This window comes from Chrysemys picta, chromosome 23, assembly GCF_011386835.1.
Source record: "Chrysemys picta bellii isolate R12L10 chromosome 23, ASM1138683v2, whole genome shotgun sequence".
In the NCBI taxonomy this organism is placed as follows: domain Eukaryota; kingdom Metazoa; phylum Chordata; order Testudines; family Emydidae; genus Chrysemys; species Chrysemys picta.
Genome location: NC_088813.1, coordinates 13714904 through 13774776, shown reverse-complemented (window position 1 = coordinate 13774776; position 59873 = coordinate 13714904). Strand labels below are relative to the sequence as shown.

Genomic DNA, 59873 nt, shown 5'->3' with positions numbered 1-59873 from the left:
CCCTGTAGGACAGGGCTACAATGGGATGGGGGTAGCAGAAGTTCCAGAATGCACTGGGGCTAGCATGGCTACAGGGGACCTGGGAGGGGGGGCACTGTGTGTCTGCCCCAGCTGCGGGGGGCACATTATGGTGACCAGACGTCCCCATATTGGGGCTTTGTCTTATATAGAGCAACGACCCCTCTCCTCCCCCCACCCCGAAAAAATTATCCCATTTTTCACACTTGCCATCACCCTAGGACACATTGACATGCATGAGGGGCAGCTGTTTGGTCATGCCTAAGGCCCTACCAAATTCATAGTCCATTTTTGTAAATTTAATGGTCATAGCATTTTAAAAATCTTGAATTTCATGGTTTCAGATATTTAAATCTTAAATTTCACTGTGTTGTAACAAAGCCTGAATATATACTTAAAAACAGCAACATATGAACATATAAAGCCCTTATGTCAGCATTCCTCAAAGTGGGGTTCTCAACCCAAGAGGGGGTCGCAAGGCTATTGTGGGGAGGAGGGTCGCAGTATTGTCACCTTTATTTCTGCGCTGCCTTCAGACTGGGTGGCTAGAGAGCAGCTGTCTGGATGCCCAGCTCTGAAGGCAGCGCTGCCACCAGCAGCAGCACAGAAGTAAGGGTGGCAGTACACCATACTCTCTAGCTGCCCAGCTCTGAAGGCAGTGCAGAAGTAAGAGTGGCAATATCGCAATGCCCCTACAATAGCTTTGCAGTTCCTTTTGGGTCAAGACCCCAGTTTGAGAAACTTTGTATACTTTCCCCCTGTAGTATAGTATATAGTGTAAAAGTACACAAAACACCAGATTTCCCAGTCCATGACACGTTTTTCATGGCCATGAATTTGGTAGGGCCCTAGTCATGTCACAGCGCCAGATCCCGCACCTAGGGACTCCCTGACAGGTGTCACCCTAGCTCCCCCGCATGCCAGTTGTGACAAGTTCCTGCTATATCCTTGCAAGACTTAGTTCTATTAAGTTTATGTTTCATCTTGGGCTGGGACTGTATGTAACCTCTCTGGGGGGATGTGAAACCTGGGAGTTCAAAAGACTATATTGAAAATGGGCCAGACAAGTGTGGACAGTTGGGACAATAAATGTTAAGTGGATTTCCTGGGAATACCTAGGGAAAGGTGAATGCAAATTCCCCAACTCTGGTTATGCAAAAACCCAGCCTTTTATGCCCTAAGGAGGTGAGTGTCTGCTGATTACCTGTTACAGAAGGCCAAGATCAATGGCATGAGCGATATACATTAACAGCTGGTCTTCCCAGCCTGGGTTCTGGTTCTGGTTCTGGTTCTTTGTTGGATATGAATTTGTAACCACAGGAAAAACCCAGTTGCGGATTTTGAAGGACTGACACCTACCAGAGCCCTAGGCTGGATTTGGGGGGTGACCTCTGGTAAGCTTTCTAGCATGCATGTAGGTTCTTTTATTGTTTTAATGTGCTTTCGCTGGAATGCTTTTACCTTAAGAACAAATGTGCTTGCTTAGCCGGAACTGGGTGGTAACTTACACCTCTGGGCAATGCCCTCGGCATAGAGAGAAAGCAAAGCACAGGCGCTGTCCTTTTAGGCAGACTGGCTTGCTGGGAATTTGACATGGTAAACCAGGGGACTGTGTAGCCTTAAAATCCCTGGTTAGGAAGGCGTGAGACACGGGTCTCTGCCCAAGAGACATGACGATTGGGAGCCGGAAGCTAACGTGGACCATGCATGGGGAATACTGGTACAGCTATCCTGAAACTGTGATACCAGCACCCCCTTACTGGGTACTGCCTGAGTGTTCCCATTGACCCTGTCAGGCGGTAAGTACGTCCCTCCTGACCCCCTGCCAAGCTGCAGCTGGTACCAAGTGCACCCCTTCCCTCTGAGAAATGCTGCCTCGGACCCCCCTCCTCACCAAGTGCCCTGGCCTCCTATTGGGCCTGGCTTAGGGCCCAATCCTGCAAGTTCCCTGTTGGGTTCCCCTGTGAGGTTCTGAGAAGGAGAGCCAGTAGCCCACCTTCAGCTCTGCATACACACAATGTCAAGTTAGGATGAGCAGCTCCCCTCCCGCCCACCCCGGAATGGAGGAAGGAGGCTCCATTTCAAAGGTCTTTATTTACTGAAAATCAAAGAGCAACACAAGACAGGGCTTTAAGGTACAATGGGAAATAAAAGAGCCCTGCACGGGCTGGTTATTCAGGGTGGCTTGTTCCTAAAACAGGGAGTTGGGAGGGTGTCTCTCAAACAAGCCTTTTGTGAGACTAGGCAGAACCCCCGATTGTAGGGATTGGTCCAGACTACAGCCAACACCTGCCGAGTCAAATTCTGAGACCACTTCTGGATCTAAATATTGTGGTTTGAACCTGTCTCTGTCGACGTTCCAGGACACTAACGTCTCGTTCAACAGTGCAGAGAAACCAGAAGTGCTTTTGCCTCTGCAGCTCCTGCCAGTTGAAACAGCCTTCTGTATCTCTCCACACCTCTTGGACTCACCAGGTCCTTTGCAGTCTGAGCTGAAATCCTCTCCTTTTCCTCCTGCCTGGTCATTCCTCTCTCCCTTTGCTAAAATGTTTGAACTGGTTGCCTGCTTTACCAAACTTTCTAAAGGGTTCCGGGACCCATTGTGTGCGACAGCCACTGGTCAGAGTCCAGCCGTGTGGTTTCAGAGTGAAAATGAGCAAGCGAGCAGGGCAGAGAGTGGCTGCTTCATGGGCACTGGGACACATAGACGTGGGCAGTGGTGTCCCAGAGACAGTCTGGCTCTGGTGTGAAGAGGTTTCTGCCTCTGATACAATGCACAAGGGGGCCCTGCGTCCCCTTGGAGCAGCTGTGGTGAGTGCAGCGATTTGTGTGCCTTGATCACAGCCCTGTGCGTGAACTGTTCTGTCACAAGGCTGGCAGAATCCCTTGGCACTGATACACCATCCATCTTCACTGGGGAAAGAAAACGCACTGGGGAAATCCTGCATTGGGAACCCATGGGTAGGGATGGAAGAGACATGAGGTGCTCCACCTTGCAGCTCTCTGAGCCTCTCATGCTGGAAGATCAGTGCTGATAAGGGGTTCTTTGGTTCTAGTGCAATTTGTGGTGGGTTCTGAGCCTAACCCATAGCTGGGGCTGCAAGAGAACTTGGCTTCTGCATCACACTGGGGCAAAAGGATGATTTTAGTTGCCAGAGATATGGGTCTGACTGTTCACAGTGCAGCTCTCTGCACTATGCACACTGCATGTCCGTGTGTGTCTCTACCATGTGGGTGTGTTTACACGCCTAAGCCTTTGTGTGTGTCTGCATAGCTGAATATTTGTGTGTTTATGGCCCGTGTGCACACACACATATATATTGAGTATCTGTGCATTGAGTGAGCCCATGTACAGTGCTGTGGGCATACAGGTGTGCCCCCGGTGTTTGTGTGGGTGCTCTAGCATGTGTGTACCTGCACATGCAACTCAGGTAGAAACCTCGCAGCCCTCTGGGGTCATGCAGCTCTTTTGTCAGCACTCATAAAACACACGTTACCTGTGCTCAGAGAATCAAGAAGAATCAGCTGCATGAATGTGTGCTCCAGAAACAAGTAAAAACCGTCACTGGCGTGAGGGGGAGAGACGAGTTTCTGCCAGGGTTAGGCTGTGATCCAAAGGCCCGGGCCTGAGCTGTGAGTCTCTGAGGAGCTAATGTACAGGGACCATTCCCCTCCCACCCCCCGCACATCCCAAAGTGAGGACGCCGCCAACCCTGGCTCAGGGTCTTGTCACGGCTGCTGCTGGTACTGGCCCTCTGTGGCAGTGAAAAAGTCCTCAAGAACGCTCTTCATGTACTCGAAGGTGGGGCGCTCCTCTGGGCTCTCCTTCCAGCAGTGCATCATCAGTGCATACAGCTCCTCTGGGCAGTTGTCGGGCTGAGGCATTCGGTAACCGCGCTCCAAGTTCTGTATCACTTCTGGGTTAGTCATCCCTGTGGTCACAACACACAGCCCCGAATTAGGAACCGGCCGAGTCAGAGTTCAATTTACATGCCCCAGTGCTGGGAGAGGCGTAGCTATGCCCTTCCCCACAGCCTGTGATCCTGCGCTATTCCCTGCTGCACCTCTGGCTGATCCAGTCTGGGACTGGAGTAGCTGGGCACGTCTTCACTGTGCCCTGCAACACCCCCTCCTGGGGGGTGCTGGGGCATAGGAGATGGAGCCACCCCTTGACAGTCAGGGGTCCTACTATTTTTCCAACTTTATGTGGCTGATGAAATATATATTAGAAATAGGTCAAAATGGTCACACACACACACACACACACACACACACACACACACACACACACACACACACACACACACACACACACACACACACACACACACACACACACACACACACACACACACACACACACACTTTCTGCTGATGGGCCTGGGTGTGCTGAAGTCCTGACCTGGATAAGGGATCCGTCCATAGGTGACAATCTCAGTCAGGAGGATTCCAAATGACCAAACATCAGACTTGATGGTGAACGTCCCATAATTAATGGCTTCTGGTGCTGTCCACTTAATGGGGAACTTAGCTCCTGAAATACGCAAGGGGATTTAAAAAAAGAGGTTAAGGCTGACCAGGGAGTTCCCCACCTGCCCTCATCACTTACACCTTCGCCCATCACTTAAACTCATCCCCTTCCTTCCCCATCAGTGCCCATCTCAGAGATGTATCAGCACAATCAATGGCTTTTGGGAGCCTCCCGATGCCCTGGGCAGCCCATGCTCGGGGCAGCAGATGGGAGACTGGTTGCTTGTGGTTTTAATTCCCATCCCCGCTCAGCCTGCTGGGGCAGGAAACACAGAATCCCCAGACCCAACATCCCCAGCCACCCTGGGAAAATCTCTGACAATATTCACAGGAATTAAAGACCCCCACAAAAGGCCCCTAACTAGATTCTACACTGGCACTGTCGGAGGTTTTATTATTTGGAAGCGCTGTTCTCGTTTGCCCAAACTGCAGGGTTATGGGCAGTTTTATCCATTTCTACAGAAGCCCCCATTCCAGCCATCAGTAAAGAAAAGCTTTAATCTAGGGGACGTGTGAGCAGTGCCCTTGTCAAGGTGTTATGGCGGGTTTTTAGCTTGCACAGCTCCCAGCACTGCAGAGCTAAAACCTTGCACAGGGTTTTAAACAGTGACTCCGAGTCCCGGGGGATAAGGGGAGAAAGAGAGAGAACAAGCATGCTCACGACCCTAAAGCAGAACATACGGGGACAGTATGATGCATGCTAAGGACAGCTAACTACAAGGTAATTAGTTATAGATCCCTGCACTGTTGCATCAGGCTGGCTGACTCACTCCATCCTCCCAGCTTTCTACACTGGGCTCATGCCATGGTTTGTGATCCACACACTCACGACTGTCAGAGCCAACCCAGAACCCGTGATGGTCACAAGCTGGAAGGAGAAACTGAGATCCCTAGAGGCCACAGGAAACTTGTGGAGACTGACTTTGTAACCAAGTGAAACAAACCGAAAGACATGCTCTTCTTCCCTGCACAAAATGGTGTGGCCCTGAGCCAGCACGAAACTGTGCCTATCCTCGGAGAAAGGAAGGAGGAGGTGGAACGAGAGTCACGCCTGAGCCAGTGAATCACACAAGGACCCAGGGTATAAAAACCTGCTTTGGCACTGAGAAAGATGCCCTAGACGCACATCACAGACCGCTGATGTGCAGACCTGGGTATCATCTGCACATCTCATCATGGCCCCAGAGTTACTGAAACTGACCTGAGCGATGGAACCAGTGGGGTCCCCGCCCAACCCTAGAACAGATGCCAACACCGGCCTTTTAGTGCTGGCTGTTCCTGCATGAGCCACCAGAGAGGGCTCTAATCCTACAGGACTGATGTGAGTTACAGGGCAATCAGTGTCCGGAGGAGCAGCCCCTCTGCTCTAGAGAGGTTATAAATGTTTCGCCCTGCTGCTCTCGCTGGCCTGGGGAGCAGGGGGCAGCCAGGCTGTTCTCTCCATATGTCTAGGTCCCTTACTGAAGAAAACAGTCATGACCCCATAACCTGTAAAGGTCCTGCTCTCACACTGGGAGGGGCTGCCTCTAGACGTCTAACCCCTCTCCCCCACGCCCCACAGCGTTCCTTGCACCCCATTCCACACTGGCCCTTGCCCTCAGGTTTTACGCTCTCCCCCAGAGCTCCCTCCCCCCCAGCCTACCATGAGTGGGGGGCTGTCTCTGCACCCCTGAACCCCTTTCCCTCGCACTTCAGTTATACCAGTACATTTGAGCAGAACCTCCTGCCCATCCTGGCCAGTGCGAGGTCTCAGCCCCGCTCCCGGCTCTGCGAGACACCAGCCTGTTTCTACCAGAAACGGCCAGATGTTCTCTGGCGCATGATGCTCGGCGCATCCGGCTGAGGCAGCGCCAGGTCCCAGCTCGCCTCTGCAGGACCCACCCCCCAGGCCCAGCTCAGGTCTGCACTGCAGTATCCTGTGCAGCTCGGGTTCACCAAGAGCTGCAAAGAGCTCAGATACACGGGGCGACAGGTTGCTTGTGGTGGGCTCCCACTTCCTCACTGGGCTGGGATGTTTCTGCGAGGCTGTGGGTGTCTATATTGAGCCTGCTGCTGCTCTACCCCCTGCAGGAGGAGAGAGACGCAGAGAGACGCGTCAGGCCGGCATCCTGCCACGAGCTAGAGTTTCCAATGCTACATGGGCGGGCGGCGGAGGAAGAGGTTCACTACAGCTCACCCTCTGTGCAAGGCATTCACGAGCAGTGATCAGTGCCTTGGCCGGTAACCTTGTGACCTCGTGAATCCCTCAAACACTTTCCACAGCAGAGCCGCACAGTCTCACTGAAATGCAGCCGTCCGTGAGGTGCAGGGTAGGCATGTGGAGCAAAACCCTGACTCTCAAGAAGTGCCCTGGGGTCTTTAATATCCATGCAGAGAAGAGGATTTCTAGATTCCCCCCGATGACCCACCCAGGGTAAATGGCATGAAATCCGATTGCTGTTGATGGTAGATATTAGTCACCTCTGGAGGGGTTGGAACTCACGGCTGCAGGAGCCTGTTTCAAACCTGGCCACCTGTGAATGCTCCTGTTTAGGGGGAGCTGAGGGGATTCCTCCACCCCTCCAGCTTGTCCAGATCCTCCTCTCCATCCTGGTCCCCCAGGGCAGAACCAGGGCGATCAGGGAGGTGTGAAATCCGCCCTGCTCCTCTGATCAGCCAGCAGAGGAGCGGTGCTGCAGGAGGGGGAAATCAGCAGCAGCCAGGGGTTTCCTGGGGGCAGGAGACCCCCCTAAACTGGAACTGGAGGATCAGACTGAGAGAGAAGCTGGGGCAATTGTCCCTGCAACCTCTCACTGGGCACATCAAACACAACACCGCTGCCCTGCTGCAAGGTCCCATTCCAGCCTTGGGATCTCTGTCCCTCTGTTGTCAGGGCCCACACCAGCCCGGGGAACCCCACCACCCTGCTTCCCAGAGAGGGGCACCCCAGCTGGCAGGGTGGAGCGGGGAAGGTGGCGGACGCACCCTCCCGGGCCGTGTACTCGTTGTCCTCGATGAGCCGAGCCAGCCCGAAGTCAGCGATCTTACAGCAGAGGGTGTCTGATACCAGGATGTTGGCAGCTCGCAGGTCCCGGTGGATGTAATTCTTCTCCTCGATGAAGGCCATTCCCTCTGCGATCTGGGGAGGGGGGGGCACAGAGGGGGCCGTTACACATGGCAGGGGCACAGGGGAGACTGAGGCTCTGCTCCTGCAATCTCAGTTCCACTCCCCACTGGTTGCTCTCCCCTCAGCTAGTCAAGCATCTCCTGCAGATGTCAGGGCCGGGGGTGTGTGTGGTGGCCAGAGTCGGGCGTGGGGTGCAGAGGAGAAGGAAAGACACAGAGGGGAAATTCCTACTCCGTTGGATATGGGGGATGGGGGAATTACTGACTGTAAACATGAGGGAGTGATGGCTGCTGGGGCTAGCGCCAGGTGCAGGACAGGCAGGGGCTGGACAAACTCCTTCCACCCCAGTGCTGCCCGTGCCCCTCGGTTCTGACCGGCAGCCCGCTGCTATTCCTGCCCTGCCCCCACCCCACAGCTCTGCCGATGCCCCTCCATCCCGACACACAGCCCCCCCCCACTGTCCAGCCCTCAGCCTCTCAGTCATGATGAAGTGTGTCAAAATGCAGGGTTCTGGTTGGATGGGCCCATCCATTCCCAGGGTCTCAGGCCGAGACCTGCTCCCATCACTTGAGCACAAAGCCCTAGGGAACATTAACCCCCCGTGCCCCTGGAGACAGACTCTGCCAGCTCGTCCCCAGCCTGGCATCAGCCCTATCCGGCTCCCATCTCCCGGCGCTCCTCCTCCTCACCTGCGCTGCCATATCCAGCAATTTGTTAATGGTGAGTCCGATTCCTTCGGGGGTCTTGAGAAAATCCACCAGGCTCCCTGCAACAGGACCAGCCCCAGTCAATGCCAACCCTGCCCTCAGGAAACCAGTTCGGCCGCCCTCAGACCCAGCCCCGGATAGTCTCCGTCCATCAGGGCAGGGCTTCTCAAAGGTGCGAGCAGATCCAAGGCCTTCATTTGGCCTGGGTTGTTCAGACAGGAGCAGGGACTGATTTGCTAAAACCCCACCTGGCCCAGTTGGACGAACAATGAGCCAGTGCGGGACCAGGCTGGGTTGGGTTCACAGGGTGGGGAAGGAGGTTATTGCTCCCTTTGCTGGTTTGCCATCATGTGATTTCCCTCTGAAGCCAGGAGCTTGCCCTGTATAACTCCCCCCGCCCCAACTGCTCGACAATCAATTCACACACACAGGCACCATGCAGTGTGAACTGCCCCCGGAACGACAGACCTGGGCCCCTCTGAGAAACATTCCCCAAGAACCCCTATAAGCCCCCATCGTCCCATGGGAGGATCATACTGAGAAATCAACTCCTTGCAAACTTCTTGAGCAACATGTCCCAGGTCTAAAAATAGACCTGAACAACCCTGGAGTTGGCTGGGCAGCTTGGGTCCCATCGGCCTTTCTGCTCAACAGCCAAACATAACAGGCAGGCGCGTTTCCTCTGGCAGAGCCGCCAACGCTCAGAGGAAAGGAACATGACTCTGCCATGGAGCCGGCGAGACAGAGAAGGGCCATGCTGCACCCTCGGGATTTGCCCCTTGTGACTCTTGTTTAGCAGCCCTCTGAACTGGACTCCTGCCTTCTACGACACTTTTAAGAACATAAGAACGGCCAGACTGGGTCAGACCAAAGGTCCATCCAGCCCAGTGTCCTGTCTGCCAACAGTGGTCAATGCCAGGTGTCCCAGAGGGAGTGAACCTAACAGGTAATGATCGAGTGATCTCTCTCCTGCCATCCCTCTCCACCCTCTGACAGACAGAGGCTAGGGACACCATTCCTTACCCATCCTGGCTAATAGCCATTAATGGACTTAACCTCCATGAATTTATCCAGTTCTCTTTTAAACCCTGTTATAGTCCTAGCCTTCACAACATCCTCAGGCATGGAGTTCCACAGGTTGACTGTGTGCTGTGTGAAGAAGAACTTCCTTTTATTTGTTTTAAACCTGCTGCCCATTCATTTCATTTGGTGGCCCCTAGTTCTTATATTATGGGAACAAGTAAATAACTGTTCCTTATTCACTTTCTCCTCACCACTCATGATTTATAGACCTCTATCATATCCCCCTGTCTCCTCTTTTCTAAGCTGAAAAGTCCTTGCCTCTTTAATCTCTCCTCATATGGGACCCGTTTCAAACCCCTAATCATTTTAGTTCTTGCCAGGAAGCTCACAGCCTGGCACGGAGTGGAGGCAGGCAGGAAAGGGAGAGCTGTCTGTAGGTCTTGTCTCTCCCTATCCCATCCAGCTGACCTCCCTCCTCCTCTGCCAGGATTAGTTTGTCCAGGTTCACTGTCACACCCTCTGGATAATGGAGGTCGTGACCCGAACCCGCTGCTCTTGGCTCTCAGAGCAGGCAAAGGAAATGAAAGACTGCGTGAGACAATAGGCAGCGCCCGCCGGAGGGACTAGAATAGCCGCAGCGCCACGAGCCCAGGGTGATTTCCTGTCTCATTAGTAATGAGGCAAGGGAACGCCAGGCTCCGGGTCAGCTCTCCAAGGCACTGGGGAGTTCAGATGGAGCTGTCCCTGAGGCCCAGTTCTAGGGGAAAGGGGGAAAAGCAGGACAGGGCATTTAAGAGGCTTTGCAGTAACAGTGCCCCTCTTGGGACCGCTTCCGCCACGCAGTGCTCTGCAAACAACCAGTGGATAAGTGCCAAACCCTGTAACCACCAGCTGGCTGCCATCATCCCCATGCTAAGGTTGGGGAAACTGAGGCACGGGGCATTGGAGTGATTCACCCAAGGTCACACAGTGAGTAAGTGGCAGGGCTGGGAAAAGAACCCAGGCGTCCTGGCTCCTGAGTCGCTGCTCTAACAGCTGGACCACACTTCTGCCCTACTCAGTCTCTCAGTAGAGCACCGTCGGGGGGGGGGCACTGGGAATCGAGCAAGAGCCATAGGCACCGCCAAGCTGAGCACAAGCCTGAAGGAAGGGATGGAAGCCTCTGGATGAGCCCGTAGGGCTTTACCCGCCTCCCCCCAGGCCTCGTTCTCTGCTCTGGGCGCCCTGCCGGTTCTTGCTTCAGATGCTCCACAGCTGAAGATCTCTGCACAAAGCAGGAGGGCAGCAGGGCGCTGCAGGGGTACCGGCTGGTGGATCTCCCCAAACTGACGGCAGCTCCTCAGCAGGCCGGGCTGGGCCTGGCTCCCCACCCCGCAAGTCTCCTGGGGAGTGCGCGGCTCGGGATGGCAGGGTAGCTGCCGTCGGGCTCACCTTTCTCCATGTACTCCGTGATGATGTAGATTGGCTCCTGAGTCACCACGGCGTAGAGCCGCACCAGCTTGGGGTGTTGCAGGCTCTTCATGAGGTTGGCTTCTGCCAGGAAGGCGCTGGGGGACATGCTGCCCTGCTTCAGATTCTTAATGGCCACTTTGGTGTGACCGTTATAGTAACCTGCAGAGAGACGGGGCAGGGGGCAAGGAGGGAGAGGAGGCCCGTGTTACCGCAGTGAGTGGCTAGCACGATCCTCCTACCACTACACTGTCAGCTTGGGGCCCAGCCGGCACTGCTGGGAGGGAGCTCACCACAGCAGGGACTTGGGGCCAAGCCATCTCTGGTGTGACTCCATTGACTTGCCCTCCCCCAAGGGAGCTCACACAGCTGGGGTCCCATAGAGCAGTGAGTGGGGCGCGTTGGAGACGCAAAGACCAGGCAGCCCCTCAGTCTATGCCCAGAGAGAGGAGACGGCACGTACAAAGCGACTGTTGCAGCCGGCGCCCATAGGGCACCATGTGTGGGAGACGCAGCTTCACGATCTGCACTTACTCCCTTGGGGGGGAATCTCTAGTCACATTTTGACCCGGGGGCAGGGGGGTTATTTGTGGTTCTTGGTCAACGAGAGAGAGGAACCCACTGGGGTCTGACCTTTGACACCCTGCCCGTCAGAGCCACAAGCTCCTAGACCACGATAGCGAGTGGGGTGCTGACCCCCCCTCTCTCCCTCCCCCGTTCCCAACAGCCATCTCTGCCCATCTCCGCCGGGGCCCTCAGTCCTCACCCCCATCCTGCAAACCCCTCCTGGGCGATGGAGCACACAGGGGCAGGGCAGCCCAGCAGGGCCCATGCCACTGTCTGAACCAACGGTCAGAGTGGGGAGAGAGAGGAGCTTGTGCCCATTGCAATGGCAGGTTCAGTCCATGGGTTATGGTGCTGTGACAGGACCCCCTGCCACCCTGCACCATGGCAACCCCTCCCTTCCGGCCAGGGGAGAGGACAGCAGCCACAGCGGGGAGCTTAGAGCCTCCCAGGGTGTTCCTCGCTGGCACGGGGAGGGACAGACAAGCTCAGGCACTAGGTGTCTGAAGGAAGCCCCAGCCGCAAGGTGCCAGGGTGAGACAGGAGACTGCGCCCTCCTGCTCTCCCTCCAGCTGCTGCACCATCGGGCGGTTTCATGATTTGCTCTTTTTGTCACAGCGCAGCTCAGAGACACAAGCCCTCGGAGCAGCAGCTGGGCCCGGATACCAGAACGACAGCCACAACAAGGGCCTTTCTGGTGCGCGCGATTCTTATCAGCGCGGCACAAAACTGCCAACAGCTCCTATGCCAGGCGGGGCTCCACATGCCCAGAACATAGAGCCAGGCCCCGTACGCACCCGCTCTCCACACCCTGCCTGGGACTGGCAGCTCAAACCCAAAGGAAGCTGGGGTCTCTGTCCGAGCACTGGGAGGGACCCAGGCCTGTCTCCACCAGGGGTTCTGGGCACCAGCGCATGAGGCCAGGGCGGGAGTGGAGGGGGAAGAGGCTGTGGGGACATTGAGCCCGATTGTCAGTTACTTGATTGGGGCAGGAGTGGAAGGTGGGATAGAAGTGGCATTAGGAAATCTTTGCGCTCCCCATATTCTGGGCAGTGCAGGGGTCTGCCTGGCTTCTGGTGTAAATTAGAGCAGCCTCTGGACTGCTCTAGCTTATGTTTTCCTTCCCTTTGGTCCCTGGGAAGCAGGTAATAGCTGTCGTGCAGTGTACTCCAGCCACGCCCTGATCCGCCCCCCCTCTGCCAGGGGCGAGGTTAGGACCCTTATCCATCTCTACGCCAGCCAAGGGCTATTTCCACCTCCTTTTCACCAAGGCAATACAAAAGACCTCAGGGGAAGGTCCCTGAAGAGGAGGGGAAAGAAGCTGGGGAGTGCTGAACAGATCCAGGGGGCCCATTCGGAGGGCGTGAGTTCCGGACTGAAGCCGGAACTCAGGTGCTTTGAGGTCCAGCTCCCATGTGGCTCTGTGCTGCCGTGTGCTGTCCTGGATTATTTGCTTGGCAGCCCTTGGGCGCTGGATGAGAAATGCCCTCAGCCAGGAAGCTCCACTGTCTGGCTAGAAATCCCCGGACCACGTTGCATTTCCCTTGAAAGCTGAAGTCCCTGGAGCACGACTGCCGTGGCTTTCCACTGGGATTGACGATGGGAAGACAAAGGGAGAGCCCTGGAGTGTTAGCCAGACTGACTCCTGGGGTCATGCCCCCGGCACACACCACCTGGAGTGCCAGCCACCCTGCACGCCACAGGAGCACCGAGGCCGACGGGCTCTTTTCGCCAGTGCAGCCTCGCAAGAGCCGAGATTTGCAGCTGTGCACTGGGGTGGGGGTTGCAGGCGCTGGGCCAGGACACCCGGGGTGAGAGAAGAAGGAAGCAGGGCTGGCCTGCCTTGCTGGCCACTGAAAATGGCACCACCCCTCCCTTCCTCTTCTTGGCAGCCAGGGTTAGGGGCGAGACGAAAGTAAAGCAGCAGGGAGGGCAAGTAGAACATGTGGGGGGAACCCAGCCACAAGGAGGGAACTGTGGCCACCTCCCTCCGTGCAGGGCCGGCTCTAGGTTTTTTGCTGCCCCAAGCAAAAAAATTTTTGGCTGCCCCCCACCCCAGCCCTGGGCTCTCCCCCCGCCACCACCACCCCAACTGCACCCTCCTGCCGCCCCAGCCCTGGGTCACTGGTAACTTGCTCCCAGGGCGGGTCATTCAGCAGAGAAAAAGTTGAGGTGCCTTTATTATTCTTTTGTTCCATTCTTTGTTTCTACGGGGAATGCACTATCACGGTCTTCCTTTTAAACAAATAAAACTAAAACTTTAAAAAAAAAAAAAAAAAGCAATGGCTGTTGAAAATAGCAATTCCAGTCCTAACAACCACTGGGAAGCATTTCTTGCTCAATTTATTCTACTTTTTCTACAGCAAGTTACAGTGGATCAGTATATTTGATTGGGGGGAAATGAAGTAACAGCCGCCCAAATTGAGCTTTGAGCACTCCTGAATTTTGAGGTGTTCAAATCTGGAAGGCAGGTGCTAGATTCCCTTTCTGAATATTAGCTATATCTGGAAAGGAAAAGTCAATTTCTGCTTCCATGGCTCAGAAGTGGAAATCCTCCTACGTGCCTGGTACTGTATCTAAAGCTGCCCAGGTCCAGAGCCTCCCCTCCCTTACTTTTCATTTTAAATTCTAGTGGGATCCACATACCTCCCTTGCTAGGCTTCAGATAGAGAGGTGGACCGTCCATTTAGTCCTCCCAATTCCTTCTTTGGAGGAGAGCCCAAGGCTGGGGCAGCAGGGGGTGCAGGGGGGAGAGCCCAGGACTGGGGCAGCAGGAGATGTGGGTGGGGGGAGAGCCCAGGGCTGGCGTAGCAGGAGGTGCAGATGGGGGCCAGAGCTGGGGTGGCTGGGGATGCGGGGGGGGAAGAGCCCAGGGCTGGGGCGGCAGGAGGTGCAGGTGGGGGGAGAGCCCAGGGCTGGGGCAGCAGGGGAGTGCAAGTGGGGGCCAGAGCTGGGGCAGCAGGGGGTGTGGGCAGGGGAGAGCCCAGGGCTGGGGCAGCAGGAGGGTGCAGGTGGGGGCCAGAACTGGGGCAGCAGGAGGGTGCAGGTGGGGGGGAAGAGCCCAGGACTGGGACAGCAGGGGAGTGCAGGTGGGGGCCAGAGCTGGGGCAGCAGGGGGTGTGGCCGAGGGAGAGTCCAGGGCTGGGGCAATACAGGGGTGCGGGGGGAGCCCAGGGCTGAGGTGGGGGGGCAGCAAAAAACCTAGAGCTGGCTCTGTCCCTACCATTCACAGCAAACTGCAGATTTCAGTTCCATACTCCTTCCCCCACCCTTTTCTGTTGATAGCGGCCAGGGGAATGCTGGGAAATGTAGTTCTTTCCCTGCTCCAGGGCTGGCTCTATAGGCAGGGAGCTAACAAAGGAACTACAGCTCCCAGGGCCGCCTGTTGGTTCTCAGCTCTCATGCTGGATTCTTGCGCCCTTTGCAAATCCGCCGCCCCAAGCAACTGCTTGCTTTGCTGATGCCTAGAGCCGGCCCTGCCTCCGTGGCACCAAAGGCCTGGTGATGGGCAGGGCCGGGTGAGACACGTCCCTCAGCAGGCCTTGTCCCCGCCTCCCTTTGCATCCCACATCCTGTTTGGGATGCCGCTGGGCCTCTGTCCAGTGCAGCCCCGTCTGTGAGTGAGAAGCCAAAGGAAAGGGGAACAGACACCTGGGCTGGGCCTGGGACCCAGTCTCTGGGCAAGTCTCCGTCCCCTGGTACTGCTGAGCCCCGAGGTCTGTTTCTAACTCGTTTCACCCTGGGCCAGCCCATCGCCCTGGCGGGAGCGGGAAGAGGCTGCGCTGAGCTTGGGAGCTGGGCTTGTGAATCGGTGCTGGCTTTGTCCCTGGGAGGCACTGGCAGCCTCTATTTACCCACAGGACAGGCACAGCCCCAGAGGGGGGCGGGGAAGAGACGGCTTCCCACCCACCCTGGTCCCCTGCCCATGGGCCTCAACCTATCCCGCAGGCCGGTGCAGCGTGGGGGTCCAGCCCCACTGTTCCAATCCCACTGCACCATGTAAATGACAGCATGAGGCACCTGGGAGCCATTAGCCAGGGGCCGGGGGGGCTTTTGCAACATAGACATTTGCCCCGCTAGCAACTGGCCTGAGACCCTGCCCAACTCATCTCACATGGGGCAGCAAAGAGCCATCCAACGGGAATGACGTTGGATCCCTACACACCTGGGCTGGAGTAGGACCAGCGACCTAGGAGTATCCTCTTACCAGGCCTCTCTTCCCCACACCATCCTACACTGTGTAGGGCAGGAGTCCACACTTCCACTAAACTTAGCCGCTCCTTCCAACCACAGCCCGGGCCCTGCCTGGCAGAGTCCAGATAACCGTCCAGCACCCATCATCACTGCCCTGGGTGGGGTCCCAAGCCTGCCCCTCCCCAGGGTCTTCGTTCAGTTCCTGCCGTGCACCCTCCCAGAAGACAAAGTGCCCGAAGATGGTCCTGGAATGAGTCCTACCCCCAACCTCCTCTCCCTTCTCCTGCTGGCCACAGCCCTGGGGAGAACTTCCTCCCAGGACGCAGATACAAGGAGAGAAGCTGAGTCAGCAATCAGTGCCCCGAGGAACTGCAACCACAGTGCAGGTCGGATGCAGGCGAGAGTGACAGCGGAAGGCAAGGGGGCAGAGAGCCAAGCAGAGGGCCTCCCTTCCGGGCCTCTCCTTGGTATTGCTAAATATATTGTAATAAATCCAGGGCCACTAAGGAATGCCCCAGCGGTCACTATTCTGCACCCCTTGGGCACCAGCAAGGGTGGAACCCTGATCCCTCTGCACCAAAAGCACAGGCCTGCTCGAGCTGCAGGAGACTCTCCATTCCCTACTGGCAGTATAGGGCCTATGACTCACAACCAATGAGTTTTGTTTCCATCCGGAAAAGGACGGCGGTGCTCATGCACACTAGTCAGTCACAGTATTAAACCCATCCCCTAAATGTAGCTGAGATCCATGTTTATTCACAATGTGACCTCATTGTTTGGAGGCTGGGGGTCCTGCTGTCCTCTCACCGCACCCTGTGACCCTTCCTCCCGCCCTTGGCTGAAGACGCCTGCAGGCAGCTTTTGGGACCCTGTCAGGGCCGTTCCTAAATACCAGCTGGAGCGGGATTCTGCACATAACCAGACATTCCCCTGGCCATGCCTGGGAACCGAGCCCACCAGTGCCACCCCGCACCCAGCGACTGGCCTGCCTGTCAGCGTCACCCACCTCAGGGCCGGTGTCATGGCTGCTGCTTTACTCACCCATCCAGACCTCTCCGAACTGCCCTGCTCCCAGCTTTTCCACCAGCTTGAGAGTCTCCCGAGGGACCTCCCATTCGTCCTGCCACCAGGGTTTCTGCGGCTTCTGGTTCTGACAGGGCTTGCCCAAGCGGGTGCACAACCCATCTATATTGCCTGCAGGGCGGGGAGCAGGGGAGGCAAATCAAGGGGTAAACATGAGGCTGCATGAAGAGCAAAGGGGACGCACACAGGACGGGGCGAGGGAGTGCAGCCAGGGCCAGGCACTACAAGTGCTCAGGGACTCGCTACCAGCTTTTGCGGATCCAGTTGTCCAGAGTGAAAGCTCATTCGCCTTCACGAGAGGAGACGAAACACAACTCAGCCTCAGAGAGACTGCACAGTTCCCCCTGTCCCAGGAGGACGCTGTGGGGTATGGGGTTTAGGCCCTGACTCTGGGGCAGCCCACTGCTCCTCCCATCCCAGCCTCTCCCTGCAGGTGGCGCTGTGGGGCACGGGGTGCGAGAGCTGTTGTACGTGTCCATGGGAGGTGGAACCGCAGCGGTTCCCGCAGTGATAAGTGGACGTTTCGGTGCCCACCCTCCCTTGGGTTGCTGTGCCCTCTCCTGGCAGTGCCCGGGGCCTTACGTGTGTAATGCTCCACCAGCTCGTGCAGGCTGCTGAAGGTGATGCGAGGGGAGATGTAGTACCCCCCATTGTCCATGTTCCGGATCTTGTAGTGCTTCACCATCTCGCCTTGGTTTTGGTCAAAGTCCCTCACTGACAGGGAGAAGGAACCTAGCGAGGCCAACAAGAAACAAGGAATGAGGCCACTGCGGGCTTGGTCTCCTTTTCTCGCCTTGAAGACTCCTGCCCCACAGTTCCTGCTCCCCTGCCCTCCCTCCCCCAGGGGTCTCCCGGAGCAAAGCTGGACCGTGCCAGGCACCGGCAGAGGTGCGCCAACATGCCAAATCCTGCTCCCACGGCCGTCACCACAGCACCACAACTGGCACAAGACAGTCTTGCGCTCTGGGCTGTTTGTACCATCCCCAGAGCCAGGGTAAGACAGTGCAGAATGGCAAGTACCTGCCCCTCTGCTTTATAACCTGAGCAGCTGAACGCCAGGAGGAGGGGAGCATCCCCATACACAGCCCAGTTGTGCAAACACGCACACACACCCATATAGGAAGAAGTGTGGTACAGTTGCTGGTTTGCTGGGAGGAAACCCACTGCCAGAGGCCCCAGTCAGGGCACTGCTATGGGGAAGCTCACGCTGACGGTAGCCCTAGTGGTACAATCAGGCTACTAAAGGATTGGATTGCCCATAGTGTAGCAGGCGGCGTTAACACTGTGCATTCAGAGCACCAGGCAGGAGGCAGGCTCAGAGGTGCCAGACACGGGCACCCCCCCTGGCCCTCCGCTCACTGGCCGCAGGTTACCTTTGGTGGATTCACTCTCCCGGATCAGGAAAGAGCCATGCGTGTTCCCGGAGGCCAGGAGCTGGCGCTCAGCATCCTTCCTGCTGAGGTTTTTGAAGAACCAGCTGCATGGACCAAGACAGAGTTAGTGCCACGCAGTCTCGTGCTCCCCTACCCCACTGCCCACCCCCACGCCAGCAGAGCCCCAACCAGAGATGCATCCTAGGAGGACAGGAATCAGGGATCCATTGGGGCTCACGTAGCCCAGTCCCCTCCCGCCCTAGGACCGGGGCCATGTTTCCTAGCCCTGCAGCCAGGCTCAGGGCAAATATGGCCAGGGCTGAGACTTCCCTCTGGGGGGGCCTGGGCTGGGGGGAGAATACTGAACCCAGATGACACATCCACTCACGGTTCCGGCTCCAGGCTGTTCACCCTGGCGACGAAGTTATAGGGAATGTACCCTTCCTGGCCAGTGGTGAGCGACTGGGCCTTCCACCACTCCCCACTCCTGAAACGAGACCAGAAGAAAGGGCAACGTCAGCCCCCCAGTCCTGCTGGGGAGGGGCGGTTCCGCGGACACAGAGGTCTTGGTTGAAAGAGGCCAGTGGGGCCCCAGACTGGCATGGGGAAGATGCTCCCAGCTGGCTGGGAAGGTGGCAGACTGCCTGGTGATGCTGGCTCATTTGAGGGTTGTCCCTCCCCCCACTTCTTACCTTAGTGTCCAATGGGTGCTTCCCTCTCACTTGTAGCTTATTGCTAAATGCAGCCACATCCCCTTCTCCCTCCCTGAGGCAGGAGTGCAAGGCACCGAGGGCCCTGCCTGCCTCCAGTTCTGGGGTCCCACCAGGAAACTGCAGGCAATCGGCGGCAGCAGGACCCCTCCCTGGCAGCTGCTTGTCCGGCAGCACGGACCGGCCCATGAGCCTGCAAGGCTGGCCGGAGAGAGCATGCTCCAAGTGGCTCTCCAATGCATGGCTTAATGTGAGTGGGGAAAAGGCAGCAGACTTACTCCTCCAGAATTCGGAGCGTCTCCCCCTTCTGGAGCCCCAGGTCGCCATCGTGAGTTGGTTCATAGTCATACAAAGCTACCACTAGTTTATCTGGAAAGAAAAGCAAGAGAGCTCTTTAGAGGTGGCTGGACAGAGGCGAGGTGCATCAAGGGCCTGACAGTGGACCTGCGGAGCCTTTCACCTCCAGGCCCCAGCTCCTGTCAGTTAGCTATTGCCAGCTGATGGCTGTATGGTGGCTTACATGAAATGAGTTTGACAGGGCTCAACCCAGCGTCCAATGAGCGCTAATTGGAAGTCTCCGCAGAGAGTTGAAAGCAGAATGGTTGTAAAAGCTGGAACCCGAGAGGTGGCCCCTCTGGGTCAGAGTGAAAGAAGCCCATGGTTGGGGGCAGAACTGGGGGGAATTCAGAATTTCTGTCCCGTGGTAAATGGCGAGAATTCAAAATCGGGTTCTGCCCTGAATCAGGAGGAAAAGTTGAAAAGGCCAGAATTTTCCACGAAACAAAATATTCCACAAATCTTTCATTTCAGCCTCAGGGAAGCGTTCCATTTTGGCATTGATCCTTTTCACTGTTACATTTTATTCTATTATGAATGTGATCATTTCCCACCAAAAACGTCGATGAAACGGACCCGTTCCCGCGAAAGGGTTTGATTTTGTACAAATCAGCGTTTGCCGACGGCGGACGCTTCCACTGGAACATTTTCAACCTGCTCCAGGAGGGGGTAAAACTTGCACTGGGGCTGTGTGCTCAAGAGAGGCCTCTGTGCCCCACGGGCCATTGATCAGTGCTCAGTTTAGATCCACACAAGCTAGAGGGAGGACTGAGAGGGGAAGAAAAGCAAAGAGAATGAGAGGAAGAGGAAGATGACGGGCTCGACTCTCCCCTGCGCTATGCCTTACATTGTCTATTACACTCGTGCAAAGTGGGAGTAAAAATTCTACCCTCCTTTTGCACGGAGGTGAGCGATGGCACAAGGTGCAGGGCTAGAGAGGTTCCGGCCCAAGGTGTCTCTATGAATGGCCACAGGTGAGTTATTGGAAACACTTCACCTTTGGGAGTCACGTCACTAACATGCCCTTTTCCTTTCCCACCAATGTGCTATCGTTCCACTAGCTGGGACTGACTCATTTGCACAGAATTTGCTGGTGACTCAGAGCCTGGGCTGCTTCCCCAGCCCCGGAGACCCCTTTTCCCCTAGCGCTCTGGTCTGCGGGTACCAACCTTGCATAGGAGAGCAGGGCGGCGAAGGAATTTCATAGGACACCAAAGGATCACGCACCTCGGAGCCATTGTGTATCAGCCTCTGGAGGGAAGAAAAGAGACCAGAGTGAAGGGGATTTCTCTGATTTTCTCTTTTAGAAGGAACTCCCACCCCCGCACCCAGCTTCTTCCAGTCTCCCCCTCACACCGTCCTCTCAGATTCACTTCCTCCCCAGCAGGGCGTTACCAAGGGCTTCCCCTTCCATCTGCCTGAGTGAGGAGTTTCTCTGTGCTTTGGGTTCACAGGCTTTTCCTTAGCTACACGAGACCCTTGCATATTGGATCCCAAACGCTCGGCACTGCAGAGCTGCTGCAAGTCTTAGCCTCAAGTATGGCCATTTCCTCCACCCGTGTCAGTCCAAAAGGGCACCATCCCTATGAAAAGCCCTCCCGCACCCCGATGCTGTGATGAGAGGCGAGCTCTCCCCCATCCGCCTCACCTGGGGTTTACTAGCCGGGTCTATGGGGTAATTGCAGCGCTCACAGATGTCAATGTTCTCGATCCAGTCTTCGTCATAGTCAGAACTGCAGCAACAGCCCATGGTCCCTGCAGGAAGAGGGGGACGAGAGCCAGAGGCTGTGAAAAGGGAGGGTCCGGGTCTTCATTCCTCACCCAGAGGGACCTGAACATCCCAGCGCAAACCAAATGCAAACGGGCACGTCCCTGGAATGCAGGCGACAGTCTCGCCACAAGTAACAGGTCCGGCTGGAATCCAGTCTCCTCCCTGGTTCTAAAGGAGGCTTCAATAGCCCCCCAGAGGGCAGGGAAGAACGAGGTGTTGGCTCCTCCAGAGGCACAGGGCTCGGTTGTGGGGCTGAGGCATAGCATGGGGCCATCCCCACCCAGGGGGCATTTAAGGAGGAAATATGCCTCTGGGCCTCCCCTCCCTTTCTAGGTTGATGTGTGGTCTTCAGTTGTCACTCAGCGCTTAAGGTTCTTGCAAGAGCTCTCCTGTGCATATCAAGAAGAGCTTCCCAGTGCCCCACCCAGCCTCTCTTTCTGGGAAGTTCAGCCCTTGAAGGCACACGCCACTTCGACACCACAATACGTGTCCCCCGGAGGAGCAGTCTCTCACGCGCTCCAGAGCATGACTGCGACCAGCCCTCCGGCAGGATGCGTAAAGGGCTGGGAGAGTCTGTACACGAGTGACAGCTGCCATCGTGGTTGGGGAAATAAACCCAGGACCTCCAAAGCTAAAAGCGTGAGTCTTTACAGCGTGAGCTAAAGAGACAACCGCTATAGCAGGTGGCTTCACAGACTCTGTGCATCGAGCACAGAGGGGGACATGGGTGCCCCCTACTCTCACACACACAGTAATTGGCTCCATCTGTCAGAGGAGTGGAGGGAAGTTAATCAGTGATAATATCCTGTTACATTTCAACTGCATTTACCATCCCAAGCCAGGCATAGTGCTTTACAGACTTCACAGCTTGTGATATTAACTGTGTATTCACTGCTTTGCCTGCCACTGCAGAAACGCAGCCAGCTCTGGGATGGAACGCAGCCGCCATTTATCAGACCACAGCAACGTTGCACAAGAGTTTAGGACAGGAAGCGATGGAGCTGGGACTGCGAAGGGAATTGAGGGAGGCCGAACATAATTATCCACGTTGGAATCTGGCCAGGACATTGGAAGAAACGCCCCTGATCGTGCAAACAACACGATTGAGTCTTTAATGACCATAAGCAAGCAGGTCCTTGGTGTTATGCCTAAATACAGCACGACAGGGCCCTTAACACCACACAAAGACACTGGCTCAAAGGTGAACAGACTCCACCTCCTAAAGCACAGGGTCATCTTCGGTCCCCCTCCAGGTGCTGACCTCTCTTAACCCTGCATAGCCCCGGAGATCGCTCAGAAATCACAGCTCCAAGCGCAGCTGCAGATTAGCCCCAGGTAACTGTCTGCCATTCAAAGGATCAGCCCCGATGCAGAGAGCAGTTTATGAACTCCAGCCATTCAGCCCTTGACAAGCCCATTGCCCAGAGAGCTCCCTGACGCCAGGAACAAGACCTGGGAAGACAGGACAAGACAAGCTGCCCCAGCCAGCAGAACCAGCTAGAGTGCCCAATCTTGGGAATTTGCATCTTCATCCCCTCTCTCAGGGCCATGATCCTCGTGTGCTACTCTCATCGGCGTCCATGCAGAGCACAGACAATACACAGGCCCGGTGTGTGCTTCACATTTCCTCTGCTGGGGCGACCCCGCTGCTTCATTTGCTCCCATTTCCAGCTTCCCCGTCCGCTAAGGACAGACGAGAGTTACTAGCTGAGACACTGGCAGGGGCGTTGTTTGGTGCCAGGCTGTACTCCAAGTCCTTCTGCCCTTTGGGACCAGTTTCCAGCCAGGGCCACAACTTTAGGAGCCCAACTTGAGACCCTGAGACGTGATTTTCAGAGGTGCCGAGCACCCCCCATTCTCAACGCTTTCAACACGCACGACTGGTTCCTCGTAATCAAGAATCAGCCAAACGGGCAGAATCACCCCAGCAAACAGACTAACCTGGGCGTTTGAAACGACGAACCCTGAAGAGCTCCCGTAACGGCACATCCAGGAGTGTGGGTGGCACGTACATACAAACATGTGGTATGTGCAAAACAGCAGGCGGGGGTGTCAGGGGCGGGCTGGCAAACGCGGGCCTTGCCAGAGGAAAGCGCCCTTTTCGCGTTAACCGCACAAGTCACCTGGAAAGCGTGGCCCTCCCACAAACGCTGAGCACAGCATAAATCAGGGGGATGGGGGGGAGGAGGAGGAGGGGAATGCCGCTCAGTGAGTCAGTCTGGAAAGGTCAGCCCACAGCCACGGAAAAGCCTGGCTTAGGGCATCTCCCTCCTCTGCCTCCCTCGCCATCGGTCTGCTCCGCACGGTGCCGAGCATCACCAGCTCCCTTTGAAATCTGTGAAGGGTGAGAGAGCTCAGAACTCACGGGCGCTGGGCCCTAGTGGTTTGGAATTCGTGCTGAGGGGCCTTGCCTGTCTCTGAGGCTTCACATTTATAGGTGCTGGACAACCGCGGAAGCTAAGAGGAGAGGTGGCTCCTTTAATAGAAACTGTCGGCTTCGTTCATTTCAGGTGATCGTGTAATGGGTGCTGCGAGGGGAGAGCCCAGTGGCACACAGCTCTCCCATGTCTGCAATGGCCTGGTAACGTTCTCTGGGGATAGGAAACTGTGGCCTAGAGAGACTAAGTGACTTGCCAGAGGTCACACAGGGCATCTGTGACAGAGCAGGGAATCAAATCTGTCTCTCCCTAGTCCTAGGTTAGTGCCCTAACCACGAGAGCAGCCTTTCTCTCTCAGTGCTTGCACCTTGCGTGACCATCTGCACCTGGCATATAACCTTGTCTCTAGCGATATGAGACCCTCTCCTCTTGCCCCCTGGAACAGCCAGCCTGTATCTCACTGGCTCATCAACTCACCATTTGTTTTCCATTCCTCCTCTGAGCACCTATCGGTTAGCACTGGCTCCGGCTCCTTGATTTCCTCCCAGCGCTGGTAGCTATTCCCCTCCCCGAGGTGGGTTTTTTTTAGAGTGGTGGGAGAGCTCTCTCCCAGCGCTGGTGCTGTGACTACACAAGCCATGTTTCCATAGATTCATAGATTCTAGGACGGGAAGGGACCTCGAGAGGTCATCGAGTTCAGTCCCCTGCCCTCATGGCAGTGCTTTAATGTTGCCAGTGAAGACGGGCCGGAAAACTTTTGTTGCTCAGGGGGGTGTTTTTTCACACCCCCTGAACGACAAAAGTTTTAGCGCTGAAAGTGGCAGTGTAGACACAGCCCTAGTGTGTAAGAATGAGTTCACAGCAGTAGCAGGTAATACACCAGCCCCTGAGCCCCCCTGCCCTTTGGTATGGTGTGAAACGCACAAAGGGAACAAGCCAGAAGCTTGATTCTCCACTCAGTCAAACTGGCTTCACACCAGCATAGTTCCTTCTAGCTGCATCAACCGGGATGAAAAATCAGACCCAAAGAATTATTTTCTCTCTGGCATATTTCATCTCTGCTAATCTTAGACTTCACTTGTAATAGCAGCGGGGGGGCAGGGGCACGGAGGAACGTTTAGACTGAAATGTGGCTTTTGACATTGAGAGTTTCCCTTTAACTTCACGTTGGCATTATTTAAGTTGGCAAAGTATTTCAGGCTGGAGCAGATGGAGCTGGAGTAGCGCCACAGACAGCCAATTTCAATATTGTGAACCGTGAGCGTTACAAAATCATGAATCGGGCCGCTAAATAGCATGAGATGGGCTTAAAATCATGAGGTTTTTCTCTTTGCCTTTTGGGTTTCTGAGCCTTTAGGGATTTTTTCTGCAAACATGAGAACTAGAAACTTATCTTTTTTGTTTGTTTGTTTTCAATGAAACCTGAGATCCTCATGCCATATCAGGATTTCCCAACCTGGGACTTTAAGAACACTAAGTATCACGCGAGTCGAGATAAAATTGTGAGAGTTGGCCACGTTGCAACTGACACCAGCTGAGGCTCTGGCCTGTGAACTGGTTTTTCCCAGGCTATGCTCTGGGTCCCTGTGTATTTGGCTCAATTTGTCCAAAGTGGCCACTTACGTTGGAAGCTTCCTTTCTTGGGAACCCAACTGGAGACACCTGGGGCCAGATATTCAGCACCCACAACTGGAATGACGTCAATGGGAGCTATGTGTACTCAACCCCAAGACCCAGGTGTCTCCGGCTGGGGTACTCACAATCAGAGGCTGCTTTTGAAAATGTTAAGCTTGATCTGTTATCAGCGAGTGCATCTGTTCTAAAACAAAGTGGTGCAGCTGGTGCACCTAGCTCATTTGTAATTGTTCTTTCCCCCTCCCTGGTGCAGCCCTGTGCGAATGTCTGTTTAAGCAGGCAGCAGGCAGGCACAAAGAGGTGGCTTTTCAAAGACACAAACAGCAGTTAAGCACCCAACGCTCAGCAACTTTCAATAGGACCCAGATGCCTACTTGTCTTTTGTGCTCCTAAAAATCTCCCCCAACGAGAAGGGACACTGGCTGAAATGGATTGAGCTGGCACTAAGAATTCTCTCTCTCGGGCGCTTAGCTGGAGGGTTTTGCTCACATGCTCAGGGCCTAATTGATCATCATATTCAAGGTCAAGAAGGAATTTCCCCCTAGGTCAGATTGGCAGGGACCTTGGGTTTTTTTTCATCTTCCTCTACAGCATGGGGCGCGAGTCGTTTGCCAGGATTATCTGGGTATAGCTCACTTAATCAATTTCCTGCCGTGGCAGAAGCCTTGGGGACTGGTTCATCTTGGTCTCTCCTGTTCTCTGCCTTTGGCACCCCTTGGGTCTGATTCTGGTGGCGGAGTGGCTGGCCGGTGTTTAAAGGTCCATGATATACAAGAATACAGAGAAGACAGTGTACTAGTGCCTCCTGGCCTGAAACTCTATGACTATGAAAACTCCAGTTTTACAGCTCCAGTGTAATTATGCTGCAGAGAAGGGTAACAAGCTATAAAGGGTTAAATAGAATGGAAAAGAATAATTAATAAAAAACTGGGAAGCTGCTGTCTTGTCAGCTGGGGGCCCTATCCAAGGCCTATTGAAATTAACTGGAGTCTTTCCATTGATTTCACTGGAGATCAGCCCACTGATGATGGAGAGCATTCAACTCCCCCCTGAATCCATGGGAAAGCAGGAGATTTTCCAAGCTGTCAGCTAAGTTCTACTAAATCAATAACGGAGACAGAAATAAACATTACTCATATTTTTTCCTCTCTTTTGGTTCATTTCAAAGGGTTTTGTCCATTTTTAAATTCTCCACATTTGCTTTGTGGGAAGAAATGATCAAACTTGCCACCGAGCAAAGCCTGCTTTTGTATAAATCACAAAATCATCGAAATGTCGGGCTGGAAGGGACCTCGAGAAGTCGTCTAGTCCAGCCCCCCATGTGCTGAGGCAGGACCTAGTAGACCTAGACCAGGGATCGGCAACCTTTGGCACACGGCCCGTCAGGGAAATCCGCTGGCGGGCCGGCACGGTTTGTTTACCTGCAGCGTCCGCAGGTTCCGCCGATCGCAGCTCCCAGTGGCCACGGTTTGCCATTCCAGGCCAATGGGGGCTGTGGGAAGCGGCGTGGGCTGAGGGATGTGCTTGCTGCCACTTTCCGCAGCCCCCATTGGCCTGGAACGGCGAACCGCAGCCAGTGGGAGCTGCGATCGGCCGAACCTGCGGACGCTGCAGGTAAACAAACCAGCCCGGCCCACCAGCCGATTCCCCTGACGGGCCACGTGCCAAAGGTTGCTGATTCCTGACCTAGACCGTCCCTGACAGGTGTTTGTCCAACCTGGTCTTAAAAATCTCCAATGATGGAGTTTTCACAACCTCTCTTGGAAGCCTATTCCAGAGCTTAACTACCCCTATAGTTAGAAAATTTTTCCTAATATCTAACCTAAATCTCCCTTGCTGCCAATTAAGCCCATAACTTCTTGTCCTACCTTCAGAACAATTGGTCACAGTCCTCTTTGTAAAATTTATCTGAAGACTGTTAGTAGATCCCCCCTCAGTCTTCTTTTCTCAAGACTAAACATGCCCTTTTTTTTTACCCTTTCCTTCTAAGTCAGATTTTCTTAACCTTTTGTCATTTTTGTTGCTCTCTTCCAGAATCTCTCCAGTTTGTCCCCATCTTTCTCATGGTGTGGCACTGTGAATTTCACACAGTACTCCAGATGAGACCTCCCCACTGCTAAGCGGAGCGGGACAATTACCTCCCATGTCTTACATACAACTCTTCCGTTAATTCACACCCAGAATGATATTACCCTTTTTCACAACCGCATCACATTGTTGATTCATATTCAGTTTGTGGTTCACTATAACTCCCAGATCCTTTTCAGCAGTACTACCGCCTAGCCTGTTATTCCCCATTTTGTAGCTGATTTTTCCTTCCTAAGCAGGGCCGGCTCCAGGCACCAGCTCAGCAAGCAGGTGCTTGGGGCGGCCAAGGGGAAGGGGCGGCAAGTCGGGCTCTTCGGCGGCAATTTGGTGGCAGGTCCCTCGGTCCGTCTTGGAGGGAAGGACCTGCCGCCAAATTGCCGCCGAAGAAGAAAGCGGCGCGGTGGAGCTGCCGCCGATCGCGGCTTTTATTTATTTATTTATTTCCACCGCTTGGGGCGGCAAAAACCCTGGAGCCGGCCCTGTTCCTAAGTGAAGTACTTTGCAACTTGTTACTATTGAATTTAATCTTGTTGATTTCAGGCCAATTCTCCAATTTGTCAAGGTCGTTTTGAATGCTAATCCTGTCCTCCAAAGTGCTTGCAACCCCTCCGAGCTTGGTGTCATATGCAGATTTAATAATGATACTCCCTACTCCATTATCCAAATCATTAATAAAAACATTGACTAGTACTGGACCTAGGACTCACCCATATGGGACCCCACTAGATATGTCCTCCCAGTTTGACTATGGACCATTGATAACTACTCTTTGAGTATGGTCTTGCAACCAGTTGTGCAGCCACCTTATGTTTATTTTGTCTACTTTAGATCCTCAATGTTGTCCTTTTGAAAGCTAGGTTCTATGTTTGTCCTTCTCCAGTCCTCTGGGACTTCACCCGTCCTCCAGGAGTTCACAAAGATAATGGCAAATGGTTCCAAGCTTGCTTCAGCTAGTTTGTTAAATACCATAGGATGAATTTCATCAGGCCCTGCCGACTTGAATACATCTAACTGACCTAAATATTCTTTAACCTGTTTGTTTCCTATTTTGGCTTGTGCCCCCTTGTTATTAATATTAATTGTGTTGAGTCACCATCACACTTTTTAGTGAAGACTGAAGCAAAATAGGCATTTAACACCTCAGCCAAGTTATTTGATCTCCTTCCCTGCTAAATAAAGGACCTACACTTTTCTTCATCTTTCTCTTGCTCCCGATGTATTTATAAAACCTCTTCCTATTGCCTTTTATGTCCTTTGCTAGGTTTAGCAGGCCAATGCTTTTCTTCATCTTTCTCTTGCTCCCGATGTATTTATAAAACCTCTTCCTATTGCCTTTTATGTCCTTTGCTAGGTTTAGCAGGCCAATGCTTTTCTTCATCTTTCTCTTGCTCCCGATGTATTTATAAAACCTCTTCCTATTGCCTTTTATGTCCCTTGCTAGGTAAAAGTCATTTTGTGCCTTAGCCTTTCTGATTTTGTCCCTGTATGCTCATTCTGTTCTTTTGTAACTCCTTAGCAATTTGTCCGTGTTTCCAATTTTTGTAGGATTCCTTTTTGATTTTCAGGTCATTAGAGAGCTCCCGATGGAGCCATATTGGCCTCTTACTATTCTTGCGCTCTTTCCTTTGCAGCGGGATAGTTTGCAGTTGTGTGTTTAATATTATCTCCTTGAGAACCGGCCAGCTCCCCTGAACTCCTTTTCCCTTCGATTTTCTTCCCATAAAGGCAAGTAGCCGATTAAGGCAATTGAATGAGGACACATCGGAGGGCTGGGAAGCATCAGTGAAACGGTGGCTCTCACTGAGTCACTCCAGTACTGCTCGTGATCATGAGAGTGAGGTCTCCGCAGGTACTTCTGCAAATGCTTCTGAATCGTTAGACTATATCCCTGTGCAGCATTAGAATGAATCAGCACAGAGTCCATTTAGTGCCCACACCGAGGGCCTGTGTTAGCCCATCTTCTTACTTTATCGATTCTGGCCTGTGAACCATCACCCTGGGCTGGGTCCTGCTGTGTTGGAGTCAATGGGAGATTTCTCAGTGCCTTCCGCGGGTATTGGAGTGGGCCCCATGTGTGTCCTTGTGTTGCGAAGCACAGAATGCATTGCTCAGCTAACTGTGAATTTCCAGGGGTTCGTTGCTTTCTGTTGTATCCTTAACACATCCGCAATGTAGGTTTTGTTGTGAGGATGTGACCTATACATCTGGGTGACTGAATGTGTGTGTGTGTGTGTGTGTGTGTGTGTGTGTGTGTGTGTGTGTGAGAGAGATTGTGTCCACAGTCCTGATCCTGCAACGGCGTTCATACACCAGAAACCTTGTACCTGTGCAGAGCCCCATGGAAGTCAAGGGGCTCGTAGGAGGCACAGAGGTCGCCCACGTGGCTCTTATTGCAGGATGTGTGTGTGCGTGTAGATCTTTGTGAAGTTATGTGAACGTATGTGCCCACACACCCTTGTTCATGAACAGAGAAGTGTGTTGTCAATGGTCCCTATTGTATCGATTTTAAACATTACATTTGATCTTGTTGGCTGCTGAGCGGTACATTAACTAGGTATGGTTAAAACAGAAACCTGTGTTATCAGAAACTAAGCGGATGCTCCTGTCCAAATGAGGTGGAGAGCAGTTAGAGCAAAGATGGGCTGGCAAAATCTTTGTCGCTTGGCTTGGAAGTTTCAGAGATGCTAACAGCACTTAGAAGGGATGGTTCTTAATGGAGACCTAGAAAGTGGAAAAATATTGGGGATCGTTGTTCCCTTTCTTTGCTTCAGAGCGAAAGGCCTGAAAGCTTCCTCACTCTCCCTTTCCAAATAGTTTTTATTTGGCTCGGGGGATTGTAATATTAGAATTTCAGGTCTTGTCTACCCTGCAAGTCTCCAGCAATGGCTGGAGAACTCCCCGGTGTGATCTCACAAATACCAAAGAGGTGAAAACGGAACGCCATGGAGGCATTTCTAGGTAACTGTGGGCCAGCACTGGAGGACTAGCTTGCATCAGCCGTTGTAACATGGCTCTGCCCCGCTGGCATGACCCCACAGGAACTACAAATGCTTATCTCAACCCAGGCTGAATGTAGGTCACAGTCTAGGGTGACTGCCCTGACTTCTGTCAGAGGCAGCACAGGTCTGAGGGAGTTCTGGGTTTGGATGGGGGGGGGAGCTAGAGGGAACAATCCGTCTCGAGCTCGAGATCAGTGGTTCTCAACCAGGGGTCCGGGGCCCCCTGGGAGACCGCGAGCAGGTTTCAGGAGGTCTGCCAAAATAAACCAGAGAGCGGGGCCCGTGTTAGACTCACTGGGGCCCCAGGCAGAAAGCGGAAGCCCGAGCCCCTCCTCCCCGGGATGAGGCCAAAGCCCGAGCAACTCAGCTTCACGGGGCCCCTGTGGTGTGGGGCCCCCGGCAATTGCCCTGCTTGCTATCCCCTACCGCTGGCCCTGGCTTTTAATCTACTGGTTATGCAGAAAAACAGCTGTTGTGGTACAGGTGGGCCATGTTTGGGGGGAGGGGGGCGCTCAGAAAGAAAAAGGTTGAGAAGCCCTGCTCTAGATAAAGCTCCAGTCTACGCAGCGCCTGACTCCACAGATGTTTAAAACTCTCTGGGGTTTCAGAGTAGCAGCCGTGCTAGTCTGTATCCGCAAAAAGAACAGGAGTACTTGTGGCACCTTAGAGAGTAACAAATTTATTTGAGCATAAGCTTTCTCATATTCTGGGACCGTGTCCAGCAGTTCAAGGTGCACGTATTCGCAGCCATAACAAACTATGCGACATACTAACACGAGAAGCTCATACACTTCAATGGAAAGTTTATAAATGTGTTAGTCTCTAAGGTGCCACAAGTACTCCTGTTCTTTTTTCTCTGGGGGTTTGTTTCTTTTTCATTATCACCTATTTAACACTGGAGATAAACCCTCTCACGGGTGTGAAAAATCCAGACCCTTGAGTGACCAAGTTACAGATCGTAACCCCTGTGTAGGCAGCGCTATGTCGGGAGATGGAGTAACTAAGCAAACAGGAGAAGCTCTCTCTCCCGTCGGCTTAGAGCCGCTCATCAAAGCGCTCCAATGCAGCTGCGCCGATGCAGTGGTTGTAGTGTAGACCAGCCCAAGGAAAAATGCTTTCAGGCCTTTGCTTCCTAAAAAAGCCTGATTGCTTTCGGCAAGACCACTTCCAAAGAGGGGTAAGGCGAACTGTATGAGGTGCTGCCTCGTTGTATTTTAAATGGCATCCTATGGCCTGCTGACGTGACAGGGAAGTTTAGTGTCGTGCATCTCCCATTAACAAGAAGGAAACAAATAAATTAAAAAGAAATTTCCACCCTCGTGGAAGAAAAACCTCAAACTGTCCCAAATACCATTGCCTGGAGATAACATCAAACATTTCAAATATGATGCATTAGCAAAAGGCAAAAGATGCCAGGGTTGTGTTTTTTTCTTCCTACAAGTATCCTGGGCAAGGTAGGAGGTATTCATGCCCAAGCCACAAAACAATTTCCACCGAAAATCGGTATCATCTGAGGCCAAAGAGGATTTTGGCTCTGAAGTTGTTTTTGTCGCTCTTTGGTGATTATGTTTGTCTATGTGACTGAACATTTGTGTTGGTCTGCGTGTGTGTGTGTCTGCACTTATTTGCCTCTGTGTTTTTGTGTGAGCTTGTGTCTGTGTGTCTCTCTATGTCAGTGAGTGTATGTCTGTGTCTCTGGGTTGTTGTCTGTGTGACTGAATGTGTCGGTCTGCCTATGTATGTTGGTACCTGTTTGTCAGTTTGTCTCTCTGTGTGCTGGTGTCTGTGTGCATATGTCTAGGCTCTCTCTGTCTGTGTTTGTGTCTGACTGACTGGGTGTTTGGGTGCTTCTGTTTGTGTGTCTGTTCATCTGTGTCTGGCTTTGTGTATGTGTTTGAGCATGTTTGTGTGTGTGCATGCATATTTTCCTCTCATGGTTTTATGCCACGCAGTTTGGGAGGAGTGTGGGCGGGTGGATGGGTGTGCTGGGGATAGCTATTGTGAAAAGAACAGTGGAACCCTCATCTCTGAAAATATTCCAGGGTTCGTCACTCAGGTGCCAGCCCCTCAGTTTACAGCACTGACCCCACATGCCTGGCTGGAGCAGGATGCAATAGAGTCTTGTTTTAAGGGGGACCACCGGGGCTAAATTTAGACAGAACACGCGGTATCCAACAATGTCACCACTCACCACAAGAGCGAACTCCCAGCCCAATCACTGCTGACCAGCCCACAGGAGAGACCCTTGTGTTTCATGTGGCCACCAGACCAGCTCCAGCACACACATATCCCAGCTGCTCTGGTTCAAGGGGAGGAATGCAAGATGGAAGGAGGGAGGACAATGGTCCAAACAGCCTTAGGCTCAGAGCAGTCAAACTACCCATGTCTGATCCTTCCCATTTCTTGCAGAGAGGGAACAAAACCTGGCTTCCAAGCACCCTGCCCTTTGCCTCTTGGGCCCCTCTCTGGTTCCATGTGGCTCCTGGGGTGGCTTTAGCAGAGCGAAGAGTCATACTGCTCTCATTAGGTATTGAAGGATGCGTCTTAGAGGGGAATGGGACACAGAGCTCTTTCTGCAGCCACGCGAGGCAAGAAGCCAGCCCTGCCATGGCGTCTGCACCAAAGAAGTTCATATCAGAGCCACTGAAGTTGAACAATACCATCCAGAAGTAATTCAGTGACTCTTACTGCAGAGATGGATTTTCCCTGCTTCTTGAGACTTATGGTATCTCAGAGAGCTGCTCCGAGGGACAAAACAACCCAGCAGCAAACAGACCCTCCGGCATATTTTCAGTCCGGTTTCAAGGCTGCTGGCTCAGGACATATCTTCTAGCTTTGCCCTGGAAGTGAAGGTTTTTGGAGCAACGGGGTCACCAGATGCCTGGTATGCTCTCTGAGGGGAACCCCTCTGAATTAGCCATTCCTAGTATGTGGGGAGACGGGGCACTTTGGAGAAGTTTTGTTTTGGAGGGCGCAACTCAGGAGCCTGTCCATGACCTACTCAGACTAAAACGTGGGTCTGTCTGTCCAAACATCCCCAAACCAACACAGTGTGCCCCGAGAGAGACCAATAAGAGAGGCCAAGGAGATAGAGTCTTCCTCTCTCCACCCCGAAATGTATTGCCCAGATGCCATGGTGATAGATCCTTGATGGACTCACTGCAGTGCTCACTTCATTCCCTCCAAGGAGGTAAGTGGGTATCATTTGGGGGTCATCCTTCCCCCAAAGAAACCATTACTCCCCAACCGGGCTCTGAAAGAGCCAGCGCAGACCCCTCATGCCACCCCACATGGTGGCAATCCCTGACTCCCACCCCAGGACACCATTCCAGGGCTGCTCACGGCCCCTGCCCTTCCCTTACCTGTTTGTAGTGAGGTGGACACCAGCAGCTCTTAGATTTCCATGGCCAGAGAGCAACAACTCCCTTCCCCGTCACATTATCATTTCCATCTGCCTCATCCAGAGGTAGGCTCTCACCTCCCAGAGGGCAGCCAAACAGTCCTTCACATCAGGGAATTGCAAGAGCGCTTGTTCTCGCTTGGTGTGTGTTTTTCCTGATTTCCTGCCTTCTGATGTATCATAAGCAAACTTGAGAAGTCTGTTCTCAGCACTTGCTATAACCACAAAATGAACCGAGCTAATGAGAAACTCAGGGGTTTCCTGACAGCCCTGGACTAGTGGCTCCAGAGATGAAAGCGGCTGGTACAGCGTGGCACCGTAACCCACTTTGCTTGGATGTCACATGCCTGACATTTGCACAGGTGTCTCCAGGGACCCCAGGGAAGCCCTGAGAGGGGCCAGCAGTTCCAGGGCCCTGCTGCTGTTCTACACTGGTCTTCTGGGGAAAGGGTGTTAAGAAAATGTGGGGGGGAGGGGAGGAGAGAAGAGGGGAGGGGGGGAGGACTTTGACTTGTGTTCTCATTGGGTGACGAGCTCCAATGTTGCACATCGCAGCAGGGCAAACTGAGGAGAAAGAAAAAAAAACCCTTTTAGCCCCTCCCGCCCCTCTCCCTGAAAACCAGGTCCTGGTCACCAGGATGACTAGCAGATGGTCAGTCTGTGCAGCAACTGGCAACCTATCGGTGGTTCAGGGGTGGCAGGTTTGTATAATTTTTGGTGGTGCCCAGAACAGGTCCAAGTTCCGACCCCCCACACCTGCCTAAGGCTCTGGGAGGGAGTTTGGGTGCGCAAGGTGGTTTGGGGTGCAGGCTCTGGGAGGGAGTTTGGGTGCGAGAGGGGTATGACCTCTGGGACAGAGTTTGGGTGCAGGCTCTGGGCTAGGATGGGGATTGGGGTGCAGGCTCTGGGAGAGAGTTTGGATGCTGGGTGTGGGCTCTGGGCTGGAACAGGGGGTTGGGGGTGCAGGAGGGGGTACGGGAGGGGGTTTGGGGTGCTGTGTGCAGGAGGGGGGTTGGGTGGTGGATGTGGGCTCTGGGAGGAAGTTTTGGTGCGGGAGGTGTGCAGCCCTGGGAGGAAGTCTGGGTGCAGGAGGGGTGCAGCTCTGGGAGGGAGTCTGGGTGCAGGAGGGGTTTGGGTGCTGGGTGCAGGCTCTGGGCTAAGGTGGGGATTGGGGTGCAGGAGGGGGGTTGGGGTGCAGGCTCTGGGAGGGAGTCTGGGTGCAGGAGGGGTGCAGGCTCTGGGAGGGAGTCTGGGTGCAGGAGGGGTTTGGGTGCTGGGTGCAGGCTCTGGGCTAGGGCGGGGATTGGGGTGCAGGAGGGGGGTTGGGGTGCAGGCTCTGGGAGGGAGTCTGGGTGCAGGAGGGGTTTGGGTGCTGGGTGCGGGCTCTGTGCTGGGAGAGAGGGTTGGGGTGTGAGAGGGGGTGCGGTGCATGGGGCTGGGCCAGGGATGAAGAGTTTGGGGTGCAGCAGGCAGGCTGTCCCGGCGTTGGGGGCCAGGGAGGAGGACTCCCCCCATCCCTCTCCCCACCAGCAGCAGCGATGTCCAGGGTAGGGGGGGGCTCTCCCTGGGCACAACACTCACCCAAGCCTCCCCAGGCTGCTGCTCTGGAGGTCCAGCCAGGATAGGGCCCCCCCTCAGAGTCGCCTGCCGGGGGGGGTGGGGGGGGCTGCCATGCGCCTCCTCCCTCCACAGGCACAGCAGCCACCTCAGCCTGCCCCCGGCACCGACCCTTGTAGCTGGCAGCGGCCGGCGAGGAGGGAACGCAGCGTGGAGCTGCAGGGGGCAGCCGCCCGTGGCCCAGGGCGGGCAGGGACACTCGGGGGAGGGGGCGCACGGGGGCAGCAGGCGGGGCCGGGGGGAGAGACCCGGCCCCGAACATCAGTGGAGCTGGACCCCCTGGGCCCTGAATTTGCTGGAGCCTGGGCACCACCGGGCCATACAACTCGCCGCCCCTGGGGTCTACGTGGTCCCCATCCCCATCATATCTGAGCGCGTCACAATCCTGACCTAGGGACTGAAGCCCCGAGGGCCCTGGGAAATACTCCGGGAGAATTGAAGCCCATTTCTTAGTGGTGACTAGGCCAGGCAGAGAGAGAGAGAGAGAGCGCAGCTGAAAGGGTTTATCTATTTAAAGGAGTGTTGTGTTTGCTAATGCCTTCTGAAAGGCCAGCGTAGATAAGGCCGGGCAGCCTTAACACTTGCTAGGCTGGTGGAGTTAAACCTTAGGTGGAGCCTTTGTTCCTCTTATTTCAGACCAGCGGCTCTACTCCTCACAATGATCTTTTTTTTCACAGTAGCCCCAGTGGTCCCATTGTGCTTGGTGCTGTACATACACCTAGCAAGTGACAGTCCCTGCCCTGACGTGCTTACACGCTAAATAGACAAAGAGCCGAGGGTGGGACCAGAGGGGAAGTGACCTGCAGAGGGTCCCAGGCATGACGCGAACACGGCTCGGCAAAGTCACAGGCCAATGCCCCAGCCACTGGACCGCACTGCCTTGCCGCAAGCCCCGGTGACGTAAACCCCGGCATCCAGCAACACCATTAACCAAGCTGGAGTGAAGAGAGTCTCTGGAAGAAAACAAGGGCTTTGATTCTTTCTCTCCCATCCAGACAAAGAGGAGCGAAGTCATAAAGCTTCACTTTCAGCCCCTCTCCACCAGACCTGCGTGTTGGGTTGCTGGAGACAGCAGAGGAACCGCAAAGCTATTGTCTTGGCTTGTTAGATCAAATGTGAAGCCACAGGTATGAACAGCCTGCGCTGGGCAGGGGGAGGGGAAGACAGGAAGCTGAATCTGTGGCAGAGCAGTTTGAAGAGGGGCTTGTTGCCTGGGTGCAGGGCAGATAGCCCAAGCCCAGCACAGAGACATTTCCAACTACACTTGTAACAGCACTAATGAGCCATCTCGAGCCTCATCACAGCGCAGGCTCTGGCAGCTTGCGTTCCTCATGCTGGTAATTCAACTGCAGCTAATGTGGTGTGTTGGAATTGACTGCCCTGTGCATGAGGATCTCAGGATATCCTGGGTTGCGACTGTCCCTGGAGAGAATCCCTGGAGAGCATAGTGCAAAGCGATGGAGGGAAATCGAAGATGTTCACAAGACCCAGGACAAGAGCAAATGCTTAAACCTCTACAATTAAGCTCTCTTACCCAGCAGAGATGCTAACATTGAGTTCTGGCCAGATTCCAGCTGATATAATTACATTCTGCAGCCCTAATTTCCCCTGCAAGTGTGACAAGATCTTGACTTCCTGTCCTAAAGTATTGTATAATGTCGCTGTGTTTTTTCAAACCACTGCCTGAAGTCCTGGCCTCACCCCAAAGATGGCTGCAATTCAGTGGTGCTTGGAGTGCTCGTCTCTTGGATATGGTTTGCAAAGGGCTTTAGGAGCTTTTAGAACAAAAGGTGCTTTAAAAACAGCTGATGCCAATTCATTATTATTATTTATTGCTGGCCAAAAAATTAAACAGTAGTTTTGCAAAAATGTCAAGTTTTCCGTGTGTTTTTCTGTTTAGTTTTGGAAAGGTTTGAAATGGACCCACTTTTTCTGAAATTGTCCTGATTTTTTTTTAAATGGAAAACATTACTGGAAAGGTTAGCAAAATGGTGATCAACATTTTTGATTTACTGATAACAATTTTGAGAAAAACTGTCAAAACTAGGCTTTCACATAAAACTAAAAATGTCACTAACATTAACAATTTTTTTTGCAAAAGATTTAAAAAGAACAACCCAACATTTTAATTAAAAAAAACCCTTATTGTATTAAAAATGTCAACTGGCTCTCATTATTATTCAGTTCAGGAAATCTTCCTTTATTTCTGTTGAATATTGTGAGTATAATGATCACTTAATGAGATCCTTCCGTGTAACTCCGAGCTCTTGGTTCTAACAGAGATAATGTGCTGTTATGTTTTGAGCGGGGCACTTGGAGACAAGACTCCTGGTTTCAATTCCTGGCTCTGGGAAGAGGGGGTAGTTTAATGGTTTGAGAAGAGGACCAGCTCCTAGATTCTCTTCCCAGCTCTGCCACTGGTTTGCTGCGTGTCTTTGGAGCAAGTCATGCCCTATCTCTGTGCCTCATTCTCCCTATATCTAAAATAGGCAGAATGATACTGACCAATCTCAGCTGGTTTGAATAGAATTTGTAAAGTGCTCTGAGATCCTTGGATGAGTGCAAATTTTTTATCCATTGTGATTGTAAAAACGAATGTTCCCCTGAAAATGACCCTCCCGGAGATTCCAGATATTCCTGTAAAAAGTTCCAGGGGAAAACTGCCAGTGTCTTCAGGGATGATCGCACGAGGAGACAGCAAGAAGGTGAAACATGGAGCACAACCAACATGCCTATTTGCACATAGAGGAGAAAAGGCACCTGGCTAGGCAGGGCTGCTCATAGGTTCACTGTGAAGTGGGCGCCTACCTCATCTGAGGCCTCAGCTAAACCGAGTGGAAACAACAACACCCAGCGGAAGTGAGAGCGACAAACCCAATGTTCTCACCGCTCGTTAGAAGGCTGCCCAAAACAGCGCCGTTGAAGGGGGACAGGCGAGAGCGCAAAACCACTTGCCAGCATGGTCAAGGATGGATAGACCGAGCAGCCCGAATCGGAAGAGACGGCTGGTCAGAGGCTGAGTCAAGGCAGTTCTCCCTCATTGTGTGTTTCCACCTGGCCTGTGTGTTTCTGTGGGTGGGTGGGTGGGTGGGTGGGTCTGAGCGAGGAGGCCCCGTTTGTCAGTGTCCCAGATCATATATGCGTCTGCAGGTCGAAGGGAACTGACTGTGTGCGTGTCCCTGATCAGACATGTGTCTGGGGATAGAGCCAGGCCGAACTGTGTGTGAGAGACAGAAGGAAACAAGGACACCTTTGCAGACGCTGTCTTTTATTTCTGCACGGAAACTTTTTCTTGGGTTTTCTGCAGCAGCGAATGGGACCCAGCAGCGTGACGTGCATCACAGACGCCTTAGACCGCCCCCTCTCCCCCACCCAGCTGAGCCATGAGGCTCATAGGCTGCGGAGAATTCACCGAGCTGCTCACCAAACCCTGCCCCCTCTCTGCCGGCACCTGCCACTGCAGCCTGTGCACCTCTGGCCCCGCAGCGCTAGGGAAGTGTGACTCCGGGGTTAACGTACGTGCATAGCGCTGTGCGTTACAGACGCTGCTTCCTAAGCTAGGACAGAGCTGGCTGAGGAGGGACTGGCCCCTGGCCAGAGATACGCTACTGGCGTTGGAGGGGTGGGGTATGTGGGCTCCACGGACCCCACCCACCTGTCTTTGCAAGGCAGGCCCAGAAGGGGTAGCATGGCTGCTGCGGGGACTGAAACCAGTCACAGGCTCCGGTTCCTCAAGGGGCCGCGCTGAGCTCCACCTGGGCCTGGGGGACTCAGCACTGCAGACTTGGCAGGTCTCTGCACCTCTGGTGCCAGGCAATCCATGCAGCGCGTTAGCCCAGCCTCGGTTCGGTCAGGTTTGGTTTCTAGCTGGCTGCGGTATCCAGCGCGGGACGCTGCAGGGACTCACCAGAGGCGGCTGTGAATGGCAGGAGAGGGTCAGGTGGCAGGCTGCGGCATCAGATGGGAGGTGGCAGCCCTGCTAGCCCACAGACCTGCAACACCAATCATCAGGGAGGGGGGAATACGCTGTACACTCACCACTTCCCTCGGCCACCGTAACTGGGCTGAACACTACGCTGGCCTGTATATAACCCGACCCACCAGCTCAGGACCTGAGCCTTCAGCCTGAGCTTCTAGGTACGCGCATGCACATGGGCCAGGTCTGGGGCGCGGCGAGGGGTCCCTGCTAATGCTCCCTGCCGTGAAGAGGTGCCCTGCCCAAACAGCCCTGGGCAGGAGGCCAGGGCCCTCAGCAGAGGGAGAAGCGCCGGGAGTTGATGTTCATGCGCGTGACGCCAATGTGCTTGAGTGGCGTGGAGAGCAAGAAGGCGGCCTTGGGCGGAATGTTGCAGAGCAGGTCTGTGTCCTCCTCACAGCCCTCCAGGCCAAAGGTGGCATTGTCCAGCATCTCCTTGTGCTGGTGGCACACCTGCTCCACCTTCAGCTGGTGAATCTGCCCCCGCAGCCGCATCAGCTGCCGCGCCAGCTGGTGATCCACAGCCTGCATCTCCTGCTGTGCAGAGGAGGGAAAGGGGAGCCTTTAGGGGCCCAGCCGGAGCACGGGTCACCCCGTCACTCAGCCAGAGAGCATCCCTAAGGCAGGGCCACGGACATGCGGAGACGCACAGACAGGGGTACGGACACAGGAGGTATGTCGAGGGGCAGCCTGCGGCAACGCGTCTCAGAGTCCGGGTCCAGGCTTGCAAGGGTCGGGCCGCCATGCTAGGAGTAGCCGTGTAGACGTTGTGGCATGGGCTGAAGCTCAGGCTTTGAAGCCTGGGGGGGTGGGGGGGGGCGGCTTAAGAGCCCAAGCTCCAGCCCAGGCTGCACTATCTGCACAGCTCTTTGTAGCGCGGTAGCCTGAGCTGTGTGACCGGGGCTCTGAGAGGCGCTGCTGCAGGTCGCGGTTTGCTGTGTAGACAGTCCTATGGAGACACGCAGATAGGGACACATGGAGACACACCGCCAGAGACAACCCCGAGACATGGGAACACACAGAGACACACGGACAGAGACACACACCACCAGAGACAACCCCGAGACATGGGAACACACAGAGACACACGGACAGAGACACACACCACCAGAGACACACGGACAGACAGAGACACACACCGCCAGAGACAACCCCGAGACATGGGAACACACAGAGACACACGGACAGACAGAGACACATACCGCCAGAGACAACCCCGAGACATGGGAACACACAGAGACACACGGACAGAGACACACACCACCAGAGACACACAGACAGACAGAGACACACACTGCCAGAGACAACCCCGAGACATGGGAACACACAGAGACACACGGACAGACAGAGACACATACCGCCAGAGACAACCCCGAGACATGGGAACACACAGAGACACACGGACAGACAGAGACACATACCGCTAGAGACAACCCCGAGACATGGGAACACACAGAGACACACGGACAGAGACACACACCACCAGAGACACACGGACAGACAGAGACACACACCGCCAGAGACAACCCCGAGACAGGGGAACACACAGAGACACACGGACAGACAGAGACACACACTGCCAGAGACAACCCTGAGACATGGGAACACACAGAGGTTACGGACAGAGACACACACCACCAGAGACACACAGACAGATAGAGACACACACCACCAGAGACAACCTCGAGACATGCAAACACACAGAGACATACAGACAGAGACACACTCCACCAGAGACAACCCTGAGACATGCGGTCATACAGAGACAGACAGACAGACAGACACACACCACCCGAGACATGCAAACACACAGAGACACACGGACAGACAGAGACACATACCGCCAGCGACAACCTCAAGACATGCGGTCACACAGACTCATGGACAGAGATAGAGACATGGACACATGGAGACACACTGCCAAAGGAAACTCCGAGACATGTGAACACACAGAGACACCCTGACAGAGATATGGAGACACACTGCAGAGACAAACACCGAGACATGCAAACACACACAGACACGCAGACACCCAGCAACAGATGGACAGAAAGACACACGGATAGAGATAGAGATACAAAGACACGCATGGACAGAGAGAGACATACAGATGGATGCACAAATATACAGAGATGCATAGACAGAGACAGACACCCACGGAGATATCTGGACAGAGACAGAGACACACAGAGATGTGCAGACACAGACACACAAACGCAGAGGCACAAACACACTGAAATGTGCAATCAGAAAGACAGACATGTGCGAGCACTTACAGACTCGTGGACCGAGCTGGGGAGAAACATACAAACACACAGTTGCACTGATGCAGACACACACACACACGCACGCAGGCCATGTCTACACTAAGCAAAGAAGTGTTGCAACAAATGGTGCCTGGAACACCTTGAGCTGGCAGAACATGTGCAGCCCCCCCACGTCCGCACATCCGAGCTCCCCTGACCTTTCACAAGCATTGACTGTAATGGTTCGTTGAAACCCCAGGAGGGAGGTGTTTCCTTTGGGTCCAGATGAGCTGGTGCTGGCTACAGCGGCTTCCCCCTAGCACGGAGAGGAAGCCCTGACCCTTGCAGCTGCCCCAGTTCAGCTGGCCCCCAAACTCCAGCCCCCAAAGCAGTGCCACACACTTGGAAATCCGTGAAGCCCTCACGCCTATAACAGGGTACTAGGGAACAGGTGCTCCAGGAGTCCCGGAATGCACTAGGCCAGCCACAGCTGCAAGATGTGATGCTTGCGGATGCACCAGAATGATTCAGGGAGGAATCATGTTGCCATGAATCCACACCGACCCACTGTGAGGGTAAAGCAACCAGCCCTTCCTGGCAGGGAGTCCCCCTGCAGAGAGAGACAGCTCACACACACACACACACAAATGCTCAAAGACCATGTCAATCAAGGCCTATAAACACCAGAGTTAGGGAGAAAGGTAGGCACCAAAATGGGCATGTTGGCATCAAAACGGCTCCTTTGTACCTGGACAAGACAATGCCAAACACCAGCTGGGATTCCGGGGGTACAAACCCAGGGAATGAGCCCTGCTCGAGGTGCAGAGGGCTGAAGTGAGCAGGGTGATGGAGAACAAACCAGCCTCGTGCCACCTTTAAAATTGACCCCCCCCGGGCCATGGATGTGACACCCAAGCCAGGTACAAATTGAACTGCCGAGCATCCAGCCCATGGCAGGGGCTTTCTCCTCCTCCCCAGCATCCTCATACTCCCTCCCCTTTCCCCAGGAGTTCTCTTTGTCCCATTTCCCGTTAGCCCTGGGGATGTCAAGCTGAGCTCCGCAGGCCAGGAGCCCTACTGCTGCGGGGCCTGGGATAATGGTTTAAGATCTCTTGCCTTCTCTGTCCCTTGCTCTTCTCCCACAGAGGCCGTGCTCCCAACAAAGCTACTCACCAGCTCCTTTCTGAGCCACTCCAGGGCATCGTCCATGGTGGCAAACCCACAGATGCTCCTGGACGGCACGTCGGCTTGAGTCGCCTCCAGAAACACCTCTCCGCCCTGCTCTTCATTCAGCGAGCTGATGGCTCCCTCCGTGACCCCGTTCCTCCAGGACTGGCTCTGCACGCGGGCCTTCCATTCCAAGTAGGAAGGCCTCCTAGTCTGCAGCTTCAGCTTGGCCGTCAGGGCCTTCACGCTGTCCAGGTTCTCCTTGTCTGAGTTCGACTCCTCTTCCCCGAGCTCCTTGAACTTCAGGTGGCTGAAGGACATGGTTGTGCTTGCCAGGTGCAAGAGAGAGGAGCGTTTGCCTGTGGCAGAGCTGGCTCGCTCTGCGTGTGTGCGTGTGAGCAGGAGAACTACCGGTATTTATTTCTGGAATGAACAATAAAGCCTTGGAACTCGGGGATGATTATAAACGAGCAGGAACTTTAATTGCCTGGAGGCCTGGGGAGGTGTTTTTTAAAAAAAAAAAATAGATTATTGTCTCCAGCTGGGAGGAGACACCCTGTTCTTTGAAAGGAAGTTTCAATGGGGACATAAAGGACTGTAGGAGCAAAAAGTAATTTATCCCACGACGCGCCTTCCCTTCCCGGTCTATTATCGGGACAGAAATAAAACTGCTTCTCCACCCAGCTCCGAGATCAAGGGAGGCTGAAAGGTCACTTGAGATTCAGGGCTGCTACAGAGCCATAAAAAAAAAAAAAAAAAGAAAAAAGAAAGAAAGAAAAAGAAAAAGCTCAGCTCTGTTCATGGCTTTTCCTGCCCCACCCCCAGGCACTTCTGCAGTGCCCAGGGCAGATCATACGGTGCAGATCGTGCAGGAGAGGCGAGGTTAGAGGAAGGAGAGGCCTGGCATGGAGGGGCTGGTGTGGAGTCCCCAAGAAACACTGGAGTTCACTGCAGCGGGGGGTTCTGTTCAGAGTCCCTGAGAAACCCCTCGGCCATGCCAGGGAAGAACAGCAAAGGACCCCTGCAGGCAGCATGACGCTGTTCTGCACCCGTAGCCACATGGCTGATATCCCATGTGAGATCTGAATGGGCACGTGGCATCTCACAGTATCTCCCCTGCGGGTCACGTTTGGCCATGCTGAGTCGGCCATGCACCCTTTTGTGATACCTTCAGAGGGAAGGCCAAGCTGGGGTGTGTGGGTTTGCTCTAGTCTGTGCCCCCTGGGAGGCGTCTCTCCCCAGGATCTCAGCTATAGGGCCTCCTAGACCTACAATTCTGCTAATAAATCCCGCCCTTTGAGAGCTCTCATTGGTCACCCGCCTCCCAGCCGTGCTCAGGGCTTCTGGCCAGGTCACTTTAACCAGTGGCTTTTTTGCTTCTCCACAGCTGTGCTGCATTTAAGGTGGAACCCGTGGGCCCTGGAGAGAATGGACAACCTAAGGAGATTGCAGTGCAGAGGCAGAATACAGCATTTCCCACCCCTACACACACCCCATACAGAAGAACAAGGACCATTCAGCACAGGGTGACAGGTAAAAAAATGCTTAGCCGGGGCAGAGAAGGAAACAAGGGGTAAATGGGGAACAGGGAATGTGGGGCTCGGTCTGGGCAGGGGCCCTTGAGGCTTCTGGGTAATAGAGATTGTGGCACTGGTTCCAGGCAGTGGGCCTGGGGGATTCTGGGTAATAGAGATTGTGGCACTGGTTCCAGGCAGTGGGCCTGGGGGATTCTGGGTAATAGAGATTGTGTCACTAGTTGCAGGCAGTGGGCCAGAGGGATTCTGGGTAACAGAGACTGCAGAGCTGGGTCTGGGCAGGGGCCCTGGGTAACAGAAAAGGTGGCACTGAGGATAGGTAAAGAAGCCTACAGTGTCTGGGGGGGAATTGTTTACTAGTCACGACTCACTGGGCATATTTCTATCAGCCAGCTGTATACCCTCCCCCCCCCCCCCCCGCCTGTCTCTAGCACCCTCTGACCGGAATGCCCTCGATCTCCCCAACTCCCTCCCCGGCTGAGGGATCGAGACTTTGTCCCCTTTCCACAGATTCAATTCTTCAGCCCTCCCAAGGTGCCCGAAGCTAGGAGCCCTGTGCCTCCAACGGGCAGGTTCCCCTTGTCTCCCCCGCCTCCCCCAAATTGAGGCCCTCTGTCACCCTGGTATCCCCAGAACTTTACTTCCTCTGCTGCCCCATCCTCCCCCGGGAGGGAGGGGACCCCATCTGGATTCTTTTCCCCCTACCTGTCCATCACGACCCTGAGCCTGGGAAAAGCCCCCTGCAGTGATTGAAAGGCAAAGCTCTTGGGTCCCTGCAGGGCCTGCGAGACCCAACCTGGGCTCATTTCATCTGCCCAAGCCTCACACCAGGGAGAAACTATATCAAAAACTGGAGCCAGGCCACCTTAAACCCGACATCCTCCCTCTCTGCTTCTCGGCCTCACCCACACGGCAGCCTGCTCAGTTCCTGTTGCTGTGTTTCACAACCCCTGCATCAGAACATGCTTATCACCAGCTTCTCAGAAGCAGCAGCTGCCGCAAGGTATTGCATGCCTGCTGCAGAAGCCGCTGTGCCCATCTCTGTGGCGCATTCCCTGCTGCCAGCACCCGGGCGCCCCTGTTCGCTGGGGCATGGCTTTTCCAGCCAAAGAATTCCTTTGCGGCAGTGATCCCAGCACTAGAGGTTTCGGATCAAGCTCCCCTTGAACAGGATCTGCCCCCTCTGATGACCCAGCTCTCTGACTGCAGCCTGAGGGTTGCCATTCCAGAAACAGGTAAGGGCAGTGGCCGTTGCTGGGGGTCAGATGTTGGGGGGTATTAATCACTTGGTTCCTGCTGCTGCTTATTCCAAAAGAGAAGCCTGTTCCTCAAGATGGGGAAGGCATCCCTGCTTCCACCCCTTACTTAGGGGCGAAGGGGGTTTGAGCAGGTTCTGTCTAATGTCCCTGTACCGAGCCTGGCCAAGCGGAGCAGCTCTGAAGACGTTTCTGGTTTTAGAAAGGGGTCTATTCTGGAGCCCAGCGTGCCTGGGAATAGAGGGAGGGAGCTAACCCCTCAGCCTCCAAGGATGAATTATAGATTGGAAGCTCTTTGGGGCAGGTCTGGGTTTGTACAGCTCCTAGCGCATTGAGGCTCCTCCACGCTGCCGCACTACAAATCCTAAATAATAACAATAGCTTCTTGCAAGGTGGGGGCTGGATTTTCACCTGCAGCTAAACATATCAGATTTCAATAATAACCTTTAAATGATAACCCTGGGGATGACGCATAGGGCTGCACCACCATCCATGTAGACATACGCAAGGAGAGATAGAGGGGTGGTTCGTCAGCCTGAGCAGAGGCCTGGGTGCTGGGAACTCCTCCCCAAGTGCTAACCGCGGCTGCCACTGACTCCCTCTGAGCCCTTGAGTAAGTCACGTCGCCTCTCCGTGCCTCCATCTGTAAAGTGGAGCTAATGACACTGACCCACTCCCAGGATGGGACCTAGGGCTGAATTAGGTAATGCTCCACCCGTGCTTTGCAGATGGAAAGTTCCATGGGCCCTAAGCAGCGTTAAATGTGGGTTGTTTAAAAAGGGATCGAATAAAGCAATGGAGACTAGACTGCAGGGGATGACCCTATATTGGCCTAAGACAGTACAGTGGGAAGAGGGAAGCATGAACCTGTAGGAGGGGGTGGGAAGGAAATGGCAAAGAGAGGATGCTCTGCACCTCCCACGGCCTGTCCCCCATTGGCGCTGAGTCTCCGTCTCCTTTTATGTCCGTTTTAGGTGCTGGCCGAGGACTTTGTTGGTCACTGTTGCCCATCAGCCCTTTGGGAAGGACACGTGACAATTCTTTGGGGCTCTCTGTGCCCCGCACTCCTTGCCAGGGTTCAGCTCGGCACCGCTGCCGTCGCCATGGAGTTTGCAGAGCTGATCAAGACAGCGAAGGTGGAGAACGTGCAGCTCTCATGCCCCGGGCTCCCGCCGATCAAGGGGACGCTGTGCATCACCAGCCATCACCTGCTGCTGTCGTCCCAGCCCGGGGGCCATGGGGAGCAGGGCACGGTGGAGCTTTGGCTTCTCATCCGGAACGTGGACGCTGTTGAGAAAAGGTGAGTCTCCCCTGCCCCCTTCACGATGTCCCACCGGGGAAGCGTGTGTGTCTGACACAGTCTCACCTTCTGAGTGAGAGAGAGAGAGTCTGTGAGTGGTCAGAGCTGGGATGGGCCCATTGGCGTCAGTGGAAGTCCCGCGGCTCACGCCCCCAGATCTGGGGGGAAGGGGCGTGTGTTGAACCAGGGGTCTGTCTCTTGTCTACAGGCCCCACCCACATTGTTCACCATTCACTTATCCTCCCTTGGTGCCCGTCCGCCCTGGTGACCCAGAGAACAACAGAGTGGATCTCACCAACTCTGCCCCCAGCATAGAGCAGGGGCTGGGACGAGACACTGAACTCTGCCTTCAGCTGTGGTTGCTGCGTGTCCCAGTCGAGCGCTGCGTCCAGCATGGGGCGAGCAGCTGGTTAGGGGACAGAACAGGCTTTCGCCTCTTTTTCCATTCTCTCCTCTGCCCTTGGGGCTAGCCAGATGGTGCAGCTCAAGCCCTGTGCAATAACCTCTCTTCTTTTCTGTGACTCAGTGTTCAGAACCTAGGCTGGTACCAAACCTCCAGGACTAACAGCTCCCACCAAGAGACCAGGTTTGGCTTTTACCCCTGTATTGGCTCTAACCCACCTAAAACGCCTGGCTTTGCACTAACTAGTGACCAGCTTCCCGCTCAGACAGCTGCGCTGGGCTGGGGCACCAGGGACCTGCGTCTGCAACGCTTGCTTTAGTATCCTCTCCGCAGAGAGGTGGGGAGGACACTGGCCTCACTGCTTCTGTCAGGAGTCGGGGAAAGACAGGGGAGAAGGTGGGGCCGGGCAGCCAAGTGAACGGTGCTTCCATCTTACTCGTCAGGGATGAGCCAGCTTTCCTCTGGTGACGGACAACGCGCCTGAGCTGCTCCAGAAGGACTGGAAACCCCCGTCCTTTACACCCTGGGGACAGGTGGAATAAAACACGCTCTAACACACGCTCCTTACCGTCATCCCGTTCAGACCCTCCCAAGCACAGGCTCCCACATTTGCACCTCCACGTGCACAGACACAGCCACGCTTCCACAATCACACGTTCACCCATCCTCCAGGGCAGCCGTGAAGGCAAACAATGCAAACAACTGCCCAGCACAGACGAAAGTCACTAGACATATTCTTACACACGTATGTTCTCATGCACACTCAAGTTCTCACCTGCCTCTTGTCTATCACGTCTCTTTTTACATACACGTACCTATGCTCACACGCACCCACGCTCACACATGCAGCAGCTGGACTCTACTTTGGGGGTTTGGATTGTGGTTGATCCAAGAGACAAGGACATAGGGTCTGACTCCCAGCTCCTGTCTGGCATCTCCCCGCAGGATTGCAAGTTCCTTGGGCACAATCACACTCAAGTGCAAAGACCTGAAGGTGCTGCAGCTGGAGATCCCGGGTATGGAGGAATGTCTCAACATCGCCAGCTCCACTGAGGTCAGTCAGTGCCAACTGGTGGCTCGAGATTCGTTCTCTGCAGAAGGGACGGGCATGGCCTTTTGGCCACCCAGAGTGTAGCTGGGGGCTGGGCTGGGATTGGAAGGCAGTCACATGCAGCTCCTGGAAAGATCCTCTGCCCAGCGTGGAAGGTTTTGACATTTGGCAAGAGGAAGCGCAGTGCCGCTGTGGTGTTTGCTTTGAGTTCATCATTAACGTGGGTAATTATTGACTTCCCTCTGGCCTTTGTTTGCATTCTGATCTCCTTAGGGGCTTTCAAACGCACCTGCTGGGTCCATCTCACTAGCACATTGTGATGACCTAGGGGCACCCTGCGAAAACTTGACCAGGATCTCAAAGGCCTTGGCTTGCAACCCAGTCCTGCTCCCAGCCAACTCAGTGGAAGTTTTGCCATTGACCTGAATGGATGCAGGATCAAGACACCCTCACCTTTAATGTGAAGGTGTGGCCCAAAGAGAGTACAGTTCCCAGCATGCAATGTGCCATTTTGATTCAGGTGGCCTGACTGCATTGCATGCTGGAGCCTGTAGTTTCCAGGGGATGCGCTTCCATATGGAAGAAAGAGAAAGTTGATAGTAATGAATATAAATCAGAAGTTAGGAATTGTAGAAAACCGATAAGGGGAATCAAAGGGACATAAGGAGAAATCTATGGCCAGCACAGTTAAAGACAATAAGGAGGAGTTCTGTATTCGGGGGGAAAACAGTCTTGTCAAATGGTGATGCACTAACACTCTTTCCATTCCACTAGTGTCGCTGGAGGATATTAAACATTTTAAAATCAGCAGGTCTAGATAACTTGCATCCCAGAGTTTGAAAAGAGCTGACTGAGGAGCTCATTGGACCATTACTTAGGGTTACCATATTTAAAAAATAAAAAAAGAGGACACTCCACGGGGCCCCACCCCCCTTCCCCGGCCCTTCCCCAAAGTCCCCGCCCTAACTCCGCCCCCTCCCCTGAGCGCCCTGCATTCCCCCTCCTCTCTCCCAGCCACGCGAAAAGGGCTGCCCGAGTGCTACCGGCTTCATGGTTTGCTGGACAGCCCCCAGACCCTGTGCCCCCGGCCAGCGCTTCCCCAGCGCAGCTGGAGCCCGGGAGGGGAAGCGCCCAGCCGGGGGCGCAGGGTCTGGAGGCTGCCCGGCAAACCGTGAAGCCGGTAGCTCTTGGGCTTCGGGCAGCCCCCTTGCCTCCGGACCCTGCGCCCCCAGACCCTGGGAGGGGAAGTGCCCAGCCGGGGACACAGGGTCCAGAGGCATGGGGGCTGCCCGAAGCCGGTAGTGCTCGGGCAGCTCGGCTCTTACAGAGCCCAGGAATCAGGGAGCACAGCAGCCCCTGGCGTCCGCTCTAAGGTAAGCCAGGGAGTATTTTTCCTGGACATGTTCGGCTTTTTGGAAATTCCCCCCGGACAGGGGTTTGATAACCAAAAAGCCAGACATGTCCGGGAAAAACTGGACGTATGGTAACCCTACCATTACTGTTGATTTTCAATACGTCTTGGGGCACTGGGGAAGTTCCAGAAAACTGGAAGAAAGCTAATGTAATGCCAGTTTTTAAAAAAAGTAAATGGGATGACCTGGGTAATTATAGGCCTGTCAGCCTGACATTGATGCTTGGCAAGATAATGGAGCTGCTGATATGGGGAGTTGATTAATAAAGAATTAAAGAATGATAATGTAATTAATGCAAATTAATATGGGTTTATGGAAAATAGATCCGGTCAAATAAACGTGATATATTTTTTAATGAGATTGCCAGTTTGTCTGATAAAGATAATAGTGTTGACGTAATATACTTAGACTTCTCTAAAGCGTTTGGTTTGGTACCACAAAGACTTTTTGATTAAAAGACTAGAACGATGTAAAATGTACATGGCACACATTACATGGAATAAAACTTGGCTAACTGATAGGTCTCAAATGTAATTGTAAATGGGGAATCGTCAGCAAGTGGGGGTGGGGGCTGTGGTGGATAATCCTCCCAGGATAACTCTGTGGCCAAAAGAGATAATGTGATCCTGGGAGCCATAAATAGGGGACTCTCAAGTAGGAACCGAGAAGTTATTTTGCCTCTATGTTTGGCACCAGTACAGCCGCTGCTGGAATCCTGTGTCCAGTTCTGATGCCCACAATTCAAGAAGGATATTGATAAATTTGAGAGGGTTCAGAGCAGGGCCACAAGAATGGTAAAAGGATTAGAAACCTGCCTTAGAATGGTAGGAGCTCAATCTATGTAACTTAGCAAAAAGAAGGTTAAGGGGTGACTTGATCACAGTCTATAAAGATCGACACATATTTAAAAATAGGCTCTTCAGTGTCACAGAGAACGGTCTCACAGTATCCAATGGCTGGAAGTTGAAGCTAGACAAACAGATCGGAAATAAGGCGTACATTTTAACAGTGGGGGGTAATTAAGCTTGGGCCAGTTTACCCAGGGTTGTGGTGGATTCCCCATCGCTGACACTTTTAAAATCAAGATTGGATGTTTTTCTAAAAGATCTGCTCTAGGCATTTGTTATACAGGTCAGACTAGATGATCACACTGGTCCCTTTGGGCCTTAGAATCTATGTATGAAAGATGAAGTCAGCGGTGGGCTGCACTAGCTCTGTGGCTGGCGCACAGCCCAGCTCAGCTACGTATTTCTCCTGCCATTAAGACTTAAAATTGGATTCGGGTGCAAAGAAGCCCTGAGGCCCGGTGGGAGTGGTGTTATCCCCTCTGATAGCTGCTGTCTTTGCAGTAGCTGCATTCTGGATGCAGGCTGGCTCTTGTGGGCTGTACTAGCCCTTCCCTAACACGTAGTCAGTATCGTGTGGGTGCTGGTCCATATACTATGAATAGAGACCAATTCCATGTGTGTGTTCATCCTGGTTCTTTCTTCTAGGCCCTCTCTTCTGTGGATTCAGTGATGATGATGTACCCATTCTTCTACAGACCCCAAAGCATGAAGCTCAAGGATGGATGGCAGCTTTACCCCCTTCAACATTACTACCAACAAATCGCCTCAGAGGTGGGTATGGAGGGGCAGAAACCTTTTCAATGAGAGATCAGTGTGGCAGGGGGTGGGAGAGAGAGATCACTCCAGAAATGTCCTTCAAGACGGGGTGGGGGATTGAGCCACTCCATACACAACACATAGGGCACGGTCCAGAACGGCGTATCGGTAAGAAAGTGCCAACCATACCGGCACTGATAGGGGGTGGGGGGGCAAAAGGGGCAGATGCCCCAGGGCTCCAGCGGTGATTTAAAGGGCCCACAGTGGCCAGGAGCTCTGGGGCTCTGGTGGTGATTTAAAGGGCCCGGGGCTCCTGTTGCCTACCGCGCCAGCGCCTGGAGCTCCGGGCGGTGCGGCCCAGGCAGCGCTGAAGGGCTGGCTGGGGGATTTTGGCCCAAGGCCCCGCCCCTTCTGGGGGCCCAGAGCCGCCCCACCCCCCCAACCTTGCCCAGGACCCCGGCTACCCTGCATACCAGTAAGTCATTTAAGTTACTTTCACCCCTGCCTACGGGAGATGAATTGGTGAGTGTCACTCCAGCCCCAAATGGGACAGAAGTCCACATCAGAAAGCCCACCCTCCACCACAGGCCCCCTCGCTGACCGTCTTAGCAGAGAGGGCAAGGACTAGCTGAGCCGTGCAGATAGCTGCTGTAGAAGTGGGCCCTCCAGGGTAGCGTAAAATATCCATCTGGGATAGACGCCCCCCACCCCACCCACTCTGTCCCCCGGGGGTGAAAGCTGTAGGAATCAGAGCCTGACACTTCTGTACTTCCCAGACAAGTGCTTGGAGGCTGAGCTGTGTTAACGGGGATTTCACCATCTGCTCCAGTTACCCACTAGCTGTAATTGTACCAGCCACAGTGGACGATAATGTCTTGAAGAAGGCCGCCCGGTTCCGCCAGGGGGGACGATTCCCTGTCCTCAGCTACTATCACAAAAAGAATGGGACGGTGAGTCTGTTTCCCTTTTAGTTTCTTGCTCTCCTCTCAGAGGGTGAATGAGAGCGGGAAAGCTTCTGCAGATCAGAGCTTCCCCTGTGTATCTGCCACCAATAGCACTATAATCAGATACGACCTCTCTGAGGATCCCAAAGCACTTCACCAACAAATTGAGCCACTTCTGGGGTGAGGCACTGCAGCTGTTGAACAGCTCACAGCAACACTGCACAGCTGTTCGGTACAGGAAGTAACAAAGAACACTGTCTCCAACAAACTGCAAGGGGAAATGAAAGAGCCAGAAGAGAACCACTGAATCTAAGCTGGAACCGAGCCAGGACTCTGAGAGCAGCTGGGTTTGCCCTCAGAGGTCTCCTAACCAAATACTAAACAAGCCAAAGCCTGCTTAGCTTAAGGTCTGTTTGCAGCAGTGCACGAGGGGAGGAAAGACGACCTTACTCCTCTGCCCTGCAGGTGATGCTCCGTAGCAGCCAGCCACTGATAGGGCCCAACAGGAAGCGCTGCCAAGAGGATGAACTGCTGCTCAGCGCCGTCCTGGATGGAGGGGAGCGTGGCTTCATCATCGACACCCGCTCAGCTCAGGCAGCCAAGCAGGCTCGGGTGATGGGGGGCGGCACGGAGCCCAAATCCTCCTATCCCCACTGGAAGAGGCTGCACAGGCCACTGGAGAGGTAAGCGCAGCAGCTCTCTCTAAGCCCCCCGCATGGAGGCTGGTGGCGTCACCTGCCGTGCATGGGGATCTCTGACATGACTCTTACAGGGAGCGTCGACATTTACATTAGACATTAACCCCCTGCCCTTTTGTCTCCATTGGCACCATAATACGTGCAGCTGTGCTATGCCAAGGCCTGGCCCACTCATTACACTGGTGGTTACTGGCCCAGCTGTGCTAGTTCTGCAGCCCCCCCTCCAGGAACATTGGGACAGACGCTCCAACTTCCCCTCCTCCTCAGGTGGTGCGGACTTATTGAAGGAGCCTAGAAACCATCTCACACACACACACACACACATACCCCCCTCTCCAAGCAACACCCTGATGGCTTCCTCCTCCTCCTTCCCCTCTCAGGGGCCGCCCGCTCCAGGAGAGTTTCATTAAGCTGGTAGAAGCCTGCAACGACACTTCCCTCAGCATGGACCGCTGGCTGAGCAAGCTGGAGAGCTCCAAATGGCTGGCCCACGTCAAGGGGGCCCTGAGCACCGCCTGCCTGGCCGCCCAGTGCATGGAGAGGTGAGAGGAGGGGGTGGAAGGGGCAGGCACTCAGCTGCTTTGGGGACAGTGTGCTGAGTTGTATCACCTGCTGCTCTGAGCCCTGCTGTCCCTTGCAGGCTCTTGCCAATTCTTTCCCCCTGGAAAAGGTCTTTGTAAAGAGATCAACAGGCTGTATGTGAGCTGGGGTTCCTGGGAGGTACCTGGCCTAGCCCCTGGACCCCAACTGGGAGCAAGGGACACCCTTCTGTTCCCAGTCTTGCCCCTGACTCCCCATGCAGCCTCAGCAGTCACAGCCACTTCCTGGGCCTCAGTTTCCCCATCTGTGTTTAAAAAAAATGTACAGGAGGATTAATGATGGAAGGTACTTACTGAGCATTAGATAAAGCTCCCCGGCTGGCTGCAGAATAACCACAGCTGTCAGCATCCTGGGAGCCTTGATCCACACACAGCGACAGCCTAAGGCATCCGAGCTGTGATTCAAACACCGGCCCTGTCCCCTCCTGCCCCAGGCAGCCCCAGCGGCTCTCTTCAGCCCTGGGGCTCTGTCACTTTCTCACTGGTCGCAAGTTGGGACCCCACCACTCACTGGCCTGCTGGGACCCAGGGCACTTTCTTTCTGGTGACTGCTGCGCTGTGTTTGCCTTCAGGGAAGAGGCCTGCGTCCTGGTGCATGGAGCCGAGGGGACAGATACCACCCTGCTGGTGACCGCTCTGGCCCAGGTGATCCTAGACCCTGACTGCAGGACACTGACTGGCTTCCAGGGGCTGCTGGAGCGAGAGTGGATAGAGGTAACCCCCCCGCAAACCCACCCCCAGACCACCATCCCAAAGCACCTCCGGCCCACGAACCCGAGAGCCGCAATAGAGAGTAGAGCAGCCAGCCCAAATCTCAGAGCAACACCAGCTTGCGAGACCCACGCCTGCTCCCCCCCATCCCTGGTCCTCACCCAAGGGCCCCGCTGTTCTGGGAACAGGCAACTCCTTTGTGTAGTTCACCCCCCCCTGTGCCTGGTGCCCACTCATTCCAGCCTTCCCCCACCCCCTCACTGATGGATTCCTTCTGCCCTTGGCTTTGCAGGCAGGACACCCGTTTCACTTCCGCTGTGCCCACTCCGCCTACTCCCACTCCCGGCTCAAGCAGGAGGCTCCCATCTTCCTCCTCTTCCTCGACTGTGTCTGGCAGCTGGGGCGCCAGTTCCCCTTCTCCCTGCAGTTTAACGAGCGCCTCCTGCTGGTGCTGTTTGAACACACGTACGCATCTTGCTACGGGACCTTTCTGTGCAACAGCGAGAAGGAAAGGTGAGTGCCCAGTGATCTGTGAAGGGACAGTTATCCGGAGAGCAGGGACAATACTGATCAAAAGACCTGGGCCTCGGAGATGAGCTAGCAGGACTGTGCCTGCCCCCTCCCAAATCTAGTTTACAATCCCCTGGGGTTCAGGGGGCAGCCCCCACCCAACTGATAAGTGATCTCACATTAGTGTTTTCACTGGGTAAGGTGGGGGAAGGTTATGATCCCTGCCCACTTTTACCTCACCAGTTACTGCCAAATCATCCCGCATGGATAGTTTGTCTGGCTTTGCAAGGCACCAGACCGAAGCAAACAGTGTGTGCCTTTCTCTCTAGCAAGCACTTATCACCTCCCTGCATGTCCTGCTCAGACCAGCCTTAGGAGACTACACACCTGTTACGGTGGTGGTTCTCAGCCAGGGGTACGCATACTCCTGTGGGTACACAAAGGTCTTCTAGGGAGTACTCAACTCATCTAGATCAGTGTTTCTCAAGCTGGGGGTTACAGGACAGGTTTAGGGGGGTATCAAGTGCAGGGCCAGCATTAGGCGGTGGCATTGAGGGCAATTGCCCTGGGCCTCACGCCACAGGGAGCCCCACAAAGGTAAGCTACATGCCTCAGCCCCGGGCGGTGGGGATTAGGCTTCAGCCAATGCCCACAAGTGGAAAACAGGCTCAAGTACAATATTTATATTCCCGTTGATATTTTTTATAACAAGGGTTCTCAAACTGGGGGTGGGGACCCCTCAGAGGGTCACAAGATTATTACATGGTGGGGGCCACGAGCTGTCAACCTCCTCACCTCCAGCATTTATACTGGTGTTAAATATATTAAACAGTGTGTTTAACTTAGTAGGGGGGTCGCACTCAGAGGCTTGCGACGTGAAAGGGGTCACCAGTAAAAAAGTTTGAGACCCACCGTTTTATAATGAAATGGTACAAATGAGCCAGCAATTTCTCAGTAACAGTGAACTGGGACTTGTATTTCTGTGTCTGATTTGGCAAGGAGGGAATTTTAAAGGGAGCTGAACCATGCGCTACACAAGACAGATCAGACTCCTGAAAGGGGCACAGTATGCTGGAAAGATGGAGAACCATTATGCGAGGGGATAGGCCAAAACTTCCAAACCTGGCTACCCGCAGCTAGGCGCCTGGCAGTTGACTAGGACTGGCATGATCTGCAGAGCTGCCAAGCAGGCCCAGCACCTGCTGCAGCCCACAGGGACAGAGCAGCTCCCACGTTACCCGAGTTGGTTGGGGCCAAGCACAGCCAAACCAAATTCCCATTGACGGCCCATTCCCCTCCCCCGTGGGTGCTTTGGTGTCTCCGTCCCCCTAAAGGGACAGGATGAGCATATTCCCTCCCTGCCTTCACTGCTGGCTGTACAGCCACCCATGGCCCCAGCCCCGCTCCAGCACCGGCTTTCTGCTACTCCCACGAAAGGACTTTAGCTCCAAATTCACAATGCCCTGCCAGCTCCTGCTTCGCCCGTGGGCAGGAGCATCAACCCAGGCCCATAGCACTGCCCTCGCTGCAGGAGCGGTCATCCCCGTAGGCTGCCAGTGCACTGCAGAACCCCAGGGAACGGACTCAAATGCTGCTGGATGCTCATGCAGGTGCTTGTGTGAAGTGAAGGAGAAAACTCACTCCCTCTGGTCCTGGCTGAACCAACCCAGCGAGTTGAAGAAACACCTGAATCCCCTGTACACATACAATGCCCTGGTCATCTGGCCGTCCGTGGAGCCTCAGAGCCTGCAGCTCTGGCAAGGTAAGTGCTGCTCGGGCATTGGCCTTGAGCCAGCTGCTCCTGAAATACAGGGGTCTCCTAAACAACACTGCAAGGACCCTGCGTTCAATCAGCAGGAACCTTGACTGCTCCCCTCAGTCACTGCAGGGAAGAGGGTAGGAGCACAGGCTGGGGACAGCTGCTGTTGGGGGCTGAGGGTAGGAGCTGGGGGCTACACATAGTAACACAAACTGCATGTGTCTGGCAGGTTTGTTCCTCCGGTGGATCCGATCCTCTCAGTACTTAGATGAGGCCTGGGCAGAAATCCAGCGACTAGCGACAAACTGTGAAGACGCCCCAGAGGAGAGCGCAGGGCGCACACTGTGCCACTCACAACCAGATGCTGCTTACCCACTGACAATCACAGGGACCGCAAACGAAGGATGAACCAGAACATTTATGGCCGCAACAGAACGGCTGGTGGCTCAGGCTTGGCCACATCTCCCATCTATCGCTCAGACTGCTCCAGAGGCAGCGAGGACAGACGCTGCCTCTTAGGGAGTAGGGCTTTGTGCTGGTCACACGGGCCCTGTTGAAGCCAAATACAAATTTGGACAGCAGGCCAGGCTCTGAGCCGAACGCACCAGGATCAGAGGACACGTGGGGCACGCACGGACCCAACCTTGTGGCACAATGCTTTGAGCAGTTACAAAGTACAGACTAGGTTTGTTACAGTAAAATGGTCTCTACTCATGACTTCTCCTCCTTTTGAGTGGGGAATATTCAGGGCCATGTCCACACTGCAATAAAAAACCCGCAGCACTGAGGCTCAGAGCCTCGGTCAGCTGATGCGGGGTCGCAGAGTTTAAAAAAAAAAAAAAAAGATATTCAGCACCAAAACCTTCCTAGTGCGGGAAGCAACTGTTCCATGAGGAAAGTCAGCTCAGGCTCCCTTCCTGCACAAAGCAATGGGGTCATGTGCATGTGTCATCTGGAAACATAGCAGCCAGTAATTGTTTTCTGGCTTGTTCACAGAGTCAGTGATTCTGGGTATTAGTGAAGGGGAGATGCCACTGGACAGTGATGGGTGGGTAGGAGATTTATCCAGGGTAACCAGAGAGAACCAAGCTGAGTTTACCCACAGCCACCGCAAGGACTGAGACGCTTTAACTCATCTGGTTATAAAAGATTTTTATTTACCATTTCCTTTTGAGTTTATTTTCTCACAGACTTATAAATATCTCCAGCAGGGCAGGAAGTTAGTGTCCATAGCAGCCGGGAGCAAGCTGGCCCATTCTTCCCTCTGGTCTCACACCACTCAGACTACCTCAGACAAAGCAGCTGATCCTGCCATTCCAGGCTGGTTTCTCTTTTAGGCTCACACCCTCAGCACTCAATCCCAAGAGCTCCATGCTCCATTGGAACAGACCAACTTTAAGCCTGGACAAAACTCCAGGAGAGGAGCCAATGGGGGGGGTTGAAAAAAACAAGTGAAAGTGGGGGGGGAAAATAAAATAAAGAGGGTGGGGGAAGAAACAAGAGCTGCTTCAAGCTTCAAATTCGAACTCGAAGTACTGTGGGTCGAAGTAATGGATGCGAACGTAACCATCTTCACCGCCACTGCTGTAACTGCATGGGGAGAGAAAGCCAGATGAAACCACTGCCCCACACTGGGACCTCAAGAGTTTGAGGTCAATGACACCCCTTTCTAAAACCCAGGCTAGTAACCCCCACTTCATCTAGTAAAGGATTTTGATATGGGACAACGGTATAATCAGGGGATGTAACCCAGTAAAGATTTTGGGTTAGCAGACCTCAGAGGGTCTCATCTCTATGAGGATGTGGGAGCCAAGAGCTAGTGAGTCTAGGCCTAGGATGGATATTTGCAGAAAGCTATTACCGGATATATAGGATCAGCTGGTAAAGATAGAAGAGACCTATTGGACGCATCTGTCCCCTCTGCTAGGGCAGGTTGTCTCCCATACTAAGATAAATTAAAGTTAATGTTTAAAATCAAAGTTAAGAGGGAAGGTCCTGTACATCTGGGGTCGGGCTTGGGTTATGGGGGATTGCAAGTATCAGCTACAAACATATCACATAACCAGCAGAGATCCGGATTGGGGTGCGGGAGTTTTTAAAGCGTCGGTGAATAAGTGGGCTCGGGTATGCCACCCATGGAATGTATTAAGAGTCCATGTCAGTATTGGTGTAGGGAATAAGTGGGTGGGGTGGGGTGCGTCCCTTGGTTCGTCAGGGAAGGAAGTGGGTTATTTCCCTGGTTGGCGGTCTCGGTTACTCGACCTGATACTGGCGATGTCCCGTGTAGATGTCTCTGGACCACCTACACTAGATCTTAACCAAGAGCCAATACTTCCAAAGAGGCTGGCGGTCCCCCTACAGGGCAGGGAGGGTGTACTAGTTGGCCTTGGGTTCTCTACATCTCAAGAGGAGGGGGATTGGTATTGGAACAGCAGGGATGGTGTGTGTCAGCATGAGAAGTCCATGACGTGACCAAGCTGGGGGTGCTGCAGGTCAGAACTAAGGTCTATTGGCAGAGTGTAGCTGGGTGCTACAGGGGAAGCAGGCAAGGCCTAGTTGTACTGTAGGGGGGGAAATGCATCTAGCACATGCCTGACCCTAGCCAGCATTTCAGTCAGCACCACCACTGGTTTTCAAAAGCCCAGGGAACCCCAGCGAGATCCCTACCTCTTTCCGTCAGGATGGAAAGCAACACTGTTTATTGGACCAAAATGACCCTTGATTCTCCCAAACTCTTCTTCAACACCCAGGTGGAAGAACCTAGGAACAAAGAAGATGGTTTTGGTTATTCCAAGAGGCTCAGAGCTCCAGTTATGTCAGAACAAAGTCTGGCCTGCATTTCACCCAAAAAGTACCAGGAAAGGTGTCTTCAGGCTGCTACGAACACACCCAAATCTCCCTCCACATTGAAGGAACAAGAAGGACCAACCTTGCCTCGAATTTGCCAATCCTGGTAGAGGTTGTGGTCACATCCATGGCTTCTTGTCCACCACCCAATACTACCTGCAAATAGGAAGAAGCCAAACACTCTCAGATGCTGCTCCAGTCACTCTCGCTTGGCGAGAGCCAGGATCTAGAAGCTCAGTATAGCAGCAGAGCAAAGACTAGTGGGAAATGTTCTCCTCTCCCAGCTGGTATCAGTGGCTGGAGCAGTACTATTAGAGAGCTCCCATCTTGCCTCCAAGACACATTTGCTAAAAGGGGAGCATTTAATAAGCCATGAACTGGAGGCTTAGCACTCAGTACCACAGTGCAAGAGATGGTGTCAGTTCCTGGGCTCTTTGTGCACTAGAAGCGAGGTTGTCACCCGTCCAACGTTCAGTGTCTCAGTTCTGTGTGTTCTCATGTTACCTGTTTTATACACACACTTCCCGATCCAGCCAGAGGCGTGGGAACCCTGTTCAGTCAGGATTTTCAAAGGCGCCTAAGAGAATTCAGCACACAGCTCCCATGGGAATTCAGTGAGTGCTGGGTGCCCAAATCCCTTAGGCTTCTTCAAAACCCCCAGTCTCCATTCTCACACTGCACTCTCCAGTCCTGCAATGCTTCTCTCCCCTTAACACTCTCACTCCCTGCAGATGGAGGAGTTGGTGGCAGGGGAGGGATATTACAGAAACACCAACTGACCTCTAGCTAGTACTGCCTGCCAGTGCTGCGATATCAGAGATGTTTTTAGCTGTTGCCAGCATAAACAACACAGGGCAGGCCAGGCTCATAAGTG

The 59873-nt window shown here is 54.0% G+C and overlaps 4 protein-coding genes across 8 annotated transcripts in view; 1 reads left to right on the top strand and 3 right to left on the bottom strand.

Annotated features, from left to right (window-relative positions):
- Positions 1 to 2093: 2093 nt before the first annotated feature.
- LCK (LCK proto-oncogene, Src family tyrosine kinase) lies at positions 2094 to 33816 on the bottom strand. Of its 2 annotated transcripts, none has more exons than XM_005302197.4 (13): positions 33327 to 33816; positions 20742 to 20848; positions 20263 to 20344; positions 19036 to 19126; positions 18436 to 18534; positions 18048 to 18151; positions 17257 to 17406; positions 16633 to 16785; positions 10816 to 10995; positions 8344 to 8420; positions 7513 to 7666; positions 4421 to 4552; positions 2094 to 3950 (listed from the first exon to the last, which is right to left on the bottom strand). In XM_005302197.4, exons 2-13 carry the CDS (start codon positions 20841 to 20843, stop codon positions 3748 to 3750), a joined length of 1527 nt encoding a protein of 508 aa, XP_005302254.1. In that variant the 5' UTR covers positions 20844 to 20848; positions 33327 to 33816; the 3' UTR covers positions 2094 to 3747. The 2 variants fall into 2 exon arrangements, with proteins under 2 accessions (XP_005302254.1, XP_023963485.1); XM_024107717.3 differs by lacking the exon at positions 33327 to 33816 and adding an exon at positions 22806 to 23015.
- Positions 33817 to 38232: 4416 nt separating this feature from the next.
- Positions 38233 to 43618, bottom strand: FAM167B (family with sequence similarity 167 member B). Of its 2 annotated transcripts, none has more exons than XM_005302195.5 (2): positions 42377 to 43618; positions 38233 to 39494 (listed from the first exon to the last, which is right to left on the bottom strand). In XM_005302195.5, exons 1-2 carry the CDS (start codon positions 42689 to 42691, stop codon positions 39231 to 39233), a joined length of 579 nt encoding a protein of 192 aa, XP_005302252.1. In that variant the 5' UTR covers positions 42692 to 43618; the 3' UTR covers positions 38233 to 39230. The 2 variants fall into 2 exon arrangements, with proteins under 2 accessions (XP_005302252.1, XP_005302253.1); XM_005302196.5 differs by having other exon boundaries at positions 38233 to 39491; positions 42377 to 42830.
- Positions 43619 to 44808: 1190 nt separating this feature from the next.
- Positions 44809 to 56869, top strand: LOC101941780 (myotubularin-related protein 9-like). Of its 3 annotated transcripts, XM_005302192.5 has the most exons (12): positions 44874 to 45140; positions 46136 to 46461; positions 46988 to 47047; positions 47810 to 47918; positions 50821 to 50946; positions 51708 to 51881; positions 52341 to 52558; positions 52954 to 53115; positions 53745 to 53886; positions 54176 to 54396; positions 56004 to 56155; positions 56382 to 56869. In XM_005302192.5, the coding sequence occupies exons 2-12, from the start codon at positions 46265 to 46267 to the stop codon at positions 56558 to 56560; spliced, it is 1740 nt and encodes a 579-aa protein (XP_005302249.2). In that variant the 5' UTR covers positions 44874 to 45140; positions 46136 to 46264; the 3' UTR covers positions 56561 to 56869. The 3 variants fall into 3 exon arrangements, with proteins under 3 accessions (XP_005302250.2, XP_005302249.2, XP_065433375.1); XM_005302193.5 differs by lacking the exon at positions 46988 to 47047 and having other exon boundaries at positions 44809 to 45140; XM_065577303.1 differs by lacking the exon at positions 56004 to 56155 and having other exon boundaries at positions 44888 to 45140.
- A 420-nt stretch (positions 56870 to 57289) lies between these two features.
- EIF3I (eukaryotic translation initiation factor 3 subunit I) overlaps positions 57290 to 59873 on the bottom strand; it is a 9324-nt gene continuing 6740 nt past the window's right edge. The window contains exons 9-11 of the mRNA XM_005302183.3: positions 59082 to 59155; positions 58820 to 58912; positions 57290 to 57742 (exon numbers count right to left, since the gene is read on the bottom strand). Of these exons, the coding sequence (XP_005302240.1) occupies positions 57661 to 57742; positions 58820 to 58912; positions 59082 to 59155 (249 nt within the window). The 3' untranslated portion in view covers positions 57290 to 57660. The remainder of the gene's footprint in view (positions 57743 to 58819; positions 58913 to 59081; positions 59156 to 59873) is intronic.

Bases quoted from the DNA above. Each gene is read 5' to 3' on its own strand.
- LOC101941780 (XM_005302192.5), top strand. From the start codon at position 46,265: ATGGAGTTTGCAGAGCTGATCAAGACAGCGAAGGTGGAGAACGTGCAG. The intron at 50,947-51,707 runs GTGGGTATGGAG...TGTACTTCCCAG, and splicing joins ACCAACAAATCGCCTCAGAG to ACAAGTGCTTGGAGGCTGAG. The intron at 53,116-53,744 runs GTGAGAGGAGGG...GTTTGCCTTCAG, and splicing joins GCCGCCCAGTGCATGGAGAG to GGAAGAGGCCTGCGTCCTGG.
- LCK (XM_024107717.3), bottom strand. From the start codon at position 22,878: ATGTACGTGCCACCCACACTCCTGGATGTGCCGTTACGGGAGCTCTTC. The intron at 16,786-17,256 runs GTAAGGCCCCGG...CCCGCCCTGCAG, and splicing joins GCTGGTGGAGCATTACACAC to GCAATATAGATGGGTTGTGC. The intron at 3,951-4,420 runs GTCAGGACTTCA...TTGTGACCACAG, and splicing joins TGGACGGATCCCTTATCCAG to GGATGACTAACCCAGAAGTG.
- FAM167B (XM_005302195.5), bottom strand. From the start codon at position 42,691: ATGTCCTTCAGCCACCTGAAGTTCAAGGAGCTCGGGGAAGAGGAGTCG. The intron at 39,495-42,376 runs GTGAGTAGCTTT...TCCTCTGCACAG, and splicing joins AGTGGCTCAGAAAGGAGCTG to CAGGAGATGCAGGCTGTGGA.